Below are 72,089 nucleotides of genomic sequence, written 5' to 3' on the forward strand. Positions count from 1 at the left end.
CAGGAACAGAACAGAACATTGTGAATGGAATGGAAAGGAATGGATGGAATGGAAAGGAATGGAATGGAATGGAGAGCACTGGAACGTAACGGTATGGAATGGAATGTAATGGAGTGCAATGGAACATAACGGAACAGAATGGAATGGAATGGAAAGGAACAGAATGGAATGGAATGGAATGGAATAGAATGGAATGGAATGGATTGGAATGCAGTGTAATGGAACAGAATAGAATGGAATTGAATGAAATGGAATGGAATGGAATGCAATGGAATGGAATGGAATGGAATGGAATGGAATGGAATGGAATGGGATGGAATGAAATGAAATGTAACGGTGAAATAAAATGTGAGCTGACATTGTGAGATTGCAATCCTGCCAGGGGGAAAGATTGAGAACTTGTTGAAAGAAAGGAATAGAAAAGAAAAGTGTGAAATGCAATGGAATGGAATGGAATGGAATGGAATGGAATGGAATGGAATGGAGTGCAATGGAACGAAATGGAATGCAATGGAATGGAATGGAATGCAATGGAATGGAATGCAATGGAATGGAATGCAATGGAATGGAATGGAATGGAATGGAATGGAATGGAAAGGAATGGAATGGAATGGAATGGAATGGAATGGAATGGAATGGAACGGTGAAATGAACTGTGAGCTAATATTGTTCCCCTGCAATCCACCCAGAGTGACAGATTGAGAACTTGTTCAATGAAAGGAATACAATAGAATAGTGTGGAATGGAATGGAATGGAATGGAATGGAATGGAATGGAATGGTGAAAGTAAATATGAACTTATATTGTGCCACTGCAATCCAGCTAGGGTGACAGATGGAGACCTTTTGGAAGAAAGGAATAAAATTGAAAAGTGTGGAATGGAATCGTTTGGAATGGAATGGAATGGAATGGAGGGCAAGGGAATGGAAAATTAAGGAATGGAATGGAATGGAATGGAATGGATTGGAATGGAGTGCAATGGAACTGAATGTAATGGAATGCAATGAAATGGAATGGAATTGAATGCAATGGAATGGAATGCAGAAATAAAATGTGAGCTGACACTGTGCCACTGCAATCCTGCCAGGGTCAGAGATTGAGAACTTATTGAAATAAAGGAATAGAATAGAATAGTATGGAACGGTGAAATAAAATGTGAGCTGACATTGTGCCACTGCAATCAAGCCAGGGTGACAGATTGAGAAATTCTTGAAATAAAGGAGTAGAATAGAATAGTGTGGAATGCTACTGAATGGAATGGAATGGAATGGAGCGGAACGGAACAGAATGGAACCAAATGGAATGGAATGAAACGGAAAGGAATGGAATGGAGTGAAGCGGAAAGGAGTGGAATAGAATGGAATGTAAAGGACTGGAATGGAATGGAACGGAGTGCAACAGAACAGAGTGGAATCTAATGAAATGCAATGGAATGGAAGGGAACTAAATGGAACGGAATGGAATGAAATGCAATTGAATGGAATGGAATGGAATGGAATGGAATGGAATGGAATGGAATGGAATGGAATAAAATGCAATTGAATGGAATGAAATGGAATGGAATGGAATGAAGTGCAATGGAATGGAATGGAAAGAAATGTGATGATATTGAATGGAATGGAATGTAACAGAATGGAATACAATGGAATGGAATGGAACGGTGAAATAAAAAGGGAGCTGATATTGTGCCACAACTATCCAGCCATGGAGACAGATAGAAAACTTGTTGAAACAAAGGTATAGGAGAGAATAGTTTGGAATGGAATGGAATGGAATGAAGTGCAATGCAATGGAAAGGAATGGAATGGGACAGAAAGGAACAGAATGCAAAGGAATGGAATGGAATGGAATGGAATGGAATGGAATGGAACGTAATGTAGTGCAATAGAAAGGAGTGCAACAGAATGGAAAGGAATGGAATAGAAGAGATTGGTACGGAATGGAATGCAATGGAACGGAATGGAATGCAATGGAACGGAATGGAACGGAACGGAACGGAACGGAATGGAATGGAATGGAATGCAACGGTGAAATAAAGTGTGAACTAATATTGGGTAAGTGCAATCCAGCCAGGGAGACAGATTGACAACCTGTTGAAAGAAAGGAATAGAATACAATATTGTGTAATGGAATGGAATGGAATACAATGGAATGGAAAGGAGTGTAATGCAACTGAATGGAAAGGAAAGGAATGAAATTGAGTGGAATGGAATGGAATGGAATGGAATGGAATGGAATGGAATGGAATGCAACGGAATGGAATGGAGAGGAATGAAACGAAATGGAACGGAATGGAACAGAATGCAATGGAATGTAATGGAATGGAATGAACTGGAACAAAAAGGAATGGAATGGAATGCAATTGAATGGCATGGAATGCAATGGAATGGAACAGAACGGAATTGACCGTAATGGAATGGAATGGAATGGTGAAATTAATTATGAACTGACATTGTGCCACTGCAATCCAGCCAGGGTGACAGATGGAGAACTTCCTGAAAGAAAGGAACAGAACAGAAGAGTGTGGAATGGAAGGGATTGGAATGGAATGGAATGGAGTGCATTGGAACAGAATGGAAAGGAATGGAGTGGAATGGAATGGAATGGAGTGCAATGGAACGGAATGTAATCGAATGCAATGAAATGGAATGGAATTCAATGGAATGGAATGGAACGGTGAAATAAAATGTGAGCTGACATTGTGCCACTGCAATCCAGCCAGGGTGACAGATTGAGAACTTCTTGAAATAAAGGAATAGAATAGAATACTGTGGAATGGAATTGAATGGAATGGAATGGAATGGAGCGGAACTGAACAGAATGGAACCGAATGGAATGGAATGAAATGGAACGGAATGGAATGGAGTGAAACCGAATGAAGTGGAATAGAATGGAATGTAAAGGAATGGAATGTAATGGAACGGAGTGCAACGGAACAGAGTGGAATGAAATGTAATGGAATGAAATGCAATGGAATGCAAGGGAACTAAATGGAACGGAATGGAATGAAATGGAATGGAATGGAATGGAATGGAATGGAATGGAGTGGAATGGAATGGAATAGAACGGAATGTAATGGAATGGAACGGAATGGAACAGAGAGGAACGGACGGAATGGAATGGACAGGAACGGAATGGAATGGAGAAAAATGGAATGGAATTTAACGAAATGGAACAAAATGTAATGTAATGTAAAGTACTAGAATGGAATGGAATAGGATGGAATGGGATGGAATGGAATGGAATGGAATGGAATGGAATGGAACAGTGAAATAAAATGTGAGCTGACATTGTGCAACTGCAATCCTGCCAGGGTAAAAGATTGATAAATTGTTGAAAGAACGAAATACAATAGAAGAGTGTGGAATTTAAAGGAATAGAAAGGAATGGAATGGAATTGAATGGAATGGAATGGAATGGAGTGCAATGGAACAGAATGGAACGGAACAGAATGAACTGGAAAGGAATGGAATGGAATGGAAAGGAAAGGAATGGAATGGAATGGAATGGAATGGAATGGAATGGAATGGAATGGAATGGTGAAATAAACTGTGAGCAAATATAGTTCCCCTGCAATCCACCCAGAGTGACAGATTGAGAACATGTTCAATGAAAGGAATCCAACAGAATAGTGTGGAATGGAATGGAATGGAATGGAATGGAATGGAATGGAATGGAATGGAATGGTGAAAGAAATTATGAACTTATATTGTGCCACTGCAATCCAGCTAGGGTGACAGATGGAGAATCTTTGAAAGAAAGGAATAGAATTGAAGAGTGTGCAATGGAATTGTTTGGAATAGAATGGAATGGAATGGAGTGCAAGGGAATGGAAAGGTAAGGAATGTAATGTAGTGGAATGGAATGGAATGGAATGGAGTGCAATTGAATGGAATGTAATCTAATGCAATGAAATGGAATGGAACTGAATGGAATGGAATGGAACGGTGAAATAAAATGTAAGCTGACATTGTGCCACTGAAATCCAGCCAGGGTGACAGATTGAGAAATTCTTCAAATAAAGGAGTAGAATAGAATAGTGTGGAATGCAATTGAATGGAATGGAATGGAATGGAGCGGAACGGAACAGAATGGAACCAAATGGAATGGAATGAAACTGAACGGAATGGAATGGAGTGAAGTGGAAAGGATTGGAATAGAATGGAATGTAAAGGAATGGAATGGAATGGAACGGAGTGCAACAGAACAGTGTGGAATGGAATGAAATGCAATGGAATGGAATGGAACAAAATGGAACGGAATGGAATGAAATGCAATGGAATGGAATAGAATGGAATGGAATGGAATGGAACGGAACAGAGAGGAACGGACGGAATGGAAAGGACAGGAACGGAATGGAATGGAATGGAATGGAGAAAAATGGAATGGAATTTAACGAAATGGAACAAAATGTATTGTAATGTAAATTAATAGGAATGGAATGGAATGGAATGGAATGGAATGGAATGGAATGGAATGGAATGGAATGGAATGGAACAGTGAAATAAAATGTGAGCTGACATTGTGCCACTGCAATCCTGCCAGGGTGAAAGACTGACAAATTCTTGAAAGAACGAAATACAATAGAAGAGTGTGGAATTGAAAGGAATGGAAAGGAATGGAATGGAATTGAATGGAATGGAATGGAGTGCAATGGAACAGAATGGAACAGAACAGAATGGAATGGAATGGAATGGAATGGAATGGAAAGGAATGGATTGGAATGGAATGGAATGGAATGGAATGGAATGGAATGGAATGGAACGGTGAAATGAACTGTGAGCTAATATTGTTCCCCTGCAATCCACCCAGAGTGACAGATTGAGAACTTGTTCAATGAAAGGAATACAATAGAATAGTGTGGAATGGAATGGAATGGAATGGAATGGAATGGAATGGAATGGAATGGAATGGAATGGTGGAAGTAAATATGAACTTATATTGTGCCACTGCAATCCAGCTAGGGTGACAGATGGAGAACTTTTGAAAGAAAGGAATAGAATAGAAAAGTGTGGAATGGAATCGTTTGGAATGGAATGGAGGGCAACGGAATGGAAAAGTAAGGAATGTAATGGAATGTAATGTAACGTAATGTAATGGAATGGAATGGAATGGAGTGCAATGGAACGGAATGTAATGGAATGCAATGAAATGGAATGGAATTGAATGCAATGGAATGGAATGCAGAAATAAAATGTGAGCTGACACTGTGCCACTGCAATCCTGCCAGGGTCAGAGATTGAGAACTTATTGAAATAAAGGAATAGAATAGAATAGTATGGAACGGTGAAATAAAATGTGAGCTGACATTGTGCCACTGCAATCCAGCCAGGGTGACAGATTGAGAAATTCTTGAAATAAAGGAGTAGAATAAAATAGTGTGGAATGCAATTGAATGGAATGGAATGGAATGGAGTGGAACGGAACAGAATGGAACCAAATGGAATGGAATGAAAGGGAACGGAATGGAATGGAGTGAAGCGGAAAGGAGTGGAATAGAATGGAATGTAAAGGAATGGAATGGAATGGAAAGGAGGGGAACAGAACAGAGTGGAATGGAGTGAAATGCAGTGGAATGGAAGGGAACTAAATGGAACAGAATGGAATGAAATGCAATGGAATGGAATGGAATGGAATGGAATGGAATGGAATGGAATGGCACGGAACAGAGAGGAATGGACGGAATGGAAAGGACAGGAACGGAATGGAATGGAATGGAATGGAGAAAAATGGAATGGAATTTAACGAAATGGAACAAAATATAATGTAATGTAAAGTAATAGGAATGGAATGGAATGGAATGGAATGGAATGGAATGGAATGGAATGGAATGGAATGGAACAGTGAAATAAAATGTGAGCTGACATTGTGCCACTGCAATCCTGCCAGGGTGAAAGACGGACAAATTGTTGAAAGAACGAAATACAATAGAAGAGTGTGGAATTGAAAGGAATGGAAAGGAAAGGAATGGAATTGAATCGAATGGAATGGAGTGCAATGGAACAGAATGGAACAGAACAGAATGAAATGGAATGGAATGGAATGGAATGGAAAGGAATGGATTGGAATGGAATGGAATGGAATGGAATGGAATGGAATGGAACGGTGAAATGAACTGTGAGCTAATATTGTTCCCCTGCAATCCACCCAGAGTGACAGATTGAGAACTTGTTCAATGAAAGGAATACAATAGAATAGTGTGGAATGGAATGGAATGGAATGGAATGGAATGGAATGGAATGGAATGGTGAAAGTAAATATGAACTTATATTGTGCCACTGCAATCCAGCAAGGGTGACAGATGGAGAACTTTTGAAAGAAAGGAATAGAATAGAAAAGTGTGGAATGGAATCGTTTGGAATGGAATGGAATGGAATGGAGGGCAAGGGAATGGAAAATTAAGGAATGGAATGGAATGTAATGGAATGGAATGGAATGGAATGGAGTGCAATGGAACGGAATGTAATGGAATGCAATGAAATGGAATGGAATTGAATGCAATGGAATGGAATGCAGAAATAAAATGTGAGCTGACACTGTGCCACTGCAATCCTGCCAGGGTCAGAGATTGAGAACTTATTGAAATAAAGGAATAGAATAGAATAGTATGGAACGGTGAAATAAAATGTGAGCTGATATTGTGCCAATGCAATCCAGCCAGGGTGACAGATTGAGAAATTCTTGAAATAAAGGAGTAGAATAGAATAGTGTGGAATGCAATTGAATGGAATGGAATGGAATGGAGCGGAACGGAACAGAATGGAACCAAATGGAATGGAATGAAATTGAACGGAATGGAATGGAGTGAAGCGGAAAGGATTGGAATAGAATGGAATGTAAAGAATGGAATGGAATGGAACGGATTGCACCAGAACAGAGTGGAATGGAATGAAATGCAATGGAATGGAAGGGAACTAAATGGAACGGAATGGAATGAAATGCAATGGAATGGAATGGAATGGAAAGGAATGGAATGGAAGAGAGAGGAATGGACGGAATGGAAAGGACAGGAACGGAATGGAATGGAATGGAATGGAGAAGAATGGAATGGAATTTAACGAAATGGAACAAAATGTAATGTAATGTAAAGTAATAGGAATGGAATGGAATGGAATGGAATGGAATGGAAAGGAACAGTGAAATAAAATGTGAGCTGACTTTGTGTCACTGCAATCCTGCCAGGGTGAAAGACTGACAAATTGTTGAAAGAACGAAATACAATAGAAGAGTTTGGAATTGAAAGGAATGGAAAGGAAAGGAATGGAATTGAATGGAATGGAATGGAGTGCAATGGAACATAATGGAACAGAACAGAATGAAATGAATGGAATGGAATGGAATGGAATGGAATGGAATGGAATGGAATGGAACGGTGAAATGAACTGTGAGCTAATATTGTTCCCCTGCAATCCACCCAGAGTGACAGATTGAGAACTTGTTCAATGAAAGGAATACAATAGAATAGTGTGGAATGGAATGGAATGGAATGGAATGGAATGGAATGGAATTGAAAGGAATGGAATGGTGAAAGTAAATATGAACTTATATTGTGCCACTGCAATCCAGCTAGGGTGACAGATGGAGAACTTTTGAAAGAAAGGAATAGAATAGAAAAGTGTGGAATGGAATCGTTTGGAATGGAATGGAATGGAATGGAGGGCAAGGGAATGGAAAAGTGAGGAATGTAATGTAATGTAATGGAATGGAATGGAATGGAGTGCAATGGAACGGAATGTAATGGAATGCAATGAAATGGAATGGAATTCAATGCAAAGGAATGGAATGCAAAAATAAAATGTGAGCTGACACTGTGCCACTGCAATCCTGCCAGGGTCAGAGATTGAGAACTTATTGAAATAAAGGAATAGTATAGAATAGTATGGAACGGTCAAATAAAATGTGAGCTGAAATTGTGCCACTGCAATCCAGCCAGGGTGACAGATTGTGAAATTCTTGAAATAAAGGAATACAATAGAATAGTGTGGAATGCAATTGAATGGAATGGAATGGAATGGAGCGCAACGGAACAGAATGGAACAAAATGGAATGGAATGAAACGGAACGGAATGGAAAGGAGTGAAGCGGAAAGGATTGGAATAGAATGGAATGTAAAGGAATGGAATGGAATGGAACGGAGTGCAACAGAGCAGAGTGGAATGGAATGAAATGCAATGGAATGGAAGGGAACTAAATGGAACGGAATGGAATGAAATGCAATGGAATGGAATGGAATGGAATGGAATGGAATGGAATGGAATGGAATGGAATTGAATGGAATGGAACAGAGAGGAATGGACGGAATGGAAAGGACAGGAATGGAATGGAATGGAATGGAATGGAGAAAAATGGAATGGAATTTAACGAAATGGAACAAAATGTAATGTAATGTAAAGTAATAGGAATGGAATGGAATGGAATGGAATGGAACAGTGAAATAAAATGTGAGCTGACACTGTGCCACTGCAATCCTGCCAGGGTCAGTGATTGAGAACTTATTGAAATAAAGGAATAGAATTGAATAGTATGGAATGGAATTAAATAGAATGGTATGGAATGGAGTGCAATGAAAAGGAAAGGAATGGAATGGAATATAACAGAACAGAATGGAATGGAGTGCAATGGAACGGAGTGGAATGGAATGTAATGGAATGAAATGGAATGGAACGGAATGAAACGGAATGGAATTGTATGTAATGGAATGGCATGCAATGGAACGTAGTGGGGTGCAATGAAAAGGAAAGGAACGGAATGGAATGGAATGGAACGGAATGGAATGGAGTACAATGGAACGGAATTGAAAGGAATGGAATGAAACGGAATGGTATCGAATGGATTGGAATGGAATGGAAAGGAATGGAATGGAACGATGAAATAAAATATGAGCTGACATTCTGCCACTGCATTCCAGCCAGGGTGACAGATTGAGAACTTATTGAAAGTCAGGAACAGAACAGAATATTTTGAATGGCATGGAAAGGAATGGATGGAATGGAAAGGAATGGAATGGAATGGAGTGCACTGGAACGTAACGGAATGGAATGGAATGGAATGGAGTGCAATGGAACATAACGGAACAGAATGGAATGGAATGGAAAGGAACAGAATGGAATGGAATGGAATGGAATGGAATGGAATGGATTGGAATGCAGTGTAATGGAACAGAATAGAATGGAATGGAATGAAATTGAATGGAATGGAATGCAATGGAATGGAATGGAATGGAATGAAATGGAATGGAATGGAATGCAATGGAATGGAATGGAATGGAATGGAATGGAATGGAATGCAATGGAATGGAATGGAATGGAATGGAATGGAATGGAATGGAATGGAATGAAATGGAATGTAACGGTGAAATAAAATGTGAGCTGACATTGTGCCATTGCAATCCTGCCAGGGGGACAGATTGAGAACTTGTTGAAAGAAAGGAATAGAAAAGAAAAGTGTGAAATGCAATGGAATGGAATGGAATGCAATGGAGTGCAATGGAACGCAATGGAATGCAATGGAATGGAATGGAATGCAATGGAATGGAATGGAATGGAATGCAATGGAATGGAATGGAATGAAGTGCAATGGAATGGAATGGATTGGAATAGAATGGAATGGAATGGAATGGAATGGAATGGAATGGAATGGAATGGAATGGAATAGAATGGAATCGAGTGGAATGGAATGGAATGGAATGGAACGGTGAAATGAACTGTGAGCTAATATTGTTCCCCTGCAATCCACCCAGAGTGACAGATTGAGAACTTGTTCAATTAAAGGAATACAATAGAATAGTGTGGAATGGAATGGAATGGAATGGAATGGAATGGAATGGAACGGAATGGTGAAAGTAAATATGAACTTATATTGTGCCACTGCAATCCAGCTAGGGTGATAGATGGAGAAATTTTGAAAGAAAGGAATAGAATAGAAAAGTCTGGAATGGAATCGTTTGGAATGGAATGGAGGGCAAGGGAATGGAAAAGTAAGGAATGGAATGGAATGGAATGGAATGGAATGGAATGGAATGGAATGGAATGGAATGGAGTGCAATGGAACGGAATGTAATGGAATGCAATGAAATGGAATGGAATTGAATGCAATGGAATGGAATGGAGAAATAAAATGTGAGCTGACACTGTGCCACTGCAATCCTGCCAGGGTCAGAGATTGAGAACTTATTGAAATAAAGGAATAGAATAGAATAGTATGGAACGGTGAAATAAAATGTGAGCTGACATTGTGCCACTGCAATCCAGCCAGGGTGACAGATTGAGAAATTCTTGAAATAAAGGAGTAGAATAGAATAGTGTGGAACGCAATTGAATGGAATGGAATGGAATGGAGCGGAACGGAATAGAATGGAACCAAATGGAATGGAATGAAACGGAACGGAATGGAATGGAGTGAAGCGGAAAGGAGTGGAATAGAATGGAATGTAAAGGAATGGAATGGAATGGAACGGAGTGCAACAGAACAGAGTGGAATGGAATGAAATGCAATGGAATGGAAGGGAACTAAATGGAACGGAATGGAATGAAAAGCAATGGAATGGAATGGAATGGAATGGAATGGAATGGAATAGAATGGAATGGAATGGAATGGAATGGAATGGAATGGAATGGAATGGAACATAGAGGAATGGACGGAATGGAAAGGACAGGAACGGAATGGAATGGAATGGAATGGAGGAAAATGGAATGGAATTTAACGAAATGGAACAAAATGTAACGTAATGTAAAGTAATAGGAATGGAATGGAATGGAATGGAATGGAATGGAATGGAATGGAACCGTGAAATAAAATGTGAGCTGACATTGTGCCACTGCAATCCTGCCAGGGTGAAAGACTGACAAATTGTTGAAAGAACGAAATACAATAGAAGAGTGTGGAATTGAAAGGAATGGAAAGGAAAGGAATGGAATTGAATGGAATGGAATGGAGTGCAATGGAACAGAATGGAACAGAACAGAATGAAATGGAATGGAATGGAATGGAATGGAATGGAAAGGAATGGATTGGAATGGAATGGATTGGAATGGAATGGAATGGAATGGAATGGAATGGAAAGGAATGGAATGGTGAAAGTAAATATGAACTTATATTGTGCCACAGCAATCCAGCTAGGGTGACAGATGGAGAACTTTTGAAAGAAATGAATAGAATAGAAAAGTGTGGAATGGAATCGTTTGGAATGGAATGGAATGGAATGGAGGGCAAGGGAATGGAAATGTAAGGAATGGAATGGAATCGAATGGAATGGAATGGAATGGAATGGAATGGAATGGAGTGCAATGGAACGGAATGTAACGGAATGCAATGAAATGGAATGGAATTGAATGCAATGGAATGGAATGCAGAAATAAAATGTGAGCTGACACTGTGCCACTGCAATCCTGCCAGGGTCAGAGATTGAGAACTTATTGAAATAAAGGAATAGAATAGAATCGTATGGAACGGTGAAATAAAATGTGAGCTGACATTGTGCCACTGCAATCCAGCCAGAGTGACAGATTGAGAAATACTTGAAATAAAGGAGTAGAATAGAATAGTGTGGAATGCAATTGAATGGAATGGAATGGAATGGAGCGGAACGGAACAGAATGGAAGCAAATGGAATGGAATGAAACGGAACGGAATGGAATGGAGTGAAGCGGAAAGGATTGGAATAGAATGGAATGTAAAGAATGGAATGGAATGGAACTGATTGCACCAGAACAGAGTGGAATGGAATGAAATGCAATGGATTGGAATGGAACTAAATGGAACGGAATGGAATGAAATGCAATGGAATGGAATGGAATGGAATGGAATGGAATGGAATGGAATGGAATGGAACACAGAGGAATGGACGGAATGGAAAGGACAGGAACGGAATGGAATGGAATGGAATGGAGAAGAATGGAATGGAATTTAACGAAATGGAACAAAATGTAATGTAATGTAAAGTAATAGGAATGGAATGGAATAGAATGGAATGGAATGGAATGGAATGGAAAGGAACAGTGAAATAAAATGTGAGCTGACTTTGTGCCACTGCAATCCTGCCAGGGTGAAAGACTGACAAATTGTTGAAAGAACGAAATACAATAGAAGAGTGTGGAATTGAAAGGAATGGAAAGGAAAGGAATGGAATTGAATCGAATGGAATGGAGTGCAATGGAACAGAATGGAACAGAACAGAATGAAATGGAATGGAATGGAATGGAATGGAATGGAATGGAATGGAATGGAATGGAAAGGAATGGATTGGAATGGAATGGAATGGAATGGAATGGAATGGAATGGAACGGTGAAATGAACTGTGAGCTAATATTGTTCCCCTGCAATCCACCCAGAGTGACAGATTGAGAACTTGTTCAATGAAAGGAATACAATAGAATAGTGTGGAATGGAATGGAATGGAATGGAATGGAAAGGAATGGAATGCTGAAAGAAAATATGAACTTATATTGTGCCACTGCAATCCAGCTAGGGTGACAGATGGAGAACATTTGAAAGAATGGAATAGAATAGAAGAGTGTGGAAAGGAATCGTTTGGAATGGAATGGAATGGAATGGAAGGCAAGGGAATGGAAAAGTAAGGAATGTAATGGAATGTAATGTAATGGAATGGAATGGAATGGAATGGAATGGAATGGAGTGCAATGGAACGGAATGTAATGGAATGCAATGAAATGGAATGGAATTGAATGCAATGGAATGGAATGCAGAAATAAAATGTGAGCTGACACTGTGCCACTGCAATCCTGCCAGGGTCAGAGATTGAGAACTTATTGAAATAAAGGAATAGAATTGAATAGTATGGAATGGAATTAAATAGAATGGTATGGAATGGAGTGCAATGAAAAGGAAAGGAATGGAATGGAATATAACAGAACAGAATGGAATGGAGTGCAATGGAACGGAGTGGAATGGAATGTAATGGAATGAAATGGAATGGAACGGAATGAAACGGAATGGAATTGTATGTAATGGAATGGCATGCAATGGAACGTAGTGGTGTGCAAAGAAAAGGAAAGGAACTGAATGGAATGGAATGGAACGGAATGGAATGGAGCACAATGGAACGGAATTGAAAGGAATGGAATGAAACGGAATGGTATCGAATGGAATGGAATGGAATGGAAAGGAATGGAATGGAACGATGAAATTAAATGTGAGCTGACATTCTGCCACTGCATTCCAGCAAGGGTGACAGATTGAGAACTTATTGAAAGTCAGGAACAGAACAGAACATTTTGAATGGAATGGAAAGGAATGGATGTAATGGAAAGGAATGGAATGGAATGGAGTGCACTGGAACATAACGGAATGGAATGGAATGGAATGGAATGGAGTGCAATGGAACATAACGGAACAGAATGGAATGGAATGGAAAGGAACAGAATGGAATGGAATGGAATGGAATAGAATGGAATGGAATGGATTGGAATGCAGTGTAATGGAACAGAATAGAATGGAATGGAATGAAATGGAATGGAATGGAATGCAATGGAATGGAATGGAATGGAATGGAATGGAATGGAATGGAATTCAATGGAATGGAATGGAATGGAATGGAATGGAATGGAATGGGATGGAATGAAATGGAATGTAACGGTGAAATAAAATGTGAGCTGACATTGTGCCATTGCAATCCTGCCAGGGGGACAGATTGAGAACTTGTTGAAAGAAAGCAATAGAAAAGAAAAGTGTGAAATGCAATGGAATGGAATGGAATGCAATGGAGTGCAATGGAACGCAATGGAATGCAATGGAATGGAATGGAATGCAATGGAATGGAATGGAATGGAATGGAATGCAATGGAATGGAATGGAATGGAGTGCAATGGAATGGAATGGATTGGAATAGAATGGATTGGAATAGAATGGAATGGAATGGAATGGAATGGAATAGAATGGAATGGAGTGGTATGGAATGGAATGGAATGGAATGGAGTGGAATGGAATGGAATGAAGTGCAATGGAATGGAATGGAGTCGAATGGAATGGAATGAAGTGCAATGGAATGGAATGGAAAGAAATGTGATGATATTGAATGGAATGGAATGTAACAGAATGGAATACAATGGAATGGAATGGAACGGTGAAATAAAAAGGGAGCTGATATTGTGCCACAACTATCCAGCCATGGAGACAGATAGACAACTTGTTGAAACAAAGGAATAGGAGAGAATAGTGTGGAATGGAATGGAATGGAATGAAATGCAATGCAATGGAAAGGAATGGAATGGAACAGAAAGGAACAGAATGCAAAGGAATGGAATAGAATGGAATGGAACGTAATGTAGTGCAATTGAAAGGAGTGCAACAGAATGGAAAGGAATGGAATAGAAGAGATTGGTACGGAATGGAATGCAATGGAACGGAATGGAATGCAATGGAACGGAATGGAACGGAACGGAACGGAACGGCACGGAATGGAATGGAATGGAATGCAACGGTGAAATAAAGTGTGAACTAATATTGTGTAAGTGCAATCCAGCCAGGGAGACAGATTGACAACCTGTTGAAAGAAAGGAATAGAATACAATATTGTGGAATGGAATGGAATGGAATGGAATGCAATGGAATGGAAAGGAGTGTAATGCAACTGAATGGAAAGGAAAGGAATGAAATTGAGTGGAATGGAACAGAATGGAATGGAATGGAATGGAATGGAATGGAATGGAATGGAATGGAATGGAATGGAATGCAACGGAATGGAATGGAGAGGAATGAAACGAAATGGAACGGAATGGAACAGAATGCAATGGAATGGAATTGAATGGAATGAACTGGAACAAAAAGGAATGGAATGGAATGCAATTGAATGACATGGAATGCAATGGAATGGAACAGAACGGAATTGACCGTAATGGAATGGAATGGAATGGTGAAATTAATTATGAACTGACATTGTGCCACTGCAATCCAGCCAGGGTGAGAGATGGAGAACTTCCTGAAAGAAAGGAACAGAACAGAAGAGTGTGGAATGGAAGGGATTGGAATGGAATGGAATGGAATGGAGCGGAACTGAACAGAATGGAACCGAATGGAATGGAATGAAATGGAACGGAATGGAATGGAGTGAAACGGAATGAAGTGGAATAGAATGGAATGTAAAGGAATGGAATGGAATGGAACGGAGTGCAAAGGAACAGAGTGGAATGAAATGTAATGGAATGAAATGCAATGGAATGGAAGGGAACTAAATGGAACGGAATGGAATGAAATGCAAAGGAATGGAATGGAATGGAATGGAACGGAATGGAACAGAGAGGAACGGACGGAATGGAATGGACAGGAACGGAATGGAATGGAATGGAATGGAGAAAAATGGAATGGAATTTAACGAGATGGAACAAAATGTAATGTAATGTAAAGTAATAGGAATGGAATGGAATGGAATGGAATGGAATGGAATGGAATGGAATGGAATGGAATGGAACAGTGAAATAAAATGTGAGCTGACATTGTGCCACTGCAATCCTGCCAGGGTAAAAGATTGACAAATTGTTGAAAGAACGAAATACAATAGAAGAGTGTGGAATTAAAACGAATGGAAAGGAATGGAATGGAATTGAATGGAATGGAATGGATTGCAATGGAACAGAATGGAACGGAACAGAATGAAATGGAATTTAATGGAATGGAAAGGAAAGGAAAGGAATGGAATTGAATTGAATGGAATGGAATGGAATGGAATGGAATGGAATGGAATGGAATGGAACGGTGAAATAAACTGTGAGCAAATATTGTTCCCCTGCAGTCCACACAGAGTGACAGATTGAGAACTTGTTCAATGAAAGGAATCCAACAGAATAGTGTGCAATGGAATGGAATGGAATGGAATGCAATGGTGAAAGTAAATATGAACTTATATTGTGCCACTGCAATCCAGCTAGGGTGACAGATGCAGAACTTTTGAAAGAAAGGAATAGAATAGAAGAGTGTGGAATGGAATTGTTTGGAATGGAATGGAATGGAATGGAATGGAATGGAGTGCAAGGGAATGGAAAGGTAAGGAATGTAATGCAGTGGAATGGAATGGAATGGAATGGAATGGAATGGAATGGAATGGAATGGAATGGAATGGAATGGAGTTCAATGGAATGGAATGTAATCGAATGCAATGAAATGGAATGGAATTGAATGGAATGGAATGGAACGGTGAAATAAAATGTGAGCTGACATTGTGCCACTGCAATCCAGCCAGGGTGACAGATTGAGAAATTCTTGAAATAAAGGAATAGAATAGAATAGTGTGGAATGCAATTGAATGGAATGGAATGGAATGGAGCGGAATGGAACAGAATGGAACCGAATGGAATGGAATGAAACGGAACGGAATGGAATGGAGTGAAGCGGAATGGAGTGGAATAGAATGGAATGTAAAGGAATGGAATGGAATGGAACGGAGTGCAACAGAACAGAGTGGAATGGAATGAAATGCAATGGAATGGAAGGGAACTAAATGGAACGGAATGTAATGAAATGCAATGGAATGGAATGGAATGGAATTGAATGGAATGGAATGGAATGGAATGGAATGGAACAGAACAGAGAGGAACGGACGGAATGGAAAGGACAGGAACGGAATGGAATGGAATGGAATGGAGGAAAATGGAATGGAATTTAACGAGATGGAACAAAATGTAATGTAATGTAAAGTAATAGGAATGGAATGGAATGGAATGGAATGGAATGGAATGGAATGGAATGGAACAGTGAAATAAAATGTGAGCTGACATTGTGCCACTGCAATCCTGCCAGTGTGAAAAACTGACAAATAGTTGAAAGAACGAAATACAATAGAAGAGTGTGGAATTGAAGGGAATGGAAAGGAATGGAATGGAATTGAATGGAATGGAATGGAGTGCAATGGAACAGAATGGAACAGAACAGAATCAAATGGAATGGAATGGAATGGAATGGAATGGAATGGAATGGAAAGGAATGGAATGGAATGGAATGGAATGGAATGGAATGGAATGGAATGGAATGGAATGGAACGGTGAAATAAACTGTCAGCTCATATTGTTCCACTGCAATCCACCCAGAGTGACAGAATGAGAACTTGTTCAATGAAAGGAATACAATAGAATAGTGTGGAATGGAATGGAATGGAATGGAATGGAATGGAATGGAATGGAATGGAATGGAAAAGAATGGAATGATGAAAGTAAATATGAACTTACATTGTGCCACTGCAATCCAGCTAGGGTGACAGATGGAGAACTTTTGAAAGAAAGGAATAGAATAGAAGAGTGTGGAATGGAATAGTTTGGAATGGAATGGAATGGAATGGAGTGCAAGGGAATGGAAAGGTAACGAAAGTAATGGAATGGAATGTAATGGAATGGAATGGAGTGCAATGGAACGGAATGTAATGGAATGCAATGAAATGGAATGGAATTGAATGCAATGGAATGGAATGCAGAAATAAAATGTGAGCTGACACTGTGCCACTGCAATCCTGCCAGGGTCAGAGATTGAGAACTTATTGAAATAAAGGAATAGAATAGAATAGTATGGAATGGAATTAAATAGAATGGTATGGAATGGAGTGCAATGAAAAGGAAAGGAATGGAATGGAATGGAATATAACAGAACAGAATGGAATGGAGTGCAATGGAACGGAGTGGAATGGAATGTAATGGAATGAAATGGAATGGAACGGAAGGAAACGGAATGGAATGGTATGGAATGGTATGGCATGCAATGGAACACAGTGGGGTGCAATGGAAAGGAAAGGAACGGAATGCAATGGAATGCAACGGAATAGAATGGAATGGAACGGAATGGAATGGAGCACAATGGAACGGAATTGAAAGGAATGGAATGAAACGGAATGGTATCGAATGGAATGGAATAGAACGGAAAGGAATGGAATGGAACGATGAAATAAAATGTGAGCTGACATTCGGCCACTGCATTCCAGCCAGGGTGACAGATTGAGAACTTATTGAAAGCCAGGAACAGAACAGAATATTTTGAATGGAATGGAAAGGAATGGATGGAATGGAAAGGAATGGAATGGAGTGGAGTGCACTGGAACGTAACGTAATGGAATGGAATTGAATGGAGTGCAATGGAACATAACGGAACAGAATGGAATGGAATGGAAAGGAACAGAATGGAATGGAATGGAATGGAATAGAATGGAATGGAATGGATTGGAATTCAGTGTAATGGAACGGAATAGAATGCAATGGAATGAAATGGAATGGAATGAAATGCAATGGAATGGAATGGAATGGAATGGAATGGAATGGAATGGAATGGGATGGAATCAAATGGAATGTTACGGTGAAATAAAATGTGAGCTGACATTGTGCCATTGCAATCCAGCCAGGGGGACAGATTGAGAACTTGTTGAAAGAAAGGAAAAGAAAAGAAAAGTGTGAAATGCAATGGAATGGAATGGAATGGAATGGAATGGAATGGAATGGAATGGAATGGAATGGAACGGAATGGAGCACAATGGAACGGAATTGAAAGGAATGGAATGAAACGGAATGGTATCGAATGGAATGGAATAGAATGGAAAGGAATGGAATGGAACGATGAAATAAAATGTGAGCTGACATTCTGCCACTGCATTCCAGCCAGGGTGACAGATTGAGAACTTATTGAAAGTCAGGAACAGAACAGAATATTTTGAATGGAATGGAAAGGAATGGATGGAATGGAAAGGAATGGAATGGAGTGGAGTGCACTGGAATGTAACGTAATGGAATGGAATTGAATGGAGTGCAATGGAACATAACGGAACAGAATGGAATGGAATGGAAAGGAACAGAATGGAATGGAATGGAATGGAATAGAATGGAATGGAATGGATTGGAATTCAGTGTAATGGAACGGAATAGAATGCAATGGAATGAAATGGAATGGAATGAAATGCAATGGAATGGAATGGAATGGAATGGAATGGAATGGAATGGAATGGAATGGAATGGAATGGGATGGAATGAAATGGAATGTAACGGTGAAATAAAATGTGAGCTGACATTGTGCCATTGAAATCCAGCCAGGGGGACAGATTGAGAACTTGTTGAAAGAAAGGAAAAGAAAAGAAAAGTGTGAAATGCAATGGAATGGAAAGGAATGGAATGGAATGGAATGGAATGGAATGGAATGGAACGGAATGGAATGAAATGGAGTGCAATGGAACGCAATGGAATGCAAAGGAATGGAATGGAATGGAATGCAATGGAATGGAATGGAATGCAATGGAATGGAACGGAATGCAATGGAATGGAATGGAATGGAATGGAGTGCAATGGAATGGAATGGAATGGAATGAAGTTCAATGGAATGGAATGGAAAGAAATGTAATGATATTGAATGGAATGGAATGTAACAGAATGGAATACAATGGAATGGAATGGAACGGTGAAATAAAATGGGAGCTGATATTGTGCCACAACTATCCAGCCATGGAGACAGATAGATAACTTGTTGAAACAAAAGAATAGGAGAGAATAGTGTGGAATGGAATGGAATGGAACGAAATGCAATGCAATGGAAAGGAATGGAATGGAACAGAAAGGAACAGAATGCAAAGGAATGGAATGGAATGGAATGGAACGTAATGTAGTGCAATGGAAAGGAGTGCAACAGAATGGAACGGAATGGAATAGAACAGAGCGGTACGGAATGGAATGCAATGGAACGGAATGGAATGCAATGGAACGGAATGGAATGGAATGGAACGGAACGGAACGGAACGGAATGGAATGGAATGCAACGGTGAAATAAAGTGTGAACTAATATTGAGTAAGTGCAATCCAGCCAGGGAGACAGATTGACAACCTGTTGAAAGAAAGGAGTAGAATACAATATTGTGGAATGGAATGGAATGGAATGGAATGGAATGGAATGGAATGGAATGGAATGGAATGCAATGGAATGGAATGGAATGGAATGGAATGGAATGGAATGGAATGGAATGGAATGGAATGCAATGGAATGGAATGGAATGGAATGGAATGCAATGGAATGCAATGGAATGGAAAGGAGTGTAATGCAACTGAATGGAAAGGAAAGGAATGAAATTGAGTGGAATGGAATAGAATGGAATGGAATGGAATGGAATGGAATGGAATGCAACCGAATGGAATGGAGAGGAATGAAACGAAATGGAACGGAATGGAACAGAATGCAATGGAATGGAATGGAATGGAATGGAATGGAATGGAATGGAATGGAATGAGCTGGAACAAAAGGAATGGAATGGAATGCAACTGAATGGCATGGAATGCAATGGAATGGAACAGAACGGAATTGACCGTAATGGAATGGAATGTAATGGTGAAATTAATTATGAACTGACACAGTGCCACTGCAATCCAGCCAGGGTGACAGATGGAGAACTTCCTGAAAGAAAGGAACAGAACAGAAGAGTGTGGAATGGAAGGGATTGTAATGGAATGGAATGGAGTGCATTGGAACAGAATGGAAAGGAATGGAGTGGAATGGAATGGAATGGAGTGCAATGGAACGGAATGTAATCGAATGCAATGAAATGGAATGGAATTGAATGGAATGGAATGGAACGGTGAAATAAAATGTGAGCTGACATTGAGCCACTGCAATCCAGCCAGGGTGACAGATTGAGAACTTCTTGAAATAAAGGAATAGAATAGAGTAGTGTGGAATGGAATTGAATGGAATGGAATGGAATGGAGCGGAACGGAACAGAATGGAACCGAATGGAATGGAATGAAATGGAACGGAATGGAATGGAGTGAAATGAAATGAAGTGGAATAGAATGGAATGTAAAGGAATGGAATGGAATGGAACGGAGTGCAACGGAACAGAGTGGAATGAAATGTAATCGAATGAAATGCAATGGAATGGAAGGGAACTAAATGGAAGCGAATGGAATGAAATGCAAAGGAATGGAATGGAATGGAATGGAACAGAACGGAACAGAGAGGAACGGACGGAATGGAATGGACAGGAACGGAATGGAATGGAATGGAGAAAAATGGAATGGAATTTAACGAAATGGAACAAAATGTAATGTAATATAAAGTAATAGAATGGAATGGAATAGAATGGAATGGAATGGAATGGAATGGAATGGAATGGAATGGAATGGAATGGAATGGAACAGTGAAATAAAATGTGAGCTGACATTGTGCCACTGCAATCCTGCTAGGGTAAAAGATTGACAAATTGTTGAAAGAACGAAATACAATAGAAGAGTGTGGAATTTAAAGGAATGGAAAGGAATGGAATTGAATGGAATGGAATGGAGCGCAATGGAACAGAATTGAATGGAACAGAATGAAATGGAATGGAATGGAATGGAAAGGAAACGAATGGAATGGAATGGAATGGAAAGGAATGGAATGGAATGGAATGGAATGGAATGGAATGGAATGGAATGGAATGGAACGGTGAAGTAAACTGTGAGCAAATATTGTTCCCCTGCAATCCACCAAGAGTGACAGATTAAGAAATTGTTCAATGAAAGGAATCCAACAGAGTAGTGTGGAATGGAATGGAATGGAATGGAATGGAATGGAATGGAATGGAATGGAATGGTGAAAGTAAATATGAACTTATATTGTGCCACTGCAATCCCGCTAGTGTGACAGATGGAGAACTTTTGAAAGAAAGGAATAGAATAGAAGAGTGTGGAATGGAATTGTTTGGAATGGAATGGAATGGAATGGAATGGAATGGTGTGCAAGGGAATGGAAAGGTAAGGAATGTAATGTAGTGGAATGGAATGGAATGGAATGGAATGGAATGGAATGGAATGGAATGGAGTGCAATGCAACGGAATGTAATGGAATGCAGTGAAATGGAATGGAATTGAATGCAATGGAATGGAACGCTGAAATAAAATGTGAGCTGACATTGTGCCACATCAATCCTGCCGGGCTCAGAGATTGAGAACTTCCTGAAATAAAGGAATAGATTAGAATAGTATGGAATGGAATTAAATAGAATGGTATGGAATGGAGTGCAATGAAAAGGAAAGGAATGGAATGGAATGGAATGGAATGGAATGGAATGGAATGGAATGGAACAGAACAGAATGAAACGGAATGGAATGGTATGGAATGGAATGGAATGGAATGGAATGGAATGGAATGGAATGGAATGGAATGGAATGCAATGGAAGGTAGTGGGGTGCAATGGAAAGGAAAGGAACGGAATGGAACGGAATGCAAAGGAATAGAATGGAAGGGAACGGAATGGAATGGAGCACAATGGAACGGAATTGAAAGGAATGGAATGAAACGGAATGGTATCGAATGGAATGGAATGGAATGGAATGGAATGGAATGGAATGGAATGGAACGATGAAATAAAATGTGAGCTGACATTCTGCCACTGCATTCCCGCCAGGGTGACAGATTGAGAACTTATTGAAAGTCAGGAACAGAACAGAATATTTTGAATGGAATGGAAAGGAATGCATGGAATGGAATGGAAAGGAACGGAATGGAGTGCACTGGAACGTAATGGAATGGAATGGAGTGCAATGGAATATAACGGAACAGAATGGAAAGGAATGGAAAGGAATGGAATGGAATGGAATGGAATTGAATAGAATGGAATGGAATGGATTGGAATGCAGTGTAATGGAACGGAATAGAATGGAATGGAATGAAATGCAATGGAATGGAATGGAATGGAATGGAATGGAATGGAATGGAATGGAATGGAATGGAATGGAATTTAATGGAATGGAATGGGATGGGATGAAATGGAATGTAATGGTGAAATAAAATGTGAGCTGACATTGTGCCATTGCAATCCAGCCAGGGGGACAGATTGAGAACTTGTTGAAAGAAAGGAATAGAAAAGAAATGTGTGAAATGCAATGGAATGGAATGGAATGGAACGGAATGGCGTGCAATGGAACTCAATGGAATGCAATGGAATGGAATGGAGTGCAGTGGAATGGAATGGAATGGAATGGAATGGAATGGAGTGCAATGGAATGGAATGGATTGGAATAGAATGGAATGGAATGGAATGGAGTGCAATGGAACACAATGGAAAGAAATGTAATGATATTGAATGGAATGGAATGTAACAGAATGGAATACAATGGAATGAAACTGAACGGTGAAATAAAAAGGGAGCTGATATTGTGCCACAACTATCCAGCCATGGAGACAGATAGACAACTTGTTGAAACAAAGGAATAGAAGAGAATAGTGTGGAATGGAATGGAATGGAATGGAATGGAATGGAATGGAATGGAAGGGAACGGAACGGAATGGAACGGAATGGAATGGAATGAAATGCAATGCAATGGAAAGTAATGGAATGGAACAGAAAGGAACAGAATGCAAAGGAATGGAATGGAATGGAATGGAACGTAATGTAGTACAATAGAAAGGAATGTAACAGAATGGAACAGAATGGAACGGAATGGAATATAACGGAGCGGTACGGAATGGAATGCAAAGGAACGGAATGGAATGCAATGGAACGGAATGGAACGGAACAGAATGGAATGGAATTGAATGGAATGCAAAGGAGTGCAATGGATCAGAATGGAATGGAAAGGAATGGAATGGAATGGAATGCAGTGGAATGGAATGGAATGGAGCAGTGAAATATAATGTGAGCTCACATTGCGCCACTGCAATCCAACAAAGGTGACAGATTGAAAACTTGTTGAAGCAAAGGAATAGAATAGAATACTGTGGAACGGAATGGAATGGAACTGAAAGGAGTGCAAAGGGAAGGAAAGGAAAGGAATGTAACGCAATGGAATAGAATAGAACGGAATAGAAGGGAATGGAATGGAATGGAGGGCAATGGAAAAGAATGGAATGGAATGGAATGGAATGGAATGCAATGGAATCATACGGCAAAATAAAATATGAGCTAAAATCGTGGAATTGCAATCCAGCCAGGGTGACAGATTGGGAAAACTTTGAAAGTAAGGTATAAAAGAGTATAGTGAGGAATGGAATGGAATGGAGTGGAATGGAGTGCAATGGAATAGAAAGGAATGGACTGGAATGGAATGGAATGGAATGGCATGGAACGCAATGGAATGGAATGGAATGGAATGGCATGGAACGGAATGGAATGTAGTGGAATGGAAAGGAATGGCATGGAACGGAATGAAACGGAGTGGAATGGAATGGAATGGAATGGGATGGAATGGGATGGAATGGAATGGAATGGAAAGAATGGAATGGAATGCAATGGAATTGAATGAAACGGAATGGAATGAATGGAATCAATGGAATGCAATGGAATGGAATAAAGTGCAATGGAGTGCAGTGGAGTGGAAAGGAAAAGAAAAGAAGGGATTTAAGTGGAGAGGAATGGAGTGAAACGCAGTGGAATGAAATGGAATGGAAGGGAATCGAATAGAATAGAATGGATTGGAACATATTGGACTGCAAAGGAGGCGAATGGGAAAAAATGGAATGCAGTGGAGGGGAGAGAAGTGGAATGGAGAAGAGTAGACTTGAATTGAATGGAATGGAATGTTAAGGAATTGAATGGAATGGAATGGAATGGAATGGAATGGAATGGAATGGAATGAAATGGAAGGCAAGGGAATGGAATGGAATGGAATGGAATGGAATGGAATGGAATGGAATGGAATGGAATGGAATGGAACGGAATGGAATGGAATAGCAATGGAAAGGAATGGAATGGAATGGAAAAAAGTGCAGTGGAGTGCAGTGGAGATAAATGGAGAAGAAAAGAAGGGAGTGGTGTGGTCTGGAATGGAGTTGAATGGAAAGGAATGGAATCAAATGGAATGGAATCGAATGGAGTGGATTGGAATGGAAGTGAATGGGTATTAATGGAATGCAGTGGTGTGGAGAGGAGTGTAGTGCAGAAGAGTGGATTTCAACTGAAAGAATGGAAAGGAATAGATTTGAGTGCAGTGGATTATATTGGAAAAGAATCGAATGGAAAGGAATGGAATGGAATGGAATGGAATGGAATGGAATGGAATGGAATGGAATGGAAAGAAATGCAATGGAATGGAATGTAGTGGATTGGAATGGAGTTGCGTGGAGGGGAATGGAATGAAAGGCAATAGGATGGAATGGAATGGAATGGTACGGAATGAAAGGGAACGGAATGGAATGGAACAGAAGGGAACAGGAGGGAACGGAACGGAATGGAATGGAATGAAAGGGAAAGGAATGAATGGAATGGAATGGAATGCAATGGAATGGAATAAAGTGCAGTGGAGTGCAGTGGAGTGGAAAGGAAAAGAAAGGAAGGGAGTGGAGTAGAGGGGAATGGAGTGGAATGGAATGGAATGGAATGGAATGGAATGGAATGGATTGGAACATATTGGACTGCAATGGAGGTGAATGGAAAAAATGCAATGCAGTGGAGTGGAGAGGAGTGGAGAATAGTAGATTTGGATTGAATGGAATGGAATGTTATGGAATTGAATGGAATGGAATGGAATGGAATGGAAGGCAATGTAATGGCATGGAATTAAATGGAATGGAATACAATGGAATGCAATGGAATGGAATTGAAAAAAGTGCAGTGGAGTGCAGTGGTGAGGAATGGAGAAGACAGGAATGGAGTGGTGTGGTGTGGAATGGAGTTGAATGGAATAGAATGGAATGAAATGGAATGGAATGGATTGGAGTGGATTGGAATGTAGCTGAATGGGAATTAATGGAATGCAGTGGTGTGGAAAGGAGTGTACTGCAGAAGAGTAGATTTGAATTGAATGGAATGTTAAGGAATAGATTAGGATGGAGTGGAGTGAATTCTATTGGAAAAGAATGGAATGGAATAGAAAGGAATGGAATGGAATGGAATGGAATGGAATGGAATGGAATGGAATAGAATGTAATGGAATACCATGGAATGGAATTGAATTTAAAGGAAAAAAGTGCAGTGGAGTGCAGTGGAGAGGCACGGAGAAGACAGGAAGGTAGTAGAGTTGAGTTGAATGGATTGGAATGGAATGGGAAGCAATGGAATGGAATGGAATGGAATGCAATGGAATGGAATGGAATGCAATGGAATGGGGTGGATTGGAATGGAGGCAAATGAGAAGGAACAGAATGCAGTGGTGATGAGAGGAGTTGAGTGCAGAAGGGTGGATTTGATTTGAATGGAATGGAATGGAATGGATAGGAATGGAATGAAAATAAAAATGTACAGTGGAGTGTAGAGGAGTTGAATGAAGAAGAAAGGAATGGAGTGGAGTGGAGTGGAATGGAGTAGAGTGGAATGGAATGGAATGGAATGCAATGGAATGGAATGGAATGCAATGGAATGGAATGGAATGCAATGGAATGGAATGGAATAGAATGGAGGGGATAGGAATGCAGGTGAATGGGAAAGAATGGAATGCAGTGATGTGGAGAGGAGTGGAGTGCAGAATAGTGGATTTGAATTGAATAGAATGGAATGGAATGAATATAATAATGTGCAGCAGAATGTAGTGGAGTGGAATGGAGAACAAAGGATTGGAGTGGAGTGGAATGGAATGGAGTGGAACAGAATGGAAAGGAACGGAATGGAATGGAATGGAATTGAATTGAATGGAGTGGACGGGAATGCAGGTAATTTGGAAGGAATGGAATGCAGTGGGGTGGAGAGGGTTGGAGTGGAGAAAAGTGGATTTGAATTGAAAGGAATGGATTGGAGTGGAGTGGAGTGGATTCTAGTGGAAAAGAATGGAAAGGAATGGAATGAAAGGGAATGGAATGGAATGGAATGGAATGGAATGCAATGGAATGGAATGGAATGCAATGGAATGGAATGGAATGCAATGGAATGGAATGGAATGGAATGGAATGGGATGGAATGGAATGGAATGCAATGGAATGGAATGGAATGGAATGGAATGGGATGGAATGGAATGGAATGGAATGGAGAAAAGTGGATTGAAGTTCAGTGGATTGGAGAGGAGAAGAAAGGAGGGAGTGACTCGAGTTGAGAGGAATGGAGTGGAATGGAATAGGATGAAACGGAATGGAATGCAAAGGAATGGAATTGAATGGAGTGGGTTGGAATGGAGGCGAACGGGAAGGAATGGAATTCAGTGGTACAAAGATTAGATTGCAGAGAAGTGGATTTGAATTGAATGGAATGGAAAGGAATGGATTGGAGTGGAGTGGAGTGGATTCTAGTGGGGAAGAATGCAATGGAATAGCATGGAATGGAATACAATGGAAGGGAAGGGAATGGAACGGAAAAAACTGCAGTGCAGTGCAGTGGAGTGGAATGGAAAAGAAAAGAAGGGGTTGGCGTCTTAGTGGAATGAAGCAAATGGAATGGAATGGAATGGAATGGAATGGAATGGAATGCAATGGAAAGGTACGGAAAGGAATGGAATGGAAATGAATGCAGTATTTTGGAGTGGAGTGGAGGGGAGTGAAAGGGAATGGAATGGAAGGAAATGGAATGGAACGGAATTCAATGGAATGGAAGTCAACAGAATGTAATGGACTGGCCTGGAAAGGAGGCAAATGGGAAGGAGTGGAATGCAGTGGAGTGGAGAGGAGTGGAGTGGAAAAGAGAGGATTTGAATAGAATGGAATGGAATGGATTGGAGGGGAGTGGAGTGGATTCTAGTAGAAAAGAATGGAATGGATTTGAATTGAATGGAATAGAATGCAATGGAATGGAATGGAATGAATGGAAAAAGGTGCAGTGGAGTGCAGTGGAGTGGAATGGAGAAGAAAGGAACGGAGTGGAGTGGAGTAGAAAGGAGTGCAGTGGAATGGAATGGAATGGAATGGAATGGAATGGAATGGAATGGAACGAAATGGAATGGAATTAAATGGAATGGAATGGAATGACATGGAATGGAATGGAATGGAATTGAATCGAGTGGAATGCAATGGAATGGAATGGAATGGAATGGAGTGGACTTATTGGAGGCGAATTGGAAGAAATGGAATGCAGTGGAGTGGAGAGGAGTGGAGTGGGGAAGAGTGGATTTGAATTGAATGTAATGGAATGGATTGGATTGGAGTGTAGTGGAGAGGAGTGGAGTGGAGAAAAGTGGATTCCAATTGAATATAGTGGAATGGAATGGAGTGGAGTGGAGTAAAATCTAGTGGAAAGAAAGGAATGGAATGGAATGAAATGGAATGGAATGGAAAAAAGTGCAGTGGAGTGCAGTGGAGAGGAATGAAGAAGAAAGGAAGGGAGTGGTGATGTGTGGAATAGAGATGAATGGAATGGAATGCAGTGGAATGGAATGGAATGGGGTGGATTGGAATGGAGGCTAATGGGAATTAATGGAATGCAGTGGTGTTGAGAGAAGTGGAGTGGAGAAGAATGAACATGAATTGAGTGGAATGGAAACCAATTGATTTGAGTGGAGTGGAGTGGATTCTACTGGGAAGAATGGAATGGTTGGAATGGAATGGAATGGAATGGAATGGAATGGAATGGAACGGAATTGAAAGGAATGCAATGGAATGGAACGGAATGGAATGGAATGGAATGGAACGGAACGGAACGGAACGGAACGGAACGGAACGGAACGCAGTGGATTGGAGAGGATTTGCGTGGAGGGGAATGGAAAGGAACGGAAAGGAAGGGAGTGGAGTTGGGTGGAATGTAGGGGAATGGAATAGAATTAAAATTAATGGATTCGAGTGGAATAGTGTTGAATGGGAAGGAATGGAACGCAGTGGACTGGAGAGGAGTTGAGTGAAGCAGTGTGGATTTGAATTAAATGGAAAGGAATGGAATGGACTGGAGTGGAGTGGAGAGCAGTGAAAGGGAGAAGAGTGGATTTTAATTGAATTTAATGTAATGGAATGGATTGGAGTGGGGTGGAGGGGATTCTAGTGGAGAAGAACGGAATGGAATTTAATGGATTGGAATGGAAAGAAATGGAATGAAATGGAATGCAATGGAATGGAATGGAATGGAATGGACTTTAATGGAGGCGAATGGGAAGGAATGGAATGCAGTGAAGTGGAGGGGAGTGGAGTGGAGAAGAGAGGATTTGAATTGAATGTAATGTAATGGATTGGAGTGGAGTGGAGTGGAGAGTAGTGGAGTGGAGAAGAGTGGATTTGAATTTAATGGAATGGAATGGAATGGAATGGAATGGAGCGGAGTGGAGTGGATTCTAGTGGAAAAGAATGGAATTGAATTGAATGGAATGGAATGGAAGGTAATGGAATGGAATGGAATGGAAAGGAATTGAATGGAATCCAATGCAAAGGAAAGGAAAGGATTGGAATGGAATGGAATGGATTGGAATGGAATGGAACGGTCCGGAATGAAGCTGAATGGGAAGGAATGGATTGCAGTGGAGTGGAGAGCAGTGGAGTAGATAAGAGTGGATTTGAATTGAATGCAATGGAATGCAATGGAATGCGATGGAATGAAATGAAATGCCGTGGATTGGAGTGGAGTGGATTGCAGTAGTATGGAATGGAATGGAAAGTAATGGAATGGAATGGAATACAATGGAACGGAATGAAAAGTAATGTAATAGAATGTAATGGAGTGGAGTGGAGAGGAATGGAGGGTAGTAGATTGGATTCAGATGCAATGGATGGAATGGAATTTAATGGAATGCAGTGGATTGGAGTGGAGTTGCATGGAGGGGAATGAAATGGAATGGATTTGAAAGGAATGGAATGGAATCGAATGGAATGGAATGGAATGGAATGGAATAGAATAGAATGGAAAAAATGCAGTGGAGTGCAGTGGAGTGGAATGGAAAAGAAAGGAAAGACAGGAGTGGAGTGGAATGGAATGGAATGGAATGGAATGGAAAGGAATAAAATGGAATTGAATGGAGTCGATTGGAATGGACACAAATGTGAAGGAATGGAATGCAGTGGTGTGGAGAGGAGTGCAGTGAAGAAGAGTGGATTTGAAATGAATGGAATGGAAAGGAATGGATTGGAGTCGAGTGGAGTGGATTCTAGTGAAAAAGAACGGAACAGAATGGAATAAAATGGAATGGAATGGAATGAATGGAAAAAGTGCAGTGGAGTGGGGTGGAGTGGAATGGAGAAGAAAGGAAGGGAGATGAGTTGGGTGGAATGGAGTGGAATGTAATGGAATGGAATGGAGTGGACTGGAATGGAGTTGAATGGGAAGGAATGGAATGCAGAGGACTGGAGAGGAGTGGAGTGGAGAAGTGAGGTTTGGAATTGAATGGAATGGAATGGAATTGAGTGGAATTGAATGGAATGGAATGGAATTGAGTGGAATTGAGTGGAATGGAATGGAATGGAAATGAATGGAATGGAATGGAATGGAATGGAATGGAATGGAATGGAATGGAATGGAATGGAAATGGAATGGAATGGAATGGAATGGAGTGGAGTGGAGTGGAGTGGAGTGGAATGGAATGGAATGGAATGGATTGGAATGGAATGGAATGGAATAGAATGGAAAAAATGCAGTGTAGTTCAGTGGAGTGGAATGGAAAAGAAAGGAAGGAGTGGAGTGGAGGGGAAAAAATGGAATGGAATGGAATGGAGTGGATTGGAATGGACGTGAATGGGAAGGAATGGAATACAGTGGTGTGGAGAGGAATGGAGTGCAGAAGAGTGGATTTAAAATGAATGGAATGAAAAGGAATGGATTGGAGTGGAGTGGAGTGGATTCTAGTGGAAAAGAATGGAATGGAATGGAATGGACTGGAATGGAGTAGAAAGAAAAAATGGAATGCAGTGGACTGGAGAGGGGTGGAGTGGAGAAGTGAGGATTTGAATGGAATGGAATGGAATGGAATGGAATGGAATGGAATGGAATGGAGGGGAGTTGAGAGGAGTGGAGGGGAGAAGAGTGGATGTGAATTGAATGTAACGGAATGGATTGGAGTGGATTGGAATGCAGGCGAATGGGAATTAATGGAATGTAGTGATGTGGAGAGGACTGGAGTGCAGAAGAGTGGATTTGAATTGAACGATGGAAAGGAATGGATTGGAGTGGAGTGGAGTGGATTCAAGTGGGAAAGAATTGAATGGAGTGGAATGGCATGGAATGAATGGAAAAAACTGCAGTAGAGTGTAGTGGAGTAGAATGGAGAAGAAAGGAGGGGAGTGGAGTTGGGTGGAAGGGGTTGGAATGGAATGGAATGGAATGGAATAAAATGTAGTGGACTGGAATGGATTTGAATGGGAAGGAATGGAATGCAGTGGACTGGACAAGAGTTGAGTGAAGAAGTGTCGATTTGAATACAATGGAATGGAATGGAATGGATTGGAGTGGAGTGGAGAGGAGTGGAGGAGAGAAGATAGGATTTGAATTGAACGTAATGGATTGGAATGGATTGGAATGGAGTGGAGTTGATTCTAGTGGAAAAGAATGGAATGGAATGGAATGGATTGGAAAGGAATGAAATGGAATGCAATTGAAAGGAATGGAATTGAATGGAATGGAATGGAATGGAATGGAATGGAATGGAATGGAATGAAATGGAATGGAACAGAATGGAATGGAATGGAGTGGACTTTAATGGAGGTGAAAGGGTAGAAATGTAATGCAGAAGAGTGGAGATAGTGGAGTGGAGAATAGTGGGTTTGAATTGAATGTAATATAATGGATTTGATTGGAGTGGAGTGGAGAGGAGTGGAATGGAGAACAGTGGACTTGAATTGAATGCAGTGGAATGGAATGGAGTGGAGTGGAGTGGATTCTAGTGGAAAAGAATGGAATGGAAATCAATGGAATGGAATGGAAGGGAATGGAATTGAATGGAACACAATGTAATGGAATGGAAAGGAATGTAATGGAATGGAATGGAATTCAATGGAATGCAAAGGAATGGAATGGAATGGAATGCAATGGAATCGAATGGAATGGAATGGAATGGAAAGGAATGCAATGGAATGGAATGGATTGGAATGACATTGAATGGAATGGAAAAAAGCGTAGTGTAGTGCACTGGAGAGGAATTGAGATGAAAGGAAGGGAGTGGTGTGCTGTGATATGGAGTTGAATGGAATGGAATGAAATTGAATGGTAAGTAAAGGAATGGATTGGAATGCAGGAGAATTGGAATTAATGGAATGTAGTGGTGTGGAGTGGAGTGGAGTGCAGAAGAGTGGATTTGAATTGAATGGAATGCTAAGGAAGCGATTTGAGTGGAGTGGAGAGGATTGGGTGGGAGAAGAATGGATGTGAATTGTACGTAATGGAATGGAATGGATTGGAGTGGAGTGGAGTGGATTCTAGTGGAAAAGAACGGAATGGAATGAAATGGATTGGAATGAAAAGAAATGGAATGAAATGTAATGCAATGGAATGGAATGGAATGGAATGGAATGGAATGGAATGGAATGGGGTGGACCTTAATGGAGGCAAATGGGAAGAAATGGAATGCATTGGGGTGGAGAGGAGTTGAGTGGAAAAGAGTGGATTTGAATTGAATGAAATGGAATGGATTGGATTGGAGTGGAGTGGAGAGGATTCTAGTGGAAAAGAATGGAATGGAATGAAATGGATTGGAATGAAAAGAAATGGAATGAAATGGAATGCCATGGAATGCAATGGAATGGAAAGGAATGGAGTGGAATGGAATGGACTTTAATGGAGGCAAATGGGAAGGAATGGAATGAATTGCAGTGGAGAGGACGTGAGTGGAGAAGAGTGGATTTGAATTGAATGTAATGGAATGGATTGGATTGGAGTGGAGTGGAGAGGAGTGAAAGGGAGAAGAGTGGATTTTAATTGAATTTAATGTAATGGAATGGATTGGAGTGGGGTGGAGCGGATTCTAGTGGAGAAGAACGGAATGGAATTTAATGGATTGGAATGGAAAGAAATGGAATGAAATGGAATGCAATGGAATGGAATGGAATGGAATGGACTTTAATGGAGGCGAATGGGAAGGAATGGAATGCAGTGAAGTGGAGGGGAGTGGAGTGGAGAAGAGAGGATTTGAATTGAATGTAATGGAATGGAATGGATTGGAGTGGAGTGGAGTGGATTGAAGTGCAAAAGAAAGGAATGGAATTGAATGGATGGGAATGGAATGAAATGGAATGCGATGGAAAGGAATGGAATGGAATGGAATGGAATGGAATGGAATGGAATGGAATGCAATGGACTTTAATGGAGTCAAATGAAATGGAATGGAATGCAGTGGAGTAGAGAGGAGTGGAGTGGAGAAGAGTGGATTTGAATTGAACATAATGAAATGTAATGTAATGGAATGGAGTGGAGTGGAGTAAAATCTTGAGGAAAGGAATGGAATGGAATGGAATGGAACAGAATGGAATGGAGAGGACTGGAATGGAATGGAATGCAATGGAATGGAACGGAATGGAATGGAATGCAATGGAATGTAATGGATTGGAATGGAATTGAATATAATGGAAAGGGATGGTAAAAAGTGCAGTGGATAGGAATGGAGAAGAAATGAAGGGAGTGGTGTGGTGTGGAATGGAGTTGAACGGATTGGAATGAAATTGAAAGGAATGGAGTGGAGTGGATTGGAATGGAGGCAAATGGGAATTAATGGAATGCAGTGGTGTGGAGAGGAGTGGAGTGTAGAAGAGTGGATTTGAATTGAACGGAATGGAAAGGAATGGATTGGGGTGGAGTGGAGTGGATTCAAGTGGGAAAGAATGGAATGGAATGGAATGGAATGAATGGAAAACTGTGCAGTGGAGTGTAATGGAGTGGAAAGGAGAAGAAAGGAGGCTGTGGAGTGGAGTGGAACGGAATGGAATGGAATGGAATGGAGTGGAATGCAGTGGATTGGAGTGGAGTTGCATGGAGAGGAATGGAATGGAATGGAATTGAATGGAATGAAATAGAATGGAGTGGAAAGGAAAGCAATAGAATGGAATGGAATAGAAGGGAAAAAATGCAGTTTAGTGCAGTGGAGTGGAATGGAAAAGAAAGGAAGGAGTGGAGTGGAATGGAATGGAAAGGAATGGAATGGAAAGGAATAAAATAGAATGGAATGGAGTGGATTGGAATGGAAGCGAATGGGAAGGAATGGAATGCAGTGGTGTGGAGAGGAGTGGAGTGCAGAAGAGTGGATTTAAAATGAATGGAATGGAATGTATTGGAGTGGAGTGGAGTGAATTCAAGTGGAAAAGAATGGAATGGGGCCGGGCACGGTGGCGCATGCTTGTAATCCCAGCACTTGGGGAGGCCGAGGCCGTCGGATCACGAGGTCAGGAGGTCGAGACGATGGTGAAACCCCGTCTCTACTAAAAATACAAAAAATTAGCCGAGCGTGGCGGCAGGTGCATGTAGTCCCAGCTACTCATAGAGGCTGAGGCAGGAGAATGGCCTGACCCCGGTAAGTGGAGCTTGCAGTGATCCGAGGTTGTGCCACTGCACTCCAGCCTGGGCAGCACAGCGAAACTCCATCTCAAAAAAAAAAAAAAAGAATAGAATGGAGTGGAATGGAATGGAACGGAATGGAATGAATGGAAAAAAGTGCAGTGGAGTTTAGTGGAGTGGAATGGAGAAGAAAGGAGGGGACTGGAATTGGTTGGAATGGAGTGGAAAGGAATGGAATAGAATGGAATGGAATGGAATGGAATGGAATGGAATGGAATGGAATGGAATGGACGGTAATGGAGTTGAATAGGAAGGAATGGATTGCAGTGGACTGGAGAGGAGTTGAGTGAATAAGTGTGGATTTGAATTGAATGGAATGGAATGGAATGGATTGAAGTGGAGTGGAGAGGAGTGGAGGGGAGAAGAGTAGATTTCAATTTAATGTAATGGAATGCAATGGATTAGAGTGGAGTGGAATGGATTCTAGTAGAAAAGAACGGAATGGAATGGAATGGATTGGAATGGAATGAATTGGAATGGAATGGAATGGAATGGATTGGAATGGAATGAAATGGAATGCAATGGAATGGAAAAGAATGGAATGGAATGGAGTGGAATGGAATGGAATGGAATGGAATGGAACGGAACGGAACGGAATGGAATGGAGTGGACTTTAATGGAGGTGAAACAGTAGGAATGGAATGCAGTGGAGTGGAGATGAGTGGAGTGGAGAATACTGGGTTTGAATTGAATGTAATATAATGGATTAGATTGGAGTGGAGTGGAGAGAAGTGGAGTGGAGAAGAGTGGATTTGAATTGAATGCAATGGAATGGAATGGAGTGGAGTGGAGTGGAGTGGAGTGGAGTGGAGTGGATTCTAGTGGAATAGAATGGAACGGAATGGCATGGAATGGAATTGAATGGAATGCAATGCAATGGAATGGAAAGGAAAGGAAAGGAATGGAATGCAATGCAATGGAATGCAATGGAATGCAATTGAATGCAATGGAATACAATGGAATGCAATGGAATGGAATGGAATAGAATGCAATGGAATGGAATGGATTGGAATGAAATTGAATGGAATGGAATGGAATGGAAAAAAGTGCAGTGTAGTGCGGTGGAGAGGAAATGAGAACAAAGGAAGGGAATGGTGTGGTGTGGAATGGAGTTGAATGGACTGGAATGAAATTGAATGGAATGTAATGGAGTAGATTGAAATGCAGATGAATAGGAATTAATGGAATGTAGTGGTGTGGAGAGGAGTGCAGTGCAGAAGAGTGGATTTGAATTGAATGGAATGGAAAGGAATTAATTTGAGTGGAGTGGAGAGGAGTGGAGAGGGAAGAGTGGATTTGAATTGTATGCAATGGAATGGAATGGATTGGAGTGGAGTGCAGTGAAGTGCATTGGAACTGAATGGAATAGAGAAGAGTGTAGTTGAGTAGAGTCGAATGGGAAGGAATGGAATATAGTGGAGTGGAGGGGAATGAAGAGGACTAGATTGGATGCAGGTGAAATGGAATGGAATGGAATGGAATTGAATGGAATGGAATGGAAAGGAATGCAGCAGATTGGAGTGGAGTTGCGTGGACGGGAATGGAATGGAATGAAATGGGATGGAATGGAATGGAATGCAATGCAATGGAAAGGAATGAAACGGATTGGAATGAATGGAATGGAATGAAGTGAATTAGTGTGGAGTTGTGTGGAGGGGAATGGAATGGAATGGAATGGGATGGAATGGAGTACAATGGAATGAAACGGAATGGAATGAATGAAATGGAATGGAATGCAATGGAATGGAATAAAGTGCAGGGGAGTGCATTTTAGTGGAATGGAAAAGAAAGGAAGGAAGTGGAGTGGAGGGGAACGGAGTGAAATGGAATGGAAAGGAATAGAATGGAACGTATTGGACTGCATTGGAGGCGAATGGGAAGGAATGGAATGCAGTGGAGTGGAGAGAAGTGGAGTGGAGAACAGAAGATTTGAATTCAATTGAATGGAATGTAATGGATTGGATTGCAGTGGAGTGGATTCTAGTGGAATTGAATATTATGCAATCAAATGGAAAGAATGGAATGGAATGGAATGCAATGCAATGCAATGGAATGGAATGGAATTCAGTGGATTGGAGTGGAATTGTGAGGAGGGGAATAGAATGGAATGGAATATAATGGAAGGGAATGGAATGGAATGGAATGGAATGGAATGGAATGGACTAGATTGCCATGGAATGGAATGGAATGGAATGGAATGGAATGGAATGGAGCAGAAAGTAAAGGAATGGAATGGAATGCAATGGAATGGAATAAAGTGCAGTGGAGTGCAAGGGATTGGAATGAAGAAGAAAGGAAGGGAGTGGAGTGGAGTGGAATGGAGTGGAGTGGAATGGAATGGAATGGAATGGAATGGAAGTGAATGGAATGGAATGGAGTGGATTGGAACGGAGGTAAATGTGAAGGAATGGAATGCAGTGGAGTGGAAAGGAGTCGAGTGGAGATGATTGGATTTGAATGGAATGGAATGAATTGGAGTTGAATGGAATGGATTCATGTGGAGATTAGTGGAATGGAATGGAATGGAATGGAATGGAATGGAATGGAATGGAATGGAATGGAATGGAATGGAATAGAATGGAATGGAAAGCAAAGGAATGGAAGGGAATTGAATGGAATGGCATGGAATGGAATGGAATGGAATTGTATGTACTGGAACGGAATGGAATGGAAAGCAATGGAATGGAATGGAATGGAATGCAGTGGATTGGAGTGGAGTTGCGTGGAGGGGAATGGAATGGAACGGAATGCAATGGAATGGACTGGAATGGAATCGAATTGAGTAGAATGAAAAAAGGGCAGTGGAGTGCAGTGGAGTTGAATGGAGAAGAGAAGAAAGGAGTGGAGTGAAGTGGAATGGAATGGAATGGAATAAAATGGAATGGAATGGAATGGAATAAAATGGAATGGATTGGAGTGGAATGGAATGGAGGTGAATGTGAAGGAATGGAATGCAGTGGTGCGGAGAGTAGTGCAGTGCAAAAGAATGGAATTGAAATGAATGGAATGGAAAGGAATGGATTGGAGTGTAGTGGAGTTGATTATACTGGAAAAGAATGGAACGGAATGGAATGGAATGGAATGGAATGAATGGAAAAAAATGCAGTGGAATGAAGTGATTTGGAATGGAGAAGAAAGGAATGGAGTGCACTGGAGTGGAATGGAATGTAGTGGAGTAGAGTGGATTCAGTTGGAATGGAATGGAATTGAATGGAAAGGAATGGAATGGAATTGAATGGAATGGAATGGAATGGAATTCAGTGTATTGGTGTGGAATTGTAAGGAGGGGAAGAGAATGGAATGGAATATAATGGAATGGAATGGAATGGAATGGAATGGAATGGAATGGAATGGAATGGAATGGAATGGGATGGGATGGGATGGGATGGGATGGGATGGGATGGGATGGAATGGAATGGTATGGTATGGAATGGAATGGAATAGAGTGGAATGCAATGCAATGGAATGGAATGGAATGGAATGGAATGGAATGGAATGGAATGGAATGGAATGGAATGGAATGCAATGGAATGGAATGGAATGGAAGGAATGGAATGGCATGGGGAAATGAAATGTGAGCTGAGATTGCACCACTGCACTCCAGCCTGGGTGACAGAGTGAGATCCTGTCTAAAGAAAGTAATGGAATGGAATGGAATGGAGTGGAATGGAATTCAGTGGAGTGGAGTGGTGGGGAGTGGAGTGGAGTGGATTGGATTATAATGGAGTTGCATGGAATGGGTTGAAATGGAGTGGAATGTAGTGGAGTGGTTTGGAGTGGACTGGAGTGGAATGGAGTGGAATTGAATAGAGTGGAGTGGAGAGGTGTGGAATAGAATGGAATCAAAAGGAATGGAATGGAATGGAATGGAATGGTGAAATGAAATGAGAGCTGAGATTGTGCCACTGCACTACAGCCTGTGTGACCCAGTGAGATCCTGTCAAAAGAATGGAATGGAATGGAAAGAAGTGGAATGGAATGGAATGCAAAGATGTGAAATGGAATGGAATGAAATGGAATGGAATGGAATGGAATGGAATGGAATGGACTGGAGTGGAATGGAGTGGAGTGGAGTGTAGCGGAATTGAGTGGAATGGAATGGGATCGAATGGTGTATAGTGGAGTGGAATGCAGTGTAATGGAATGGGAGTGAAGTGGGGTGGAGTGAAGTGGAATGGAGTATAGTGGAATGGGGTGGAATGGAATTGAGTGGAGTGGAGTGGAGTGGAGTGGAGTGGAGTGGAGTGTAATGCAGTGGAATGTAGTGGAGTTGAGGGGAGTGCAGTGGACTGGAATGGAATGGAATGGAATGGAATGGAAATGTGAAATGAAATGCGAGGTGATGTGGTGACAAAGCACTCCAGCATGGGTGACAGAGCGAGATCCAGTCGAAAGAAAGAATGTAATGGAATGGAGTGGAATGGAATGGAATGGAATGGAATGGAATGGAATGGAATGGAACGGAACGGAATGGAACGGAGTGGAGTGGAATGGAATGGAATGGAATGGAGTAGAGAGGAGTGGAGGGTAGGGAGTGGAGTGGAGTGAAGTGGACTGCAGTAGAATGGAGTGGAATGAAGTGGCATGGAATGGGTTGGAATGGAGTGGAATGTAGTCAGGTGGAGTGGAGTGCAGTGGAGTGAAGTGAAAAGGAATGGGATGGAATGGGATGGAATGGCATGGAATGGAGTGGAGTAGAGTGGATTGGAGTGGAGTGGAGTGCAATGGATTGGAATGGAATGGAGTGGAGAGGAGTTGAGTGGAGTGGAATGGAATGGTGAAATGAAATGTGAGCTGAGATTGTGTGACTGCACTGTAGCCTGGGTGACAGAGTGAGATCCTGTTGAAAGAAAAGAATGGAATGGAATGGAGTGGAATAGAATGGAATGGAAAGTAATGAAAGGGAGTGGAATGGAGTGGAGTGGAGTTTAGCAGAGTGGAGTTTAGTTGAATGCACTCCAGCCTGGATGACAGAGTGATATTCTGTTTAAAGAAAGCAATGGAATGGAATGGAGTGGAATGGAATGGAATGGAATGGAATGGAATGGAGTAGAGAGGAGTGGAGGGGAGTGAGTGGAGTGGAGTGGAGTGGACTGGAGTAGAATGGAGTGGAATGGACTGGCATGGAATGGGTTGGAATGGAATGGAATGTAGTCGAGTGGAGTAGACTGGAATGAAGTGAAAAGGAATGTGATGGAATGGGATTGAATGGCATGGAGTGGAGTGGAGTGGAGTGGATTGGAGTGGAGTGGAGTGCAATGGAGTGGAGTGGACTGCAACGGAGTGGAGTGGAGGGGAGTGGAGTGGAGTGAATGTGAAATGAAATGTGAGCTGAGATTGTGCCACTGCACTCCAGCGTGGGTGACAGAGTGAGATCCTGTTGAAAAAAAGGAATGGAATGGAATGGAGAGGAGTGGATTGGAAAGGAAGGGAAAGGAATGGAGTGGAGTGGAGTTTAGCGGAGCAGAGTTTAGTGGAATGCACTCCAGCCTGGATGTCAGAGTGATATCCTGTTGAAAGAAAGGAATGTAATGGAATGGAGTGGGTTGGAATAGAATGGAATGGAGTGGAATGGAACGGAATAGAATGGAGTGGAATGGAATGGATTGGAGTGGAGTGGAGTGGAGTGGAGTGGAGTGGAATGGAATGGAATGGAACGGAACGGAATGGAATGGAATGGAATGGAATGGACTGGAGTGGAATGGAATGGAATGGAATGGAATGGAATGGAATGGAATGGAGTGCAGTGGAGTGGAGTGGAAAGGATTGGAATGGAATGGGACAGAATGGAATGGAGTGGACTGGAGTGGAGTGGATTGGCAGGGAGTGGAGTGCATTAGAAAGGAGTGGAATAGAATGGGATGGAATGGAATGGAGTGGAGCAGAGTGTAGTAGAGAGGAGTGGAGGGGAGGGAGTGGAGTGGTGTGGAGTGGGCTGGAATGGAATGGAGTGGAATGGAATGGAATGGATTGGAATGGAATGGAATGAAGTCGAGTGGAGTGGAATGGAGTGGAAAGGAATGGGATGGAATGGCATGCAGTGGAGTGGATTAGAGTGGATTGGAGTGGAGTGGAGTGGAATAGAGTAGAATGGAGTGGAGAGGAGTGCAGTGGAGTGGATTAGAGTGGATTGGAGTGGAGTGGAGTGGAATAGAGTGGAATGGAGTGGAGAGGAGTGCAGTGGAGTGGAATAGAGTGGAATGGAGTGGAGAGGAGTGCAGTGGAATAGAGTGGAATGGAATGGAATGGTGAAATGAAATGGGAGCTGAGATTCTGCCACTGCACTCCATCCTTGGTGACAGAGTGAGATCCTGTCCAAAGAAAGGAATGGAATGGAATGGAGTTGGATGGAATGGAATGGAATGGAATGGAATGGAATGGAATGGAATGGAATGGAATGGAATGGAATGGAATGGAATGGAATGGAATGGTGTGAGGTGGAGCAGAGTGGAGTTTAATGGAATGGATTGGAATGGAATGCGATAGAATGGAGTGGAGTGGAGGGTAGCGGACTGGAGTAGAATGCAGTGGAATGCAAAGGGATGGAATGGAGTGCAGTGGAGTGGAGGAAAGTGGAATTGAGTGGAGTGGAGTGGGATGGAATGGAGTGGAGGGGAGTGGAGTGGATTGGAGTGGAATGGAATGCAGTGGAATGGAGTGGAGTGGAGTGGAATGGAATGGAATGGAATGGAATGGAATGGAATGGAATGGAATAGTGAAATGAAACATGTGCTTATGTGGTGACAATGCACTCCAGCCTGGATGACAGAGTGAGATCCTGTTGAAAGAAAGGAATGTAATGGAATGGAGTGCAGTGGAGTGGAGTGAGGTGGGGTGAAATGGAGTGGAATGGAATGCGATAGAATGGAATGGAATGGAATGGAATAGAATGATATGGAATGGAATGGAGTGGACTGGAGTGGAGTGGATTGGTGGGGAGTGGAGTGGATTGGAATGGAGTGGAATGGAACGGGATGGAATGGAATGGAGTGGAGAGGAGTGTAGTAGAGTGGAGTGGAGGGGAATGCAGTGGAATAGAATGGGATGGAATGGTATGGAGTGTAGTTCAGTCAGGTGGAGTGGAAAGTAATGTAACGTAATGGAATGGAATGGAGTGGAGTGCACTGGAGTGGAGTGGAATGAAATGAATGGAATGGAATGGAATGGAATGGAATGGAATGGAATGCAATGCAATGGAATGGAATGGAATGGAATCCAATTGAATGGAAGGTTGAGATGAAATATGAGCTGAGATATGCCACTGAACTCCAGTCTTGTTTACAGTGTGAGATCCTTATGAACGAAATGAAAGGAGTGGAATGGAGTGGAATGGAAATGAATGCAATGGAACAGAGTGGAATAGAATGGAGTTGAGTGGAAAGAAGCACAATGGAATGGAATGGCATGGAATGGAATGGAATGGAATGGAGCAGGATGGAACGGAACGGAATGGAATGGAATGGAATGGAATGGAGTGGAGTGGAGTGGAGTGGAGTGGAGTGGAATGGAATGGAGCGGAATGGAATGGAATGGAATGGAATGGAATGGAATGGAATGGAATGGAGCGGAATGGAATGGAATGGAATGGAATGGAATGGAATGGAATGGAACGGAATGAAGCAGAATGTAACAGAATGGAGGGGAATTGAACGGAATAAAACAGAATAAAACGGAATGGAACGGAACAGAACGGAACGGAACGGAATGGAATGGAATGGAATGTAGTCCAGTGAAGTGGAGTGGAGTGTAATGGAATGCGATGGAATGGGATGGAGTGGAGTGGAGCAGAGTTGAATGGAGGGGAATGGAGGGGAATGGAATGGGATGGAATTGGATGGAGTGGAGTGGAGTGGAGTGAAGTGGAGTGGAATGGAACTGAATGGAATGAAATGGAGTGGAGTGGGGTGGAATGGAATGGAATGGAACAGCGTGGAATGGAATGAAATGTTGATATGAATTGTGAGCTAAGATTGTGCCAGTGCACTCCAGCCTGGGTGACCCAGTGAGATTCTGTTGAAAGAAATGAATGGAGTGCAATGGAATTGAGTGGAATGGAATGTAGTGGAGTGGAGTGCACTGGAGTGGAATGGCATGAGGTGGAATCGAATGGGATGGTATGGAATGGACTGGAGTTGAGTGGCATGGAATGGATTGGAATGGAATGGGATGGAATGCCATGGAGTGGAGTCGAGGGGAGCGGTGTGGAATGGAGTGAAATGGAATGGAGTGGAGTGGATTGCAGTGGAGTGGATGGGAGTGGAGAGGAGTGGAGTGGAGTGGAGTGGAAGGTAATGGAATGGAATGGTGAAATGAAATGTGAGCTGAGATTCTGCCACTGCACTCCAGCCTGGGTGACAAAGTGAGATCCTGTTGAAACAAAGGAACGGAATGGAATGGAAAGGAATGGAATGGAATGGAGTGGAGTGGAGTGGAGTATAGAGGAATGGAGCAGATTTGAGTTGAGTGGAGTGGAGAGGAATGGAGTGGAAAGGAATGGGATGGAATGGATTGGAATGGAATGGAGTTGTGTGGAGTGGAGTGGAGTGCAAGGGAGTGGAATGGAATGTGAAAGAATGGGATGGATTGGAGTGGATTGGAGTCGCTTGGAATGGAGTGGAGAGGAATAGAATGGAATGGAGTGGAATGAAATGGAATGGAATGGAGTGGTGAAACGAAATGTGAGCTGAGTATCCACCACTGCACTCCAGCCTAGGAGACGGAGTGAGATCCTGTCAAAAGAAAGAATTAAATGGAATGGAGTGGAGTGCAGTGGAGGGGAGTTGACTGGAGAGGAGTGGAGTGGAGTGGAGTTGAATGGAATGGAATAGAATGGAATGGAGTGAAGAAGAATAATGGAATGGAATGGAATGGAATGGAATGGAATGGAATGGAATGCAATGCAATCGAATGGAATGGAATGGAATGCAATGGAATGGAATGGAACGGAATGCAATGGAATGGAATGGAATGGAATGGAATGGAATGGAATGGAATGGAATGGAATGGAATGGAATGGAATGGAATGCAATGGAATGGAATGGAATGGAATGGAATGGAATGGAATGGAATGGAATGGAATGGAATGGAATGGAATGCAATGCAATGGAATGGAATGCAATGGAATGGAATGCAATGGAATGGAATGCAATGGAATGGAATGGAATGGAATGGAATGCAATGGAATGGAATGGAATGGAATGCAATGGAATGGAATGGAATGGAATGGAATTGTATGGAATGGAATGGAATGGAATGGAATTGTATGGAATGGAATGGAACGGAATTGTATGGAATGGAATGGAAGGGAATGCAATGGAAGGGAATGGAATGGAAGGGAAGGGAAGGGAAGGGAATGAAATGGAATGGAATGGAAAGGAATGGAATGAATTATTGAAATGAAATGTGAGCTGAGATTGTGCCACTGCACTCCAGTTTGGGTGACAAAGTGAGATCCTGTCTTAAGAGAAGAATGGAGTGGAATGGAGTAGAATGGAATGAAATAGAAAGGAGTGGAGTGGAGGGGAGTGGAGTGGAGTGGATTGGAATGGAACAGAGTGGAAAGGAATTGGTTGGAATGGAGTGGAATGTAGTGGAGTGTAGTGGGGAGGAGTGGAATGCAGTGGAATGGAATGGGATGGAAAGGGATGGAATGCAATTGAGTGGAGTGGAGTGGAGTGGAATGAAGTGGAATGGAATGGAGTGGAGTGGACAGGAAAGGAATGGAGTGGAATGGAGTGGAATGGAATGGAACGGAAAGGAATGGAATGGAATGGAATGGAATGGAATGGTGAAATGTAATGAGAGCTGAGATTGTGCCACTGCAGCCTAGGTGACAGTGTGAGATCCTGTTGAAAGAATGGAATAAAATGGAATGGAGTGGAGTGGAATGGAATGGAGTGGAGTGTAATGGAATGGAGTGTAGTGGAAATGAGTGGAATAGAATGGGATGGAATGGTGTGGAGTGGAGTGGAGAGGAATGGAGTGGAAAGCAGTGGAATGGAAAGGGATGGAATGGAGTGGAATGGAGCAGAGTGGGGCAACGTGGGATGGAGTGGGGTGGAATGGGGTGGAATGGAATGCAGTGGAGTCAAGTGCAGTGGAGTGGAACGGAGTGATATGGAGTGGAGTGGAGTGGAATGGAATGGAATGGAATGGAATGGAATGGAATGGAATTGAAATGTGAAATGAAATGTGAGCTGATATGCTGACAATGCACTCCAGCCTGAGTGACAGTGAGATCCTGTCAAAAGAAAGGAATGGAATGGAATGGAGTGGAATGGAATGGAATGCAATGGAACCGAATGGAATGGAAAGGAGTGGAGAGGAGTGGAGGGGAGGGGAGGGGATGGGAGTGGAGTGGAGTGGAATGGAGTGGAATGGAATGGGTTGGAAGGGAAAGGAATGTAGTCGGATGGATTGGAGTGGAGTGGAGTGGAGTGGAATGCAGTCGAATGGAATGGGATGGAATGGGATGGAACGGCATGGAGTAGAGTGGAGTGCAGTGGAATGGAATGGAGTGGAGTGGAGTGGAATGGAATGGAAGGGTGAAATGAAATGTGAGCTGAGATTCTGCAACTGCACTCCAGCCTGGGTGACAGAGTGAGATCCTATCGAAAGAAAGTAATGGAGTAGAATGGAGTGGAATGGAATGGAATGGAATGAAGTGGAGTGGAGTGGAGCATAGTTTAGTGGAATGGATTGGAATGGAATGGGATGGAATGGAGTGGAGTGGAGGAGAATGGAGTGGACTGGAGTGTATTGGACTGCAGTGGAATGGAAAGGGATGGAATGGAGTGGAGTGCAGTGAAGTGTAATGGAGTGGAGTGGAATGAGATGGAATGGAGTGGAGTGGAGTGGCGTGGAATGGAGTGGAGTTGAGTGGAGTGCAGTGGAGTGGAATGGAATGGAATGGAATGGAATGGAATGGAATGGAATGGAATGGAATTTAATGGAATGGTGAAATGAAATGTGTGCTGATGTGGTGACAATGCACTCCAGCCTGTATGACAGAGTGAGATCCTGTCAAAAGAAAGGAATTCAATGGAATGGAGTGGAAAGTAATGGAATGGAATGGAATGGAATGGAAACGAATTGAATCGAATGGAATGGAACAGAATGGAATTGAATGCAGCGGAGTGGAGTGGAATGGAGTGGAATGGAATGGGATGAAGTGGAGTGGAGTGGAGTGGAATGGAATGGAGTGGAGTGGAGTGGAGTGGATGGTAGTGGGGTGGATTGGAGTGCTATGGAAGGGAAGGGAATGGAATGGTGAAATGAAATGTGAGCTCACATTATGACACTGCATGCCAGCCTGGTTTATAGAGTGAGATTCTGTCGAAAGATAGTAATGGAATGCAATGGAATGGAATGGAATGGAATGGAATGGAATGGAATGGAATATAATAGAATGGAATGATGAAATGAAATGTGAGCTGAGATTGTGCCACTGTACTCCAACATGGGTGAACGAGGGAGATCCTGTCAAAAGAAAAGAATGGAAAGGAATGGAGTGGAGTGGAATGGAATGGAATGGGATGGAGTGGAGTGGAGTGGATTTCAGTGGAGTGGAATGGAGTGGAATGGAAAGGTATGAAATCCACTGGACTCAAGTGGAGTGGAGTGGAATGGAGTTAAGTGGAGTGGAGTGGAATGGACTGGAATGGAATCGGATTGAATTGAATGGGGTGCAGTGGATGGAGTGGAGTGGAAAGGAATTGAGCAGAATCGAGTGGAATGAAGTGGAGTGGAGTGGAATGGAGTGGATTTGTATGCAATGGAATGGAATGGAACAGAATGGAATGGTGAAATGAAATGTGAGCTGAGATTGTGCCACTGCACTGCCACTTGGGGGACAGTGTGAGATCCTGTTGAAAGAAAGGCATGGAATGGAATGGAGTGGAGTGGATTGGAGTGGAGTGGAGTGGAATGGGATGGAATGGAATGGTGAAATGAAATGTGAGCTGAGATTGTACCCTGCACTCCAGCCTGGGTGACAGAGTAAGATCTCGTCAAAAGAAATCAGTGGAATGGAATGGAGAGGAATGCAATGGAATGGAATGGAATGGAATGGAATGGAATGGAACGGAACGGAACGGAACGGAACGGAACGGAACGGAACGGAACGGAATGGAATGGAATGGAATGGAGTGGGGTGGAGTGGAATGTAGTGGAATGGAATGGATTAGAGTGGAGTGGAGTGGAGTGCATTGGAATGGAGTGGAGTGGAGTGGAAGGGAATGGAATGCAATGGTGCAATATAATGTGAGCTGAGATTGTGCCACTGCACTCCAGCCTGGGTGACAGAGTGAGATCCTGTCGAAAGAAAGGAATGGAATGGAATGGAGTGGTATGGAATGGAATGGAATGGAGTGGGGTGGAGTGGAGTTGAGTGGAATGGAGTGGAATGGCATGGAATGGTATGTAATGGAGTGTTGTGGAGTGCAGTGGAGTGGAATGGAATGGAATTGAATGTGATGGAGTGGAGTGGAATGGTGTGGAGTGGAATGGAGTGAAATTGAATGGAATAGAATGGAATGGAATGGTTAAATGAAATGTGAGCTGAGATTGTGCCACTGCTCTCCAGTCTGGGTGACAGAGTGATATCCTGTTGCAAGAAAGGAATGGAATGGAATGGAGTGGAACGGAATGGTATGGAATGGAATGGATTGGAGTGGACTGGAGTGGAATGGAGTGGAGTGGAATGGAGTCGAATGGAATGAGATTGAATGGAATGGATTGGAGTGAAGTGGAGTGGATTGGAGTGGAGTGGATTGGAGTGGAGTGGAATGCAGCGGGATAGAATGGTATGGAATGGAATTGAATGGAGTGGAATGGAATGGAATGGAATGGAATGGAATGGAATGGAATGGAGTGGATTGGAGTGGAATGGAATGGAATGGAATGGAATGGAATGGAATGGAATGGAATGGCATGGAATCCAATGGAATGGAATGGAATGGAATGGAATGGAATGGCATGGAATCCAATGGAATGAAATGGAATGGCATGGAATCCAATGGAATGTAATGGAATGGAATAGAAAGCAATGTAATGGAATGGTGAGAGGAAATATGAGCTGAGATTGTGCCACTGCACTCCATCCTGGGTGACAGAGTGAGATCCTTTCAAAAGAAAGGAAAGGAGTGGATTGGAGTGGAATGGAATATAATGGAATGGAACAGAGTGGAGTGGAATGGAGTGAAGAGGAGTGGAAAGGAGTGGAATGGAATGGAGTGGAATGGAATGGAATGGAATGGAGTGGAATGGAATGGAATGGAATGGAGTGGAGTGGAGTGGAGTGGAGTGGGTGGAGTGGAGTGGAATCGAATGGAATGGCGAAATTAAATGTGAGCTGAGGTTGTGCCAGTGCACTTCAGCTTGGGTGACAGAGTGAGATCCTGTCGAAAGAAAGGAATGGAAAGGAATGGAGTTGAATGGAATGGAATGGAATGGAGTGTAGTGGATTGGAGTGGAGTGGAGTGGAATCGAGTGGAATCGAATGTCATAGAGTGGAGTGAAGTGGAGTGGAGTGGAATAGAGTGGAATGGAATGGGATGGAATTAAACGGAGTGGAATACAGTGGAGTGGAGTGGAGTCGAATGGAGTGGATTGTTATGGAATGGAATGGAGTGGAGTTGAGTTTAGTGGAGTGTTGTGTGGAATGGAATGGAACGGCATGGAACGGTATGCAATGGAATGGAATGGAATGGAAAGGAATGGAATGGAATGAAATGAAATGGAATGGAATGGAATGGAACGGTTGGAATGGAACGGAATGGAATGGAATGGAATGGAATGGAATGGAATGATGAAATGAAATGAAATGTGAGCTGAGCTTGTGCCACTGCACTCTCGCCTTTGTGACAGGGTCAGATCCTGTCGAAAGAAAAGAATGGAACAGAGAGGAATGTAATGGAATGGAACCTAGTGGCATGGAGTGGATTGGAGTGGAGTGGAGTGGAATGGAATGGGATGGAAGAGAATGGAATGGAGTGGAGTGGAGTAGAACGCCAGCACCCACAACATTGATGTAAATGTTTATATTCTTTATATAGATTATATAGAAAGACATAAATATATATCTGTATATATATCCATCCACTGGTTTAAAAAGATGAGAAAAGGTGACCAAAAAGTGTCATCCTTATTTTGGACTCAGAGTGACAAACATGGATGTTTTTCATGACATCTACACAGTTGACACTCTCTGGAGTTGGGTTGAAATTCATACTACCCATTAATTTCAGGAAAGTTGAAACGAGAAACTATTTTACATAACCTTGAGTCAGGAATGCCTAAGAAACCAAAATACAAATTCTCTGCGGAAGGTGCACCCTCAACATAAACCTTGACAGATTCCTGCACGTGAAGTCCAAACAGTTAAATGTGAGATTAATCAAAAATATTTTTAAAAAAGCAAAGTACAATAGTTAACAGAAACAGCCAACAGCAGAAAAAACCACCAAGGACTTTCAAGTGTAAAAATATTGGATGCAAAATATAAAATAAGTATTTTAAAATTATTCAAGAAAGAAATTGAAATTATGAACTAGAAACAAAATGCTATATCAAAGAAAACAGGCTATTTGAAAAAAGAACCAAAAAGAACCTCTCAAACCGAAAATGTAATCACTCAAATTAAAAATTCAGTAGGTAAGATAAAGAAAAGATTAATGTAGCTAAGAAAATAATGACTTATAGAGAAACTACTAGAACGAAACTCAGAGACATAATGGAGATAATGAAATGCGAAATATGAAAGAAGGTTGAGATACATAAAGATCAGCCATCAAAGACACAACAGGTTCTGAAGAGTGGCCAGAAGGTGAGGATTGGCTGGGTGTGGTGGCTCGCAACTGTTATTCCAGCACTTTGGGAGGCCAAGGCAGGTGGATTGCTTGAGCCCAGAAGTTCAAGACCAGCCCAGGCAACATAGCATAACCCCATCACTATAAAATTAAAAATGAAAAATTAAAAAAATAGGAGGTGAAGATAGAGAAATAAGAGAAACCAAACATTTCTAAGCAGATTAGATGAAAGAAACCCACATCTGGGCACAAACTTCAACTTCAGGCCACCAAAATTAAAAAAAAGAAAAAAGACCTTAAAAATAGCCAGAGTGAAAAGTTTACCTTCAATGAAATAACTGTTATATGAGAAACAACTTTTTCCAACAGTATCACTGGATCCAAAACAAAGCACTAGCCTAAAATTCTGACAGAAGATAGCATTCATCTCAAGATGTTTGCTCAGCAAACTATTGTGTCATAATTAGGACAAAATAAATGCATTTTGGCAAACAGAATCTACATTTAATATAACCAGACTATTGCTAAAAGAATTGCTAAAGGAAGGCCAGGTGCAGTGGCTCACACCCGTAATCCCAGCACTTTGGGAGGCCGAGGTGGGCGGATCACGAGGTCAGGAGATTGAGACCATCTAGGCTAACACGGTGAAACCCTGTCTCTACTAAAAATACAGAAATTTAACCGGCTCAGTGGCGGGCAACTGTAGTCCCAGCTACTCAGGAGGCTGAGGCAGGAGAATGGCGTGAACCCAGGAGGCAGAGCTTGCAGTGAGCAGAGATTGCACCACTGCACTCCAGCCTAGGGGACAGAGAGAGACTACCATCTCAAAAAAAGAAAAGGAATTGCTAATGGAAATACTTCAGATAGAGTAAAATGATTCCATAGAAAGGGTCTGGGATGAAAAAAGGAATAATAAACAAAGAAACTGGTATAAATGAAATAATAAAAACACTGTAAATATGTGGAGGCAGAATCTAAATAATGCACAAAATACAGTGTAAAGCAGGAGACAATCGATGAGAATTAAGATACAGCATTGCTAGGAAGGAGAACAGATTCATTTTGGATTTTGTTAAGAGCAACCACAGAATGATTAGAAAAAGGGTTTATGGCTTCCAAACTAGTAGAGAGGGTAAAAATAATTTTAAAATCAAAATTCAGTCAAAAAAGGAGAGAAACAAAGAAAGAAAGAGAGAGAAAGAAAGAAAGAAAGAAAGAAAGAGAGAGAGAAAGAAAGAAAGAAAGAAAGAAAGAAAGAAAAGAAAGAAGAAAGAAAGAAAGAAAGAAAGAAAGAAAGAAAGAAAGAAAGAAAGAAAGAAAGAATATAGAAAGAAAGAAAGAGAGAGAGGGAGGGAGGGAGGGATAGAGGGAGGAGAGAACGAAAGAGGGAAAGAGAAAGAAAAAAAGGAAAGAAAAGGACAACATAGTAACAGGAGGAAAATGTAAAGCACAAAACTAGAGGATGACAATAAATCCAACTCTAAAAGAAATCCTACAAAATATGTGGATCAAAATCATCAATTTAAAAACAAAATTTTAGACCTAGTCTTTAATTCAGTAGTAAATTATTTGTAAGTGACATATTTGAAACACACAAGCTCCCTCTCTCCTCCAAAAAAAAAAACTAGATTAGATGATAAAAGGCAGGAAAGAGAATAAACCTTTGCTTATAACCTACTGTAATATAGCCTCTTGTAATCTAAATTATGTCTCAGAGTTAGATTTTATTATTTCCATATTACAGACGGGATTTGGGGTGCAGTACTTAACGGCTATACCCAGAGTCACACTTGGTAGTAATTTGCATAGCAAAGATCTGCAAAGACTGGCTTTTGCTGACATCAACACACTGCCATGTGAAACAAAGTGGCTTTCAGAGCAGGACAGAGAAACTGAGATAGTCTCATGAAGACCAAGTAACAGGTAAAAAGGAAGCAGCTAATCTCTGCTGATTGTCCTTGTAACTGCTTCTCAATGTTTTTTGTTTTCATTTCTTTGGGTCAGTGAAGACACAGACCACTGAATTCAGAAATCTTTATATTGTGAACTACTTTGTTCATTCCCTACTAAATTCACCTTCTCTGTTTAATTTGAAAAGCTGCATATTTTATTGGTTTTGATCAATTGTTTCTATTCAAAATGTTTGCTCTTTTTAATCAATTGTTTTTATTCAAAATGTTTTACGTAAGGAGTTCAATGTTTTTGTAAGAATGGGCTACCCATGCACGCATCTACCTGCTCACTGGTGGGAGAGTGAACATAAATATTGTCCAGGGAAATTGAGAAGAAGGCAGCTGACATGTTTCTGCAAAGAAGAAGCCATCTCTTTCTTTCCATCTCTCTCTCTCTAAGAAAGGCAGATCAGGCCTAAAGCCCTAGCAGGTTAGCCGTGTTTCTTCTAGAAGTCAGGCCTACGATGGAGTGGTAGACGACAAAGGCAAGAGGAAAGAACTGGAACAGAGCTGGGCACAGTGTGGCTAAGTCCACAACGTAAAAAGCTGAGGTCACGTGATGTTTTTATTTCAATAGCTGACAGCCTGCATTTTAAATAAGGCTTAATTTTTTAGGTACGAATTGTTAACCTAATACATTTTAATCTGTTTAAGATGATGCATAGTTTGATCTTGTACATATAAAATTTTACTTTTTGCCTGTCTCTAACTTGCTAACTAGCGGTTCTTCACCCTCTCCATATGTGCATGTCCACGCACCTGTCTTTGAGTAGATACACGGAGAGAAACAATAAGATGTTTGACATGACGTTCACCTAATTTCATAATGAGAATTTCTAAGTAGTAGATTTTAGATGGTATCTGTTTTCACTTTCACATTTTTTTTAATTTTGAGATGGAGTCTCGCTCTGTCGCCCAGGCTGGAGTGCAGTGGTGCGATCTTGCCTCACTGCAAACTCTGCCTCCCAGGTTCACGCCATTCTCCTGCCTCAGCCTCCTGAGTAGCTGGGACTACAGGGGCCCGCCACCACGCCTGGCTAATTTTTTGTATTTTTAGTAGATGGGGTTTCACTGTGTTAGCTGGGATGGTCTCAATCTCCTGACCTCATGATCCACCCGCCTCGGCCTCCCAAAGTGCTGGAATTACAGGCATGAGCCACTGCACCCAAATGAGAATGCACCTTAATAAAATTTTTAAAAATAATTCATGCTTATTTTAGAACACTTATAAAATATTAAAAAGTATAAAAAAGCAAAATAAGTATCACTGCTAATTTTATCACTGTGAACATTTTAGTGAGCTTTCATTACAATCAACTTGAATGTTCAATTTGGACTCCTACTTTTTTTACATAATGTGCTTTTTCTGTGTCATTAATTATTTGGAGACATGGAGAATGGAACTATATTCCAAGAGTCCGGAGAGTGAGGAATGATGGTGATCTGGACTCTGGTTGTGGGAGTAGAAATGAAAGTAAATGAAGAAACTTGAGAAATATTTAGAGATAAGATTGACAGAACACAGTGATGGGCCTGATATGTATTTTGAAATAACTTTAGATGTTTTATTTCCACATATGTAAAGGTCTCATAATTTTGTCATAAATCACGCACAAAGAACACAAGTGTAACAATATCTTCATTCGAGATACATGCAAATTTCTTACAAAGTCAGAGTTTAACATTGTGAATTCGTGTGCCAGCATATTTACTTAAAGGGCATAAAGAATCTTGTTGTGGGTATTATATTTTCTAATAACTTTACTCAACACTCTGAATGTGCATAGCCTATCCTAAAGATCAGATAGAAATGACGGGATCTGAAATGATACAGGAGAAAAAGTCTTGGCTCTTAACCAGAGACTTCTAAGGCATATTTCTGTCTTCACTACGTAACAGTGACACAACAGTGAAGTCTATTAAAAATCCAAAACTGAAGCAAATTCACCTTCTATACTACTCCAATAATTGTTTTGAGGGTCTTTGCTACATACTTGAAATATATTTTCAAAGTTATCTGACTGATTTATGAAGAAACACACATGCGTTTTGTGCTTCACCAAAGCACATTTGGATATTATTAAACAGAAAAGATAAAATATTACATAGGTCTGAAAAATTAATTTAAAAATGTTTCTTTAAGATAAACAGTATATCGACTATATCTTAAATGTCGTCACTTTGGATGACCAACTAAGCAGATTTACAGACAACTGCATGGCTAAACAGGAATTATTTTGGTCTCTTTGTCATAAACTATTATGTCCAAAGACAGCAGCAGCATCTCCATCGACCCTGCAGTGGGAAATCTGCCCTGTCACCAGTGGAATCTCCACTGGCAACAAGGGAAAGAATATACTTCCCACTGTGCATAATTCCTCAAAAATGTTCTCATTTTGAGATTGGCTCAAAAACGATCTGCTACATAAAATTCTAGCAATCACAGGTAAGAAAGAAGGAACTGTCAGCATTCCATCCTTTGGGCAGTAATTCAGAGCTGCTGTACAAGTCACACGCTATTCTTAACAGAAATCTGCTTTCTTAGCTTTTCTTTACACATTCCAACCTATCTTCACATACACTGAGATTTCTGTGAGGAAGCGAGCACTATAACATATAATCGTTGGTTGCTATTTTATGACTTGCCAGGTCTATGACATTTAGAATTAAATCATGTAGGCATGCATGCTGTGTGTCTTACCTGGCCAAGGCCCAAGGCAGCCAGCCATGTGTCCCTGGGAATGGCCCCTCTGCTGATCGGTATTTGTCTGCAGGATTGATGCAGCCACCCCAAGACCTTCTGAATTCTCAAGTTTCCTTGAAGAACTGCAGGGAACTTCGCTTCTATGATTACTGAAACTGGAAGGTGCAGCAAACTCTTCCCAGGACAAAGAGCTGGAATAGAAAGGAAACCATGAAACTCACTGGCAACATTGTCTCCCCGTGTGAAAGTCATTGGAGGTCAAGCTCCAGTAAACCCATCCAATAAACCTATTTCATGGAGGATTCATTCATTCATTCATTCCATTAATATTTCCTGAGGGTCTACTTTGTGCCAAGCACTATTCTCCACATCAGGACAGAATAGCCAACAAAAGAGGCAAAAACACCTACACTCGGAACCTACATTTCACATTTTGGAAGGCTTCTTGGACCAAAAGATCCCAGAGAGAAGGGCTCCATCCTTTCTCCTGCAGCACCAGAGAAGAGCCTGCTGCACTGTACAACGGACAGGTCCAGGAAAGAAAATTTGAGGTCCTGGTTATAAATGATAAAAACAAGGACTACAGCAACTGAGATGTTATATTTCTTCTGCAAAGCTGAATTTCTCTAGTCTTAGTAAACACAAAGCTGTACTTTTCTTAGAAAAGCCAAGGGGAAATCAGAGGATGAATAATCGGAACTCTTGGAGTGAAGTGTAAGCCAACTGATATTCGGCTTATGCTTCACTGTCTGTTTCTTAAGAGGAGTTACCTTGTGTTCATTGCCTTAGAGAAAAGAAAGACAGACAGAAAAAGGAAACTGTCACAGATGCTGGGAAAGTAAGTACTGATATTAGTAACAGAAAACCACAGTAACGTGAGGAGTCACTCTCAGAAAGACTTTAAATCCTCTCCCACTCTCCAGCACATGAAAGGCCTAGGGATCTTTAGAGAAATCAGGGAGAAGGATAGATAATACAGCACCATGACTCTCCCAGGAAGACAAGATAGACGTGTGAGGCAGGGGCCATATCTTTCAGCAGTTTCTACTCATTTGTAAGAAAACAATGCTTGCTTTCTTATTTAAAGAACAAATCCTGTATCCACCATCTGAATTATTCTTGGCATCTGATAAGGGATGGAGACTACAGAGGCAAATTTGAAAGAAGAAATATTTTATTTTACAAGCTTTATTTGAATATAAGCCTTAAATTTATGTTGACTAAATCCAAGAATAAGAATATACAACCAAAACATAGCAAGGGGCAGGAGAAGTTTTGAGTTTCTTTCCTAACTACAAACTCTACTAGGAGACTAATAATGTGGAAAACTTTCTCATGGAGGTGAATCCTGCAAAACCTGGTGATAAAGAAACAAGAAAATAAGAATTGCAGCTTATTTCCATTATCTTTTTCTTTCGTTATTTTATCTTTCTTAACCTATAATATATAAGATTTTGCTTGTTCTAAAAGTGAGCCTTCCTTTTGTGAAAATTGAATCCCAGATATATCTATTAGGAAATTTTATATGAATGCAGTGTCTATATCTATATAATATTCATTTTTGTAACCTGTAGGTCCGAATGGGTGACTAAATTAATTTTATAAAGGGCTCACTTGAAATAACAAAGAGACAATTCCTTAATATATAAGCACAAAAATGAAAATCAATTTGCAATCTTGATCAAAGATCAATAGTCACAAAAAAGGCTAAGAAAGCAACATGAATATTCTGTAACTTGATCACAACCCATAATGAATGTTGTCAAGAGGAGAGCCTTTTAGCAATTCACAAGGCCTTGTGTGCCTAACAGTTAATTCCTGCTTACACAGAGTGTACAGATTCACGCTCAGGCACAACATATAAAATGCTGGGAAATACAGTGATTTTTGGGTGTGCCGCAGAACTGCCATTGAGCCATGAGGAAGACAACCAAAGAGGAGAAATAGGAGGGCACAGCTATCCCATGAGGAACACACAGCCTCAGAGGAGACGGAGGGGGGCACAGCTTTCCCATGAGGAAGACATACCTCAGAGCAGACAGAGGAGAGCACAGCTTTCCCATGAGGAAGACAGCCTTAGAGGAGACAAAGGAGAGCACAGCTTTCCCATGAGGAAGACACATCCTCGGAGGAGAATAGGAGAGCACAGCATTCCCATGAAGAAGACACAGCTTCAGAAAAGAATAGGAGAGCACAGCTTTCCCATGAGGAAGACACAGCCTCAGAGGAGAATAGTAGAGCACAGCTATACCAGGAGGAAGCCACAGCCTCAGAGGAGACATAAGACAGGGCAGCTTTCCCATGAGGAACACAAAACCTCAGAGCAGACAGAATTACACAGCTTTCCGATGAGGGAGACACAGCCTCAGGGGAGACACAGGAGGGTACAACATTCCCAGGAGGAAGACAGAGCCTCAGAGAAGACATAGGAGAGCACAGCTTTCACAGGAGGAAGACACAGACTCACAGGGGACATAGGAGGGTGCGGCATTCCCATGAGGAAGACACAGCCTCAGAGCAGACATAGGAGGTCTCAGGTTTCACTTGAGTAAGACACAGCTTCAGAGCAGACATAGAAGAGTGCAGCATTCCCATGAGGAAGACACAGTCTTAGAGCAGAAATAGGAGAGTGCAGCTTTCCAATGAGGAAGACAGAGCCTCAGAGGAGAAATAGGGGAAGGCAGCTTTCGCAGGGGGAAGACACAGCATCAGAGGAGAATAGGAGGGCACTGATTTCCCTTGAGGAAGAAACAGCCTCAAAGGAGAATAGGAGAGCCCAGCTTCCCGAGGAGGAAGACAGCCTCAGATGAGAAATAAAAGAGCACAATTTCCCATGAGGAAGACAGCTCTAGAGGAGACATAAGAGAGCACAGCTTTCCCATGAGGAAGAAACAGCCTCAGAGGAGACACAGGAGAGCATGGCTTTCCCATGAGGAAGAAACAGCCTCAGAGCAGATATAGGAGGGCACAGCTTTCCCATGAGGGAGACAGCATCAGAGGATACAAAGGACATCACAACTTTCCCATGTGGAAGACAGCCTCAGAGTAGAAATAGGAGAGCACAAATTTCCCATGGGGATGAAAGCGGCAGAGGAGACATAATAGAGCAGAGCTTTCCCAAGAGGAAAACAGAGCGTCAGAGGAGACATAGGAGAGCGCAGATTTCCCTTGAGGAAGACACAGCCTCAGAGGAGACATAAGAGAGCACAGCTTTCCCATGAGGAACACAAAGCCTCAGAGCAGACATAGGATGGCACAGCTTTCCGATGAGGGTGACACAGCCTCAGAGGGGACACATGAGGGTACAACATTCCCATGAGGAAGACAGAGCCTCAGAGAAGACATAAGAGAGCACAGTTTCCCAGGAGGAAGACACAGCCTCAGAGGAGACATAGGGGGCACAGTTTCCCATGAGGAAGACACAGCCTCAGAGGAGACAAAGGAGGGCACAGCATTCCCATGAGGAAGACACAGCCTCAGAGGAGACATAGGAGGGCTCAGCATTCCCATGGGGAAGACAGAGCCTCAGAGGAGAAATAGGAGACCACACATTCCCACAAGGAAGACACAGCCTCAGAGCAGACATAGGAGGAACGGCTTTCCTATGAGTAAGACATAGCCTCAGAGGAGACATAGGAGGGCGCGGCATTCCCATGAGGAACACAAAGCATCAGAGAAGACATATGAGGGCTCAGATTTCGCCTGAGTAAGACACAGCCACAGAGCAGATATAGGAGAGCGCAGCATTCCCATGAGGAAGACACAGTCTTAGAGCAGACATAGGAGAGTGCAGCTTTCCTATGAGGAAGACACAGCCTCATATGAGAAATAGGAGAGCGCAGCTTTTGCAGGAGGAAAACACAGCATCAGAGGAGAATAGGAGGGCACAGCTTTCCCTTGAGGAAGAAACAGCCTCAAAGGAGAATAGGAGAGCCCAACTTTCCCATGAGGAAGACAGTCTCAGAGGAGAAATAGGAGAGCGCAAATTTCCCATGAGGAAGACAGGGGCAGAGGAGACATAAGAGAGCACAGCTTTCCCATGAGGAAGACACAGCCTCAGAGGAGACATAGGAGAGCAGAGATTTCTCAAGAGGAAGACAGCCTCAGAGGAGAAATAGGAGAGCACATCTTTTCCATTGATGAAGATAAAGACTCAGAGGAGACATTGCAGAGCACAGCTTTCCCATGTGGAAGACACTGCTTCAGAGCAGATATAGGAAGGCACAGCTTTCCCATGAGAAAGACAGCATCAGAGGGGACAAAGAACATCATAGCTTTCCCATGTGGAAGACAGCCTCAGAGTAGAAATAGGAGAGCGCAAATTTCCCATGGGGATGAAAGCGTCAAAGGAGACATAAGAGAGCACAACTTTCCCATGAGGAAGACACAGCATCAGAGGAGACATAGGAGAGCACAGATTTCCCTTGAGGAAGAAACAGCCTCAGAGGAGAATAGGAGAGCACAGCTTTCCCATGAGGAAGACACAGCCTCAGAGCAGATATAGGAGGACACAGTTTTCCAATGAGGAAAACACAGCCTCAGGGGAGACATAGGAGGTCACAGCTTTCTCATGAAGAAGACAGCCGCTGAGGAGACATAGGAGAGCACAGTTTCAAATGAGGAATACGCCCTAAGAGGAGACATAGAAGATAATTTTCCCATGAGGAAGACAGCCACAGAGGAGAAATAGGAGAGCACAGCATTCCCATGAGGAAGACACAGCATCAGTGGAGAATAGGAGGGCACAGGTTTCCCTTGAGGAAGAAACAGCCTCAAAGGAGAATAGGAGAGCCCAGCTTTCCCATGAGGAAGACAGCCGTAGAGGAGACATAAGAGAGCACAGCTTTCCCATTAGGAAGACACAGCCTCAGAGGAGACATAGGAGAGCACGGCTTTCCCATGAGGAAGACACAGCCTCAGAACAGATATAGAAGGACACAGCTTTCCCATGAGGAAGACAGCATCAGAGGAGACAAAGGACATCACAGCTTTCCCATGTGGAAGACAGCCTCAGAGTAGAAACAGGAGTGCACAAATTACCCATGGGGATGAAAGCATCAAAGGAGACATAAGAGAGCACAGCTTTCCCATGAGGAAGACACAGCATCAGAGAAGACATAGGAGAGCACAGATTTCCCTTGAGGAAGAGACAGCCTCAGAGAAGAATACAAGAGCACAGCTTTCACATGAGGAAGACACAGCCTCAGAGGAGACATAGGAGGGCACAGCTTTCCCATGAGGGAGACACTGCCTTAGAGGAGAATAGTAGAGCACAGCTTTCTCATGAGAAAGACACAGCCTCAGAGAAGACATAGGAGAGCAGAGCTTTCACAGGAGGAAGACACAGACTCAGAGGAGACATGGGACGGCGCAGCATTCCCATGAGGAAGCCACAGTCTTAAAGCAGAAATAGGAGAGTGCAGCATTCCAGTGAGGAAGACACAGCCTCAGAGGAGAAACAGGAGGGGGCAGCTTTCGCAGGAGGAAGACACAGCATCAGAGGAGAATAGGAGGGCACTGATTTCCCTTGAGGAAGAAACAGCCTCAAAGGAGAATAGGAGAGCCCAGGTTTCTGATGAGGAAGACAGCCTCAGAGGAGTCATAGGAGAGCACAGCTTTCCCATGAGGAAGACAGCATCAGAGAAGACAAAGGACATCACAGCTTTCCCATGTGGAAGACAAGAGTAGAAATAGGAGAGCGCAAATTTCCCATGGGGATGAAATCGGCAGAGGAGACATAAGAGCAGAGCTTTCCCATGAGGAAGACACAGCATCAGAGGAGACATAGCAGAGCACAGATTTCCCTTGAGGACGACAGCCTCAGAGGAGAAGTCGGAGAGCAAAACTTTCCCATGAGGAAGACATAGCCTCAGAGGAGAACAGGAGAGCACATCTTTCCCATGAGAAAGACACAGCCTCAGAGCAGACACAGGAGGACACAGCTTTCCCATGAGGAAGACACAGCCTCAGAGGACACATAAGAAAGCGCAGCATTCCCATGAGGAAGACACAGCCTCAGAAGAGAAATACGAGAGTACTACTTCCCCATGAGGATGACACAGCCTCAGAGGAGAATAGGAGAGCACATTTTTCCCATGAGGAACACACAGCCTCAGAGGAGACACAGGAGAGCACAGCTATCCCATGAGTAAGACTCAGTCTCAAAGCAGATATAGGAGGTCACAGCTTTCCCATGAGGAAGACAGCATCAGCGGATACAAAGGACATCGCAGCTTTCCCATGTGGAAGACAGTCTCAGAGTAGAAATAGGAGAGTGCAAATTTCCCATGGGGATGAAAGCAGCAGAGGAGATATAAGACAGCACAGCTTTCCCATGAGGGAGACAGAGCATCAGAGGAGACATAGGAGAGCACAGATTTCCCTTGAGGAAGACAGCCTCAGAGGAGACATAGGAAGGCACAGCTTTCCCATGAGGAAGACACAGCCTTAGAGGAGACATAGGAAAGGGCAGCATTCCCATGAGGAAGAAACAGCCACAGAGGAGAAATAGCAGAGCACAGCAATCCCATTAGGAAGACACAGCCTCAGAGGAGAATAGGAGGGCACAGTTTTCCCATCCGGAAGACAGCCTCAGAGCAGACATAGGAGGGCACAGATTTCCCATGAGTAAGACAAAGCATCAGAGGAGACACAGAAGGGCGCAGCTTTCCCACGAGGAAGACACATCCTAAGAGGAGACATAGGAAAGCGCAGCTTTCCCATGAGGAAGAAACAACCTCAGAGCAGATATAGGAGGGCACAGTTTTCCAATGAGGAAAACACAGCCTCCAGGGAGACATAGGAGGGCACAGCTTTCTCATGAAGAAGACAGCCGCTGAGGAGACATAGGAGAGCACAGTTTAAAATGAGGAATACGGCCTAAGAGGAGACATAGGAGAACATAGCTTTCCCATGAGGAAGACAGCCACAGAGGAGAAATAGGAGAGCACAGCTATCCCATGAGGAAGACACAGCCTCAGAGGAGACATAGGAGGTATAAAGTTTCGCTTGAGTAAGACACAGCCTCAGAGCAGACATCGGAGAGCGCAGCATTCCCATGAGGAAGACACATTCTTAGAGCAGACATAGTAGAGTGCAGCTTTCCCATGAGGAAGACACAGCCTCAGAGGAGAAATAGGAGAGGGCAGCTTTCGCAGGAGGAAGACACAGCATCAGTGGAGAATAGGAGGGCACAGATTTCCCTTGAGGAAGAAAAGGCCTCAAAGGAGAATAGGAGAGCCCAGCTTCCCCATGAGGAAGACAGCCTCAGAGAAGACATAGGAGAGCACAGCTTTCCCATAAGGAAGACACAACCTCAGAGCAGATATAGGAAGGCACGGCTTTCCCATGAGGAAGACAGCATCAGAGGCGACAAAGGACATCACAGCTTTCCCATGTGAGAGACAGGTCAGAGCAGAAATAGGAGAGCGCAAATTACCCATGGGGATGAAGGCGGCAGAGGAGACAAAAGAGAGCAGAGATTTCCCATGAGGAAGACACAGCATCCGAGGACAATAGGAGAGCACAGCTTTCCCATGAGGAAGACAGCCTCAGATGAGAAATAGGAGAGCGCAAATTTCCAATGAGGAAGACAGCCGTAGAGGAGACATAAGAGAGCACAGCTTTCCCATGAGGAAGACACAGCCTCAGAGCAGATATAGGAGTACAAATAGGAGAGCGCAAATTTCAAATGGGGATGAAAGTGGCAAAGGAGACAGAGAAGGGTTTCCCATGAGGAACACACAGCCTCAGAGGAGAATAGGAGAGCACAGCATTCCCATGAGGACGACAGCCTCAGAGCAGACATAGGAGGGCACAGATTTCCCATGAGGAAGACAAAGCATCAGAGGAGACATAGGAGGGCGCAGCTTTCCCATGAGGAAGACACACCCTGAGAGGAGACATAGGAAAGTGCAGGGTTCCCAGGAGGAAGACACATCCTCAGAGCAGATATAGGAGGGCCCAGCTTTCCAATGAGGAAAACACAGCCTCCTGGGAGACATAGGAGGGAGGGCACAGCTTTTCCATGAGGAAGACACAGCCTCAGAGGAGATATAGGAGAGCACAGCTTTCCCATGAGGGAGACAGCCTTAGAGGAGAAATAGGAGAAGACAGCTTTCTCATGAGGAAGACAAAGCCTCAGAGGGGAAGAGGAGGGCACAGCTTTCCCATGAGGAAGACACAGCCTCAGAGGAGACACAGGAGAGCGCAGCTTTCCCATGAGGAAGACACAGCCTAGGAGGAGAAATAGGAGACCACAGCATTCCCATAAGGAAGACACAGCGTCAGAGCAGACATAGGAGGGAACAGCTTTCCCATGTGTAACATACACCCTCAGAGGAGACATAGGAGGGCGCAGCTTTCCCATGATGAAGACAAAGCGTCAGAGCAGACATATGAGGGCTCAGCCTTCTCCTGAGTAAGACACAGTCTCAGAGCAGACATAGGAGAGCGCAGCATTCCCATAAGGAAGACACGGTCTTAGAGCAGACATAGGAGTGTGCAGCTTTCCCATGAGGAAGAGACAGCCTCAGAGGAGAAATAGGAGAGCGCAGATTTCACAGGAGGAAGACACAGCATCAGAGGAGAATAGGAGAGCCCAGCTTTCCCATGAGGAAGACAGCCTCAGAGGAGACAAAGGACATCACAGCTTTCCCATGTGGAAGACAGTCTCAGAGTAGAAATAGGGGAGCGCAAATTTCCCATGGTGATGAAAGCAGCAGAGGAGACATAAGAAAACACAGCTTTCCCATGAGGAAGACACAGCATCTGAGGAGACATAGGAGAGCACAGATTTCCCTTGAGGAAAACAGCCTCAGAGGAGAAATAGGAGAGCGCAAATTTCCCATGAAGAAGACGCAGCCTCAGAGGAGAATAGGAGAGCACAGCTTTCCCATGAGGATGACACAGCCTCAGAGGAGAAATAGGAAGGCACAGCTTTCCCATGATTAAGACACAGCCTCAGAGGAGACATAGGAAAGCGCAGCATTCCCATTAGGAAGACACAGCCTCAGAGGAGAATACGTGAGCACAGTTTTCCCATGAGGAAGACAGCCTCAGAGCAGATATAGGAGGGCACAGATTTCCGATGAGTAAGACAAAGAATCACAGGAGAATAGGAGATCACAGCTTTCCCTTGAGGGAGACACTGCCTCAGAGGAGAATTGTAGAGCACAGCTTTCCCAGAAGGAAGCCACAGCCTCAGAGGAGATTTCCCATGAAGAAGACACAGCCTCAGAGGAGAATAGGAGAGCACAGCTTTCCCATGAGGAAGACACAGCCTCAGAGAGACAGAGGAGGGCACAGTTTCCCATGAGGAAGACACAGCCTCAGAAGAGAATAGGAGAGCACAGCTTTCACATGAGGAAGACACAGCCTCAGAGAAGAAATAGAAGAGCGCAAATATCCCATGAGGAAGACAGCCCTAGAGGAGACATAAGAGAGCACAGCTTTCCCATGAAGAAGACACAGCCTCAGAGGAGACTTAGGAGAGCACAGATTTCCCAAGAGGAATACAGTCTCAGTGGAGAAATTGGAGAGCACAGCATTTCCATGAGGAAGACACAGCCTCAGAGGAGACATAGGAGGGCACAGCTTTCCCATGAGGAAAACAGCATCAGAGGAGACAAAGGACATCAGAGCTTTCCCATGTGGAAGACAGCGTCAGAGTAGAAAAAGGAGTGAGCAAATTTCGCATGGGGATGAAAGCGGCAAATGTGACATAAGAGAGCACAGCTTTCCCATGAGGAAGACACAGCATCAGAGGAGACATAGGAGAGCACAGCTTTCACTTGAGGAAGACACAGCCTCAGAGGAGAAATAGGAGAGCGCAAATTTCCCATGAGGAGGACAGCCGTAGAGGAGACATAAGAGAACACAGCTTTCCCATGAGGAAGACACAGCCTCAGAGGAGACATAGGAGAGCACAGCTTTCCAATGAGGAAGACACAGCCTCAGAGCAGATATAGGAGGGCACAGCTTTCCCATGAGGAAGACAGCATCAGAGGAGACAAAGGACATCACAGCTTTCCCATGTGGAAGGCAGCCTCAGAGTAGAAATAGGAGAGCGCAAATTTCCCATGGGGATAAAAGCAGCAGAGGAGACATAATGGAGCAGAGCTTTCCCAAGAGGAAGACACAGCATCAGAGGAGACATAGGAGAGCGCAGATTCCCCTTGAGGAAGACACAGCCTCAGAGGAGAATAGGAGAGCGCAACTTTCCCATGAGGAAGACACAGCCTCAGAGGAGAATAGGAGAGCGCAGCATTCCCATGAGGAAGACACAGCCTCAGAGGAGAAATACGGGATTACCCCTTCCCCATGAGGAAGACAGAGCCTCAGAGGAGAATAGGAGAGCACAGATTTCCCATGAGGAAGACAGCCTCAGAGCAGACATAGGAGGGCACAGATTTCCCATGAGGAAGACAAAGCATCAGAGGAGACATAGGAGGGCGCAGCTTTCCCATGAGGAAGACACATCCTGAGAGGAGACGTAGGAAAGCGCAGGGTTCCCATGAGGAAGACACATCCTCAGAGCAGATATGGGGGGCACAGCTTTCCAATGAGGAAAATACAGCCTCCTGGGAGACATAGGAGGGCACAGCTTTCTCATGAAGAAGACAGCCTCAGAGGAGATATAGGAGACCACAGCATTCCCATAAGGAAGACACAGCTTCAGGGCAGACATAGGAGGGAACGGCTTTCCCATTGGTAAGACACAGCCTCAGAGGAGACATAGGAGGTCGCAGCTTTTCCATGACGAAGACAAAGCGTCAGAGCAGACATATGAGGGCTCAGTTTTCGCCTGGGTAAGACACAGCCTCAGAGCAGACATAGGAGAGGGCAGCATTCCCATGAGGAAGACACAGTCTTAGGGCAAACATAGGAGAGTGCAACTTTACCATGAGGAAGACACAGCCTCAGAGGATAATAGGAGGGTACAGCATTCCCATGAGGAGACCAGACTCAGAGGAGACATAGGAGAGTACAGCTTTTCCATGATGAAGACACAGCCTCAGAGGAGACATAGCAGTGCACAGCTTTCCCTTGAGGAAGACAGCCTCACAGGAGACATAGGAGAGCACAGCTTTCCCATGAGGAAGACCCAGCCTCAGAGGAGAATAGGAGAGCACAGCTTTCCCATGAGGAAGACAGCCTCACAGGAGACACAGGAGAGCACACCTTTCCCAGGAGGAAGACAGAGACTCAGAGGAGAAATAGGAGAGCATAGCTTTCCCATGAGGAAGACACAGCGTCAGAGGAAACAGAGGAAGGCTCAGCTATGACTTGAGGAAGACAGAGCCTCAGAGGAGACATAGGAGGGCACACCTTTCCCATAAGGAAGAAAGCCTCAAAGGAGACATACGAGAGCACAGGTTTCCCATGAGGAAGACAGCCTCAGTGGGGACATAGGAGGGCACACCTTTCCCATGAGGAACAAAGTCTCAAAGGAGACATATGAGAGCGAAGCTTTCCCACGAGGGAGACACAGCCTCAGAGCAGACATAGGAGAGCGCAGCTTTCCCCTGAGGAAGACACAGCCTCAGAGGAGAAATAGGAAAGCGCCGCTTTCCCATCAGGAAGACACAGCCTCAGAGGAGTATAGGAGGGCACAGCCTTCCCATGAGGAAGACAGACTCAGAGGAGACATAAGAGGGCAAAGCTTTCTCATGAAGACCACATAGCCTCAGAGGAGACATAGGAGGGGATAGCTTTCCCATGAGGAAGACACCGCCTCACAGGAGAATAGGAGAGCACAGGTCTCCCATGAGGAAGACACAGCCTCAGAGCAGACATAGGAGGACGCAGCTTTCCCATCAGGAAGTCACAGCCTCAAAGCAGACGTAGGAGAGCAAAGCTTTCCCATGAGGAAGACACAGCCTCAGAGGAGACATAGGAGAGCACAACTTTCCCATGAGGAAGACTCAGCCTCAGAGGAGACATAGGAGGGCACAGCTTTCCCATGAGGAAGACACAGCCTCATAGGAGACATAGGAGGGCACAGCTTTTCCATGAGGAAGACACAGCCTCATAGGAGACACAGGAGAGCACAGCTTTCCCATGAGGAAGACACAGCCTCAGAGGAGAGTAGGAGGGCACAGCTTTCCCATTGCAAAGGGCTCTAGAAGACCTAGACTCTACTGTGAAGAAGGAAATCATCCCAAAATTCCAGAGAAAGAGTCCTCCCAAATTCTTTATCAGCTCGTCCTATGAGCTCACTGGATGGCTTCTGTGGGGTTCATTTATTCTTCTCCTCACTGGGGAGCTCTACTCTACAAGTGTCCAGTTTCACATGCAGCTACAAGACCCTCCATACTAGGGCCACACTCCAGCATGCAGTCTTCACAGATTTTTTGATCAAATGGATCAAGAGTAGAGGGTCTGTCCATGAATAATAAAACATAGAGAGGAAATAAGACACATGGAACAGAATTCTCTCGTTGGGTTGATAATATATATACCCAATAATTCTTTTTTTATTCCTTTTTAGGGGATGAAAGGTTTCTTTTCCTCACCTTTCACTAAGACTATGGCCAATGCCCCTGTAACAAAGTACAGATTAACGAGAGAAAAGTGTACTCATTTATTTAAAAAGCTTTATGTGGCACAGGAGTCTTCATAAGAAAATGTCCCAAAGAAACAGGAAACCTTGTGTATCATAGTGCTTAGTTAGGTTGGATGAACCGTGGACGCCAGGGACTGGTACAATTGGGCAGAGTGAGTATGTTGTCATGGAGATAAAGTGGGGGAACTTAGCAAGGCCTGTGTGTTCAAATTCTTCTCTGTGTCCCTGTATCTTCAGAAATAAGGATGTTTCTTTCTTCTGGGTATAAGGACTGTTCCTCTCAAATGAGGTCTTATGATCTGCTCCTGGGGGTGCAGAGAGTGACCTGCCTGCTTCTGCTTCTTCTCAAATGCCACTTGAGTTATCTCAGCTGATGCCCTTCCTGGGAGACAAAGCCATCTTTGAGTATTTCAGGATTCCAAAATAGATTCCATTCCTTGGATTTACCAAAAGCACTATGCTAAAGGGCCTGTCAGGACGTTCACCAGAAAGACAAACCTATTTCCCTGTAAGGGAAGTGGCTGGATGGTCCCGCCCCAGATTCTCTGATGTGGACCTCACCTGGGATGCAACCCTCATACAGCTCCTCCGTCTCAGTCGTTAGAAGTAATTTAAACAAAAATGGTCTTCTGATACAGTCATTGCTTAATTGCAATTTCAACTAATTATACCCCTCAGAATCTCTTTGAATTCTATTCAATAACTAAATGTCTACTAAGTGCCTACAATTGTGCTTTCAAGAGTAATAACTGAAGTGAGCGCAGTGGCTCACACCGTAATCCCGGCACTCTGGGAGGCCAAGGCAGGTGGGTCACTTGAGGTCAGGAGTTTGAGACCATCCTGACCAACATGGCAAAACCCGGTCTCTACTAAAATTACAAAAATTAGTCAGGCGTGGTGGTGCATGCCTGTAGTACCAGCTACTCGGGAGGCTGAGGTAGGAGAATCACCCAAAACCAGGAGGCAGAGGTTGCAGTGAGCCAAGATCGCACCATTGCACTCCAGCCTGGGCGACAGAGTGAGACTCTGTCTCATTAAAAAAAAAAAAAAAAGAAAGAAAGAAAGAAAAACAGTAGTAAGTGAATAATATGCAATATTATTCTTTCTACAGCTTCATATGCGTTGCATTTACACATGTTCTTATGTTTTTCATGAGAATTATATAGTGTGCAATGTGTATTTTCAACAGTGAGACTAAAAACTTCTTATGTCTCTTTCTTCTTTGGCCTTAAACATTATTTTTTATGCTAAATAAATCATCTACATTATTACTCTGTGTTAACTAACATAAATAAATTAGTACACTATTCTCATTTACCCAACTTTTTAATACCATTCCTACTAACAGTTCCAAATATAAACTGTATTTATCATCAGTAGTTCTAAAGAGTGTAGGTGCTCCCCCAATGTGCTCCTACAGCACCCTGAACTTCCTGTGTACGAGCTTTGATCATCCTGTATTGAAATTAGAAACTCCTGCATTTCCACTTGTCTGCTAACCCCAGCATACCACGTCTGCAGAGTAGGGAGTGTGTATCTTACTTATCCTTGCAGTCGCAGTGCCTGAGACCCCAGCATAACACGTCTGCAGTGTAGGGAGTGTGTATCTTACTCATCCTTGCAGCCACAGTGCCTGAGATCCCAGCATAACACGTCTGCAGTGTAGGGAGTGTGCATCTTATTCATCCTTGCAGTCGCAGTGCCTGGGATAGGTGCTCAGTTGTTGAATGGCCACAGCCCGTGTGTTCTTTCTGTAGTGTGTGTCTCATTCGGAGGCTTAGCTCCTGACACAGGCTGAACTTCGACACAAACTTCTTTCCCACCAGTCTGTTTCAAAGTAGCTCAACCACGCCCCAACACACTTTGACCCTTTTCAGTACAGATTTTCAACTGCTATTTTCTACTCCTTGAAAGCATAGCAAATAAAAGAACTTTTCTTTTTCAGTAAATTCTGAAACATAATTACCTTACTAGTCATGCCAGGTGAATCTCATTGCGCTCTTTTGATTAAGGTAATGCTAATTCATAAAAGAAAGTACCCTAAATTCTGACTTTAACAAACAGGAAAGATCAGGGGCTTGTCTAATTCAACTCACAAAATTGAGCCACGTTTCTTTTATCGTGAGCATGGTGAAAGCGATTCAACTGACTAAATAAAAGAAAACAAAAGGAAAGGTTAAGTAATAGCATATTACATTTGGGGATGAGGGAGAGTTTCTAATGCTATAACAGAGGGATAACTTTTTTCCCCGTCTTTATTACTGACTTTGAAGAGGAGTAAATTGCATATTTTTTTTTCTTTTTTTGAGACAGTCTAACTCTGTCGCCCAGGCTGGAGTGCAGTGGCATGATCTCAGCTCACTGTAACCTCCGCCTCCTGGTTTCAAGGGATTTTCCTGCCTCAGCCTCCTGAGCAGCTGGAACTACAGGTATGCACCACCACACCTGGCTAATTTTTGTATTTTCAGTAGAGACAGTGTGTCACCGTCTTGGCCAGGCTGGTCTCAAACTCCTGGCCCCAAGTGGTCCACCTGTCTCAGCCTCCCAAAGCATTGAGATTACAGGGGAAGCAGAGATAGCAAATTTGATAAGGCTTTTGGAGCTGATGTTGGATTCCGCAGGAGTAATGTCACAAGGGGTGCCCACGTAGAAGGAGCCCCTTTACTCACAGAATTTATCATGACCTGGGTAACAGGCCTATTCAGCTGGGGAATATCCCAGTCGTCATAAAGTCAGCCCCTCATGTCTCACATACAAAGCATATCAGCTGGGTCATCTGGGGTGCTCTGACATACAAAGCATATCGGCTGGGTCATCTGGGGTGCTCCGTTTGGCATTTATAGGTGGAGTTGGATAGTCCACTTATCACGGAAAACAGACCTTCCCATGGCTTTTCTCTAGTCCACTCGACTGGCTGTTCCCGTAGGAATAACCTCCTGTGTGTCTGGATCACATATACCCATCTGTGGTTGTTCAATAGTGAGTGTGGGTCCTGCACCAGCCCAAACAACTCTTTCACTCTGCAGCATTTAAAACCAGAGACGCTGCTCCTAAATTAGTCACTATCAATCTGTTTTAGTAAAGGTTCCTCGAGAAGTTGATGATATCAATGTTCAAAATGGAGCAGTTCCTTCACAGGACACCCTCTGGTTTCAATAGTAGTTGGTTTTTCCCTTCTTCCACCTTCACTACCTTCTTGGTGACCAGTTTTGAAGGTACTTTCTGGTGCCCAGGCTTAATGTTCCCCTTTCTGGGTGGCTTTGAGTCTAGTGGCCTGAGTTGAGACAGACCCACATCTGAGTTTAGTCCAGCCTCAAGGCCTTACCCAGCACCCTCTTTAGCTTTCATTTTAGCCGTTATAGGTAACAATAACCAAGGGACTGAATCTTTTGCTTTTTTCTTGTTAGTTTGAATTTTCTTATGCATCCAGTGAACTAATTCCTGGGAGGTTGGATCAATCTCTAAATTCGGCTGATAACTTTTACCTTTAGTAACTGATCTCAGCATAGCTGCAGCTTCATACCATGGGTGACCGCGTGGCCACCTGGGAATCGAAGATTCTTCATCCTCCCACCCTTTAATCCTTTCTCTTTTCAAAGCACATGCTTCCATCAGTCAGGGCCATTCAAGCAAATCCCACTTCACTGACAATTATGTAGGGAAAAACTCTCTCAAACCTCGTTTTTTTCCTCTACTCTCACACCACAAAAATCATCAGCAGAGAAGACTTCTTTAACCAAATGTATGGGGTTCTTTTCCCCATGCATCAAGCAGCAGACACGAGTTGAATGTCCTCGAATTCAGTTCTGACACTGTCTACCTTGAGATAGCATCATGTCCCATAGTTTGGGGGCTCAGTACCCAAGATTCTCCCCAAACTCCCAGAAACGAGTTGCAAGTCTGGGCCTCCAGAACGTCTGACTGACTGGCTCCAAGTTGAAGTTACCATGATCCCCTCATTGAGTTTGATTAATTTGCTGCAGCAGCTCATAGAACTCAGAGAAACACGTTTGCCAGCTTATCATAAAAGATGCTACAACAGATACAGGTAAAGAGATACATAAGGCAATGTATGGGGAATGTGGCATGGTACTTCCTCACCTCCCTGGATACTACCCTCCTCTATGAACCTCCACGTTTTCAGCTAACCGGAAGCTTTGGTGCCATTTTCAAATGCCATGGGCTCACTTTGTATCTGTGTTACATTTTGATAATTCTAGCAATATTTCAAAATGTATTATTATACTTGTTATGGCGTTCCGTGATCAGTGACCTTTGACATTACTGCTGTGTTCTGGGGCACCATGAGCTGCATTCATGTACAAAGGCATACTTAATTGATACATACTCTATGGACTCTGACTGCCTCACCAACCAGCTGCTGTCCCATCTCTCTTCCTCTCCTTGGGCCTCCCTATTTTCTGAGACTCAACAATATGAAAATTAGGCCAATTAATAATCTTACAAGCCAAATAATAATCCTAAAATGGCCTATAAGTGTTCGTGTAAAAGGTAGAGACTCATGCATTTCTCACTTAAAATCTAACGCTAGAAATGATTAAGCTTAGTGAGGAAGACATGTCAAAAGATGAGACGGGCTGAAAGCTAGGCCTCTTGGACAAAACAGCCAAATTGTGAATGCAAAGGCAAAGTTCTTGAAGGACACTAATCCAGTGAGCACACCATGGTAAGAAAGTCAAACAGCATTATTGTTGGTATGGAGAGTTTAATGGTCTGGATAGAAGTCCCAACCAGCCAGAACATTCCTTTATGCCAAATCATAATTCAGAGGAAGGCCCTGACTCTTCAGTTCTATGAAGGCTGAGAGAAGTGTGGACGCTGCAGAAGAAAAGTTTGAAGCTAGCAGAGGTTGGTTCATGAGATTTAAGGAAAGAAGCCCTCTTCATAGCATAACAGTGCAAGGTGAAGCAGGAAGTGTGATGGAGAAGCTGCAGCAAGTTACCCAGAAGATCTAGCTCAGATCACTGATGAAGGCAGCCACACTACACAATAGATTTTCAGTGTAGATGAAAGAGCCTTCTCTACTGGAGGTACATGTCATCTAGGACTTTCACGGTTAGAGAGAAGAAGTCCACGCCTGGCTTCAAAATTTCAAAAGACCGGTTGAGTCTCATGATGAGTTAATGCATCTGGCGACTTTATTGCAATGTTTGCTTTATTTCAGTAGTCTAGAACTGAACTCGCAATATTTCCAAGATGAGCCTGTAAATAGGACAGATACAGTGAGTCATTAATGGTCAAGAAACCAAGTAATCTGATGATAGTAAACTAGCCTCAAGATTGAGGAAAAATTTTCCAGAAGAATTTGGGCCCATTATTGTCCTCATTCATGAATGCAATACTAACCTGCATGCCTACTTATGCCAAGAACTATTTTAAGAGATAGAGATGCAGCAATGAACAAAACAGTCTCTGCTCTCATGGAGCTTGCATAGGGCAGAGTGGGAGCAACCAGTGAAGAAATTTGAAAATGTGTATACAAGATAGGTCAGACGGTAAGAAGTGCTTTAAAGAAGAATAAAGTAAAATTAGAGAATACAGAGTGAGAAGGTGCCATTTTAAGTGAAATGGTCAGAAAAGATTCTTCTTATGACAGAGTAATAATTAATAATTAAGCAAAGGCCTGGATAAGAGAGGAAGTAAGCCATGCTGATTCCTGATGAGAAAGCATTCCAGGCAAAGGGGACCACACATGCAAAGGCCCTGAGGCAGAAGCACATCTGCCTGGTGTCTTTGAAGATTGCAATAATAAAGGGGAGACTGATTGGACTAGAGACCAGAGAAGTGT

The sequence above is a fragment of the Symphalangus syndactylus genome, chromosome 20, assembly GCF_028878055.3.
Source record: "Symphalangus syndactylus isolate Jambi chromosome 20, NHGRI_mSymSyn1-v2.1_pri, whole genome shotgun sequence".
Classification (NCBI taxonomy): Eukaryota; Metazoa; Chordata; class Mammalia; order Primates; family Hylobatidae; genus Symphalangus; species Symphalangus syndactylus.